Raw genomic sequence first — 70,532 nt, 5'->3', positions numbered from 1 at the left:
AGAATGTAGAAAATAAAGCACTAAACAAAAACAGTGAATTTGAATTTGAACACTGAACTAGAAGATTCATCTAAACTTTTGACTGTTACTGTACGCTACAGTACAATGAAATTCCTTTTATTGTAACTTGGGTAAGAGCCAAAAGTTAGCCATGGTGTGGTGCCGCCGGAGCTGAGTGGGCAATGGGTCAAGCTCAAATGTGGCCATCTTTAACAAGTGAGAAATAAATTCTTAGGATAAAATTTTATTGTCTAACAAAGTATTTTATTAATTTTTCAGTTTCAGAGACTATTACGTTGGAAGAGAGTAAAGAGGAAGGAAATCTGCAGATCTCAGAGGACAAGACAGAGATGTCAGTGTGCCCATCAGACAGCCTCAGTTATACTTCTCGGTTATCATGGATTAACCAGCAAGCATCCCAGAGCTTCAGTAAAGGCCTGCATTACTGGGAGGTGGATGTAGGAGGCTGTGAAAGCTGGCAAGTGGGAGTATTGGAACAAAGCCGGGGTAAAGGCATCCACATTTTAGCCGTGTCCCAGGAGAGGAGTTCATGGGTTCTGGAGTGTGATGGTGGCGAGCTCTCTGTGCTGTACAACAACGAATTCAGCAGGGTCAAGGAGAGCAATGTTCAAACCCTCGGCGTCTTCCTGGATTGTGATAAAGGACAACTGAAGTTCTACAATGTCAATACAGGCTGCATTCTGCACTCATTTATTGCCAAGTTCAAGCATTCTGTTTGTCCTGTGTTCAGCATGCGTCCACAGAAAGACAGTATGGCACGACTGAAGATCTGCAACCTGATTGATAATGATGACAGCACACTGGATACAAACGCCTATGAGACAGTGAGTGAGGAGGGTATAGACGAGCCTTACGAGAATTCAAATTGGGACCTTGTTTAAAATAAGTGTTTTAGCAGGTATATTTATTTGATGTACTGTCTATTTATTAAAAGTACATTTAAGCCATATGAAAAATATTAGTGAATCATATTTATTTATATCAAGTACTGTAAAAATGTCCATGTTTTATTAAATATTTCAGTGATAGATACAGTATGTCTGCATACCTAAAAGTTTGACCTAACTGAGAAGTAACAATAACATGTATCACCTTTCAGATGAAATGCAAGCCATTTCCTAGTGTTAAAGTGGATGTTTCATATAAAGTTTTAAATAAGCCGTTACTGCAAGTGATCCTTGTGTATTCACAATAAATCAATATTCATTGTGTCTCAAGCTCTCGTAGAATGTGTTGTTGAAATTTTTTTTTTTTGTTCGGAACGAGAATGACGTGTTCACAAAGCCACTGTGGGTCTTGAAATTTTGTTGAAATATCCGCAAACACTTTTTGTATGATTACTCGCACTGATAATGAAGAAATGAAAAAAGCCTGATACAGTGTCAGAGGGGAATTTTCCATGTACAGAACAAGGCTGAGTAGTTGTTTTGCAAAGTTTTCTGAGGTGGTATTATGCCACCTGGTGGACGTGCCTGTGAATAGAACTACCTGTTCGAACACTTGCTTAACTAAAATAGTTTTATGTACTAGAAGTTACCTGCGGCTCCGTCTGCATACATCTTTAGTTTAAGGACAAGGGAAAAAACAGAACGCTTATATTTAATGATATTTATGGACTAAACACATAAAGTATTGCAAAGTTTTATTAATATTGAACAAATAGTATTCCACAACTACAAACAACATATTTGAAAATACTGAAAGATAGTAACAACAAACACTGCTATGATAAAATTCTAACTGACTTTATATGATCTTCACTACTCCAGTGCCTTGGGATGAACAGTATATTTTGTTTGGCTTTTAGGCATTAATTTGTAAAGAATTTTGGTGTGCCCACTCTTGAACATGTGACATATAATTGACCATGGGAGAAACATGGGATTTCTAAGTTGATGCCGATAAATTTGAAGGATTGCCCCTGATCTTTACTAATGATTGAACAGGAAATTGCAGCCATGCATTAAAATCAAATGGCATGTTGCTGGGTATGAGTGGTATACAAGAAATAAAAGATATTGTCTTCTTTACTACTACCGATCAGAATAGGTGCTTGAATAACTTTGGCCATAAGTTTGCTGATGCAAAGTCTTGTTCCATTGCACAGTTTCTGGGGATCCAAATTTTATCTCAATATGATAAGTGATTCCACTTTTTAATGTAATAGATGTGGTGGAATTCTGGGCAGCTCCAAAAAATTTAAAAATTCCATAGGGTAGTTAATGGCTTCTTTTTAATCAATATCAACCAATTTGTACAGTGTGTATAGTGCAAATTCCAGGCAGCTGTTCTGAAATGTTGTTGTTGATTTTGTTGAGGTTTTAATTTTTTAGAGAGAGAATTGCACATTCACAAAGCCACTGCTGGTTTTGGAATTTTGGTGAAATATCTGTGAACACTTTTTGTATGATTTTATTGACTGATGACAACATTATAAACTTTTGATTGGTTATATATATATATATATATATATACACACAGTGAGGTCAATAGGTATTTGACCATCCTGTGATTTCGCAAGTTCTCGTACTTAGAACTCATGGAGCGGTCTACAATTTTCAGCATAGGTGCATTTCCACTGTGAGAGACAGAATCTAAAAAGAAAAATCCAGAAATCACATTGATTTTTTAACAATTTATTTGTGAATTACTGTGTCAAATAAGTATTTAATCACTTGCTTATTAGCCAAATTTTGCTTTTAAATAGTCCAGCTACACTCTGCTCATGATTCTAAATTAGTAGCACCTGTTTGAGGTCATTAGCTGTTATAAAGACATCTGTGCATCCCACAATCAGCCAAAGTCTAAGTAGATACATGGGGTATCAATGATGCTAAGTATGGTGAAGAATTAGCCCAGAACTACACGGGAGGAGCTGGTCAATGCCGTGAAGAGAGCTGGGAACATCGTTTCCAAGGCTACTATCAGTAATACACTAAGACGTCATGGTTTAAAATCTTGTATCGCACGGAAGGTTCCCCTGCTTAAGTCAGCCCATGTCCAGGCCCGTCTGAAGTTTGCCAGGGGCCATCAGGATGATCCAGACGAGTCATGGGAGGAAGTCCTGTGGTCAGATGAGACCAAAGTAGAACTTTTAAGTCTTAACTTCATTCGTCGTGTTTGGAGGAAGAAGAATGATAAGTATCATCCCAATAATACCATACCTACAGTACAGTAAAGCATGGTGCTGGAAGCATCATGCTCTGGGGTGTTTTTCTGCACAGGGGACAGGACGACTGCACTGTATTAAGGAGAGGATGAACGGGGCCATGTATTGTGACATATTGGGCAAAAACCTCCTTTCCTCAGTCAGAGCATTAAAGATGTGCCGTGGCTGGGTCTTCCAACATGACAATGACCCAAAGCACACAGCCAGGAAAACCAAGGAGTGGCTCCGTAAGAAGCATATGGACTATTTAAAAGCAAAATAACAGGTCTTTAAGGGTCAGAAATCTGGCTGATAAGCAAGTGATGAAATACTTATTTAATACAGTAATTTACAAAAAATTGTTAAAAGATCATACAATGTGATTTCCGGATTCTTCTTTTTAGATTCTGTCTCTCACAGTGGAAATGCACCTATGCTGAAAATTGTAGACCCCTCCATTATTTGTAATTAAGAGAACTTGCAAAATCACAGGGTGATCAAATACTTATTGACTACACTATTATATATATATATATATATATATATATATATATATATATATATATATATATACCATGCATATGACAGTGCTACCGTTTGTGGCAGCACTTGTACCGTGGTGTGGATCTATATTACTATATTAATAACAGATGGTGCAGAAATGTAAATAAGATTGTCTTTAAGTTTTTGACAGTTAAATGTTGCCCCTTCTATCTTCCAAGGGGATCTCTGTCATAGTCATCGATGCTGTTTATATAATGCCTGATGCAGACACAAAGCTGTAAATGTTTTAGAGCGGCCCATCTGTAACCTACAAACCACATATTCAGAGGGTGTATTTTTTTGTTGCTGAGGGCTATCCAGGTGAAAATAAAAAATTTCCCTTCCATTTTTTCCAACATGTGGATTTTAATTCAATGAGTGCCCATATAATTGGGTCACGTGTATACAAATATAATAAAGCATTCAAAGCCGTTCCCTACCCCCATCTTGGCTCATCTGACCATATTTCCCTGAAGTTAATATCAGGATATACTATACTCAGCAAAAAAAAAAGAAAGATGAACACCCAAAGAAAGATGCCCAGGGTCCCTGCTCATCTGCGTGAACGTGCATTAGGCATGCTGCAGGGAGGCATGAGGACTGCTGATGTGGCTAGGGCGATAAATCGCCGTGTCCGGACTATTAGACGCCTAAGACGGCGCTACAGGGAGACAGGAAGGACAGCTAATCATCCTCGCAGTGGAAGACCATGTGTAACAACACCTGCACAGGATCGGTACATCCGAATATCACACCTGCGTGACAGGTACAGGATGGCCACAACAAGTGCCCGAGTCACACCAGGAACACACAATCCCTCCATCAGTGCTCAGACTGTCCGCAATAGGCAGTCCATGAGGAGGAGATGCACTGCAGTACTTCAAGCAGCTGGTGGCCACACCAGATACTGACTGGTAGTTTAGATTTTGAGCCTCCCTTCATTCAGGGACACATTGTGAAACATTTTTTAGTTTATGTCTTATGGTGTTGACTCTTTTAGTGTTCATACAAATATTTACACATTAAATTTACTGAAAGTAAAAACAGTTGAAAGTCAGAGGACGTTTCTTTTTTTGCTGAGTATATATATATCTTTGCTTATGAGAACCTTCTCAAAGCAGGTGAGGGTTTTGCCAGAGAGAGCCATGTTAGCATTGTAGGACTGATTTGAATGCACTGAATGGTCTTTGTTTAACACGGATAACACTAAAGTAAGCATGGATGACCTCAGGACTGCCCTTTAGGTCAGCAACAGCCTACCTTAATAGAGCTATATATGTTTCAAAGAAAGCCTATGCACAAAAAATTCTGAGTCACTGTGGGAAGGATACAGAGACCAGGAGGTAGCAGGAAATTCAATCTGCTGCTGGTAAAGTGCAGGAAAGTACAGGGTTGATCCTCATTCCTGTGGCAATAGTATTAAATTATATCTTAATAATCTCAATAATTACAATAATTAGGCGTTTAATTATAATTATATAATTAAATTGTGCACATGTGCATGTGTGAGTGTGTGCATAGATACTAGAGTGCACTAGAGTTATTTCCTGGACGGTAATGCAAACTAGGAAGTACTTGGACATATGCTCTATCCTTCCTCCTCCAGAGGCTTTATAAAATAGCAACAGCAGATTTCTGAAGTCAGTTCACGCAGATCACACAGAAATTACACACCACCAAATTTGCGCACACATATATTTCACACAGGGTGCTGTTTTTTGACTCATCAAGACAGGATGCGCTTCTTTAAACACAAACACAACCCCGTGCAGAGGTCTCGGCCGGGCTCTACGTCTAGCTCTGCCTCTAGCTCTGCCTCTAGCTCTGCCTCTAGCTTAACGTCTAGCTCTAATTCTAGCTCAAAGTCTAGCTGTAACTCTAGCTCTAACTCTAGCTGTTACTCTAGCCCTACATCTATCTCTCCTTCAACTTATTCACTGGATGCTGATTCAGTGGTACTTTACTGCCTCACATGCGATCAGCAGCTCAGCAGCCAATGTGTGATTAAGGGCACACACCGGGATCATCACCTGAAAGACCTGAAAAGCGTGGTGCACGATCAAGTGGTAAGAGCTGTTTTTTCCCACTGTAATTGAAATTAGAGAAAACACTCTTTCTAATGTCTATGCAAAAATATTTATCTAATAAATAAGGCATAAATACATTTATAACACATCACAGGTCACAGTGATAATTAATGATAATAAATCATTATGTTTATGAAGGGTAATGCATAATGATGTTTTTTCATCTTTACTCAATGTATTACAGAAAAAACTAAATGAACTGTCCGGGAATCTGACATCCAGAGAAAGGAAGTTTGGTGACCTGAAACCGAGGATTGCAGCAGCAGAGCGCGAGCTGGAGGTGAGATTTATCAACAACAATAATAAGAATAATGATAAAAAAATCTTATAACTATTATGTCTGTGATTATGATTGCTCAATTAAATTTCCTCTAATGTCCAGGAGATATGCAGCAGGACACAGGAGACGCTTCAGCAGGAGTACCATACCCTGCAGACTTTGATCGAGCAGAATCAGCAACAGGCTTTTTTCATCCTGAATGTACAAAAGCAAACGATCAAGCGGCAACTCCATCAGCTGCTCGAGGACACGCAGAACTACCAGAGCAAGTCCACAGCCATGAGTGAGGACATAAAACAGCTTAGCAGCAGACAGGAGCATGAAAACCCAGCCAGCCTGCTGGTAAACATTTTTATTACCTCAATAAGTTTGGATCTACTATAAAAGCAATGCTTTAGCACAAAACTAATTACTTGCTTTTTATTTGCTTTCTGCAGGGAGAGATCAACACAGTTAAAACCAGGTGAGTAACACACACATCTTAATTATTAAATTATAGGATGTTCAGCACATAAAACTGAGCAAGCCCAGAACCTTGGAGTCAGAGACTGAAAGACATTGTGGTTTTCTTGCAGCCTGCATACAATAAACAAGTTTTACTCCTCTGTGGAAAAGAAGCTTAAAGTCGATGACACAAGAATAAAAGCTCTGGAAAACTCCGTCAAGAAAATAGTGGAAAAAAACAAAGAGCTTCTGCCACGGCCATGGGAATGTAAGTGCATTTGGATATTTTTAATCAGAGTTAATATAAAGTAATCCAGTAGAAGAGTGTAGGACTATAATTTTTGAAGTCAATAAGGGACGGAACAGAAATGATTTTGCAAAACGGGATAGCATATGATGCTATTATTTGTCACATATGTACAGTCAAAAGTTTGGACAATCCTGAAGGCATTGAAAATATGCAATAATCTCCTTTGAACAGTTGATACTGAGATGTGTCTGCTACTCATGCTCTGTAAATCATTTGTAAACAATTTTATATATGGTGCTTTAAATTTGTGATTTCTGAGGCTGGTAACTTTAAATACACTTCTGGTCTTGCTGAGCTTTACAGTTTTGGTCTTGCTTTCATGGGATGGTCTTTATGAGAAACAGTTTCATCATGGTGCTTGATGGGTTTTTCAAATGCAATTGACAATATCGGTCAAGAACAGCTGACTTTCATGTCTTAAAGTAACAAATAACTGTTGTTTTTATTTAATTACCTAATATCCATATGTGTTTTTTCATAGTTTTGAAATGTCTAGTACTGTTCCAGAATGTAGAAAATAAGGCACTAAACAAAAACATTAAATAAGAAGATGCATTTAAACTTTTGACTGTTACTGTACGCTACAGTACAATAAAATTACTTTTATTGTAACTTGGGTAAAAGCCAAAAGTTAGCCATGGTGGGGTGCCGCCGGAGCTGAGTGGGCAATGGGTCAAGCTTAATGGGTCAAATGTGGCCATCTTTAACAATCGGAAAATTAATTCCTAAGGATAAAAGTTTATTGTCTAATAAAGTATTTTATCAATTTTTCAGTTTCAGAGACTATCACGTTGGAAGAGAGTAAAGAGGAAGGAAATCTGCAGATCTCAGAGGACAAGACAGAGATGTCAGTGTTCCCATCAGACAACCTTAGTCATACTTCTCGGTTATCATGGATTAACCAGCAGGCATCTCAGAGCTTCAGTAAAGGCCTGCATTACTGGGAGGTGGATGTAGGAGGCTGTGAAAGCTGGCAAGTGGGAGTATTGGAACAAAGCCGGGGTAAAGGCATCCACATTTTAGCCCTGTCCCAGGAGAGAAGTTCATGGGTTCTGGAGCGTGATGGTGGCGAGCTCTCTGTGCTGTACAACAACGAATTCAGCAGGGTCAAGGAGAGCAATGTTCAAACCCTCGGCGTGTTCCTGGATTGTGATAAAGGACAACTAAAGTTCTACAATGTCAATACAGGCTGCATTCTGCACTCATTTATTGCCAAGTTCAAGCATTCTGTTTGTCCTGTGTTCAGCATGCGTCCACAGAAAGACAGTATGGCCCGACTGAAGATCTGCAACCTGATCAATATTGATGACAGCGCACTGGATACAAACATCTATGAGACAGTAAATAAGGAGGGTATAGACGAGCCTTACGAGAATTCAAATTGGAACCTTTTTTAGAATAAGTGTTTTAGCAGGTATATTAATTTGATGTACTGTCGACTTATTAGAAACACATTTAGACCATATGAAAAATATTAGTGAATCCTATTTATTTCTATCAAGTACTGTAAAAATGTCCATGTTTTATTAAATATTTCAGTGCTAGCAAAACTGACTATGGCACAATTTCCTGTTCTAATGGTATTGAAAGCTCTTTTTTTTTGGCCTACATCATGTCTGCATACCTAAAAGGTTGAACTAACTGAGAATTAACAAAATCATGTATCACCTTTTTTATAAGAAATACAAGCCATTTCATATTGTATAAGTGGATGCTACATATAAAGTTTTAAATAAGCTGTTATTGCAAGTGATTCTTGCATTTTTACAATAAATTAATATTCATTCTGTCTGCAGCTGTCAGATTGTTGTTGTTGATTCTTTTGATGTTTTAATTTTTTGGAGCAAGAATGATGGGTTCACAAAGCCACTGTGGGTCTTGATATTTTTTTGAAATATCCATGAACACTTGTGTGATTTCTTGCACTAATGATAATAATGAAAATAAGCCCGATACAGTGTCAGAGGGGAATTTTCTATGTACATAGCTGAATAGGTTGTGGCAAAGTTTTCTTAAGTGGTATTGCGCCATCTGGTGGACACGCCTGTGACAAAACTACCTGTTTAAACACAGGTCAAACTAAAAATAATTATATAGCCTACTAGAAGTTACCTGCGGCTCCGTCTGCATACATCTTTTGTTTGAGTGCAAGGGAAAGAACAGAATGCCGATATAATTATTATTATTATGGACTTAACACATAAAGTATTGCAAAGTTTTATGAATATTGAACAAATTGTGTTCCACAACTACAAACAATGTATTTGAAATTATTGAAAGATAGTAACAACAGACACTGCAATGATAAAATTCTAACCGACTATATATGATCTTCACTACTTCAGTGCCTTGGGATGAACAGTATATTTTGTTTGGCTATTGCACATTAATTAGGTGTACAGAATTTTTGGTGTGCCCACTCTTGAACATGTGACATACAATTGACCATGGGAGAAACATGGCGATTCCAAGTTGATGATGACAAATTTAAGGGATTGCCCCTGATCTTTATTAATGATTGAAGTAGAAACTAAACGTGTGCATTAAACTCAAATGGCATGTTGCTGGGTATGAGTAGAATACAGAAAATGAAAATGTTGTCTTCTTTACTACTACTGGTCAGAATAGGTGCTTGAATAAAGTTGGCCATAGGTTTGCTGATGCAGATTCTTGTTCCATTGCACAGTTTGGGGACCAAAATTTTATACCAACATAATAAATGATCCCACTTTTAAATTCAATAGATGTGCTGGAATTCTGGGCAGCTACAAAGAATAAAAAAAAAATCCCTAGGAAAAATTCCGTAGGTAATGGCTTATTTTAAATCCATATCAGTATCAATTAATTTGTATGTACTGTGTAGTGCAAAGCCCAGGCAGCTTTTGCAGAATGTTATTCTTGATTTTGTTGAGGTTTTCATTTTTTGGAGAGAGAATTACTGTAACAAAGTAGGACTCCACACAGGGGTAAGTATCAAGATAAGCAGGTTTGATTTAATTCAGAGTACGTAGCGGCAGGGCCGGAATCTTTAGCTGATTAGCAACTAGGGCCGGAACCTGTTAACCATCACTTCTCCTATCTTACGCGAAGGGACATTGAATTATACAGCGTCAAAAACCTGGAACTGACGATCGTCGACTAAGACTCACACACCACAGCAAATGGAGCTCCACGCTTAGGGACCGTGACTGGAACGCTGTAGAAAGCAGAGGTATAAGGTAAGTAAACAGGTAAGTATAAATCTTCTTACTTGAACGTTAGACGTTGGGTCCTCACTCATGGGTACGAGCCCGGACGTTGACTGAGGTGTGGTGTGTGGTCTTTATGCGTTTACGCTGATTACGGACAGGTGGTGGTGGTTAGTACTCAGGCGATACAGGGCGCTGTGTTGGATTGAGTTCGGAGCCTGGCCTGACTGTGACATTACCCCCTCCTTCACGACCCGCTCCTGAGGGTCGGCCTCTCTGTCGTCGTGGTGGCCTACCTCGTCCTCTGGGTGCCGGACGCTCGGGGTGAGTATGATGAAATTCCTCCAACATTGTGGGATCGAGAATGTCGTCGCGAGGCACCCAGGATCTCTCCTCTGGGCCGTATCCTTCCCAGTCTACCAGGTACTCTAGACGGCCACTACGACGTCGGGAATTCAGGATGTCACGAACCTGATAAATGGTACCTTCATCAACGACGATCGGAGGAGGCGGTGTTTCTTCCTCAGGACCAGGCTCTGTGGGAGAAATGACAGGGTTTTGGTAAGGTTTTAGCAGTGACACATAGAAGGTGGGATGAATTCTAAAGTGTGCTGGTAACTGTAACCTGTACGTTACTGGACTGAGTTGTTCCAAGACTTCGAATGGACCAACATACCTTGGGTTAAGTTTTTTGCAGGGCTTTCGGAGGCGCATATCTCTCGTGGAGAGCCATACCTTGTCTCCAGGTTGGTAGGTTGGAGCGTTGGATCTGCGCCGGTCGGCATTGGTCTGGTACCTCCTCACAGCTCTCTGCAGATGATGATGAGCCTCCTCCCAGACTCTTTCGCTCTCCCGAAACCAGAAGTCCACTGCTGGGAGGTCTGACGGTTCCCCATTCCAGGGGAATAACGGAGGTTGGTAGCCTAAGATACACTGGAAGGGGGTGAGACCTGTTGTGGATTGACGTAGTGAGTTCTGGGCGTACTCAGCCCAGCCCAGGAACTGGTTCCAGGAGTTCTGATGGTTGTGGCAGAAGGTTCGGAGGAAGCGCCCGATTTCCTGAATTTTCCTTTCTGTTTGTCCATTGGTCTGGGGATGATAGCCTGACGACAAACTTACACTTACTCCTAAACGATGAAAGAAGGCTCGCCATACCCGAGATATGAACTGGGGTCCTCGGTCGGAGACAATATCCTCTGGGATTCCATAGTAGCGGAAGACCTGGTTAAAGAGTACTTCTGCAGTGGTCATGGCTGTTGGTAAGTTCCTGAGGGGAATCAGGCGGCATCCCTTTGAGAATCTGTCGACAGCCACCAGCACGCAGGTATGTCCTTCCGATTCGGGCAGATCTGTGAGGAAGTCTATTCCGAGATGTGACCATGGTCGCTGAGGAATGGGCAGGGGAATGATCTTCCCAGCAGGAAAGTGTCGAGGGGTCCTGGACATGGCACATTCCTGACACCCCAGGACATACCTTCTGACATCGCGTCCCATGTTGGGCCACCAGAAGCGTTCTTGTAACAACGCGAGAGTCCGGTCTATTCCTGGGTGCCCTGTGCCTAGTGAAATGTGTACTGAGTGGGTGAGGGTGTTGCGATCATCTTCTGACACAAAACGACGTAGTGGTGGGCAGTCTGGTGGAGGTGCTGGAGCCGGTTCTGAGAGGAAAGAAGGAAGTTCCCACTGAATCGGGTTTACAAACAATTTTTCGGGTAGGACGGGTACGGGTTCCTTGATGGAATCAGTGGAAAAAATACAGGCGGGAGAGCGCATCTGCCTTAATGTTCTTAGTTCTTGGTAGGTAGGAGATCTTAAAATCGAACCGAGTAAAGAACATGGCCCATCTAGCTTGTCGTGGGTTTAGCCGTTTTGCCTCCCTTAAATATTGTAGGTTTTTGTGGTCCGTGAGGAATAGAAATGGTTGGGCTGCCCCCTCCAGCCAATGTCTTCATTCCTCCAATGCCATTTTAATAGCTAGTAATTCTCGGTCGCCAATGTCATAGTTTACTTCCGTCGGACTGAACTTGCGTGAAAAGAACGCATATGGATGGTAGGTGGGTGGTTCTCCTTGCTGTTGGGAGAGAATGGCTCCCGCTCCGACGGTTGATGCATCCACTTCTACCACGAATGGCAGTGTGGGGTTAGGGTGGACAAGGATGGGAGCAGAAGTGAACATTTGTTTTAAGTGTTGGAATGCTGCGATGGCTTCGGGAGTCCACTTCAATGATGTGGGTTTGCCGCGGAGGAGGGAAGTCAAGGGGGCTGCTGTGGTGCTGTAACTCTTGATGAACCGCCTGTAAAAGTTGGCAAATCCTAAAAAACGCTGTAGCTCTTTGACAGTAGTAGGTTGGGGCCATGTGGTTATGGCTGCTACTTTCTCCGCGTCCATCTTCACTCCGTTCTGGTCGATGACGTAGCCCAGAAACTGTACCGAGGACTGGTGAAATGAACATTTTTCAGCTTTCAGAAATAAGTGGAACTCTCGAAGACGTTGGAGTACCTGTGTAACATGATGTCGATGTTGTCTTTCTGACTTGGAGAATATGAGAATGTCGTCAATGTATACGATGACGAATCTGTGAAGGAATTCTCGGAGTACTTCATGCATGAAGTTCTGAAAGACTGCGGGGGCATTGACCAGACCATATGGCATCACAAGATATTCATAGTGACCTGTAGATGTCACAAAGGCTGTTTTCCATTCGTCTCCTCTCATTATTCGCACCAGATTATAGGCGCTCCGAAGGTCTAGTTTCGTGAAGATGTTTGCGTCACGGAGACATTCGAGAGCTGCTGGAACTAGGGGTAATGGGTATCGGAACTTGACTGTGGCGTGGTTGAGGGTACGGAAGTCGATGCAGGGATGTAAGCCACCTCCTCTTTTTGCCACGAAGAAAAAGCTGGAGGCTGCTGGTGACGTTGAGGGGCGAATGTAGCCATGTTGCATTGCCTCCGAGATGTAGTTCTCCATGGCACTTCGCTCGGGGAGAGACAGAGGGTAGATACGTCCACGGGGCAGTGGTTCTCCTGGGATCAGGTCGATGGCACAATCCCAAGGTCGATGGGCCGGCAGCTGAGTTGCCCTTTTGGGGCAGAAGATGTCCGCGAAGGAGGAGTATTGCGGAGGGACACCCACGGATTGTTGTTCAATGGGGCTCTCGATGGAGGTGGTCTGGATTGGTAATGGTTGTGGCTTTACTGGTAGTGTTGGGAAACATGTAGTCGTACATCTTTCTCCCCATTTCAGCACTTCACCTGTGGTCCATGACAAGATCAGATCGTGTTGGATTAACCATGGTCGACCCAGGACGACGTCAAAGGTGGAGTCTTCTAATACTAACAACTGGATCTCTTCCTGATGGAAAAGGCCAATCTGAAGTTTGACGGGGCCGGCCAGTAGATGCACAGACTCTTTGGATAGGGGTTTTCCAGTTATGGTCTGGACCTGGTAAGTCTTTTCGGTCGGACTGGTCTTGAGCCGGAGGTACCGGCATAATTCCCCGGAGATAAAGTTGCCGGCTGACCCTGAGTCGAGTAGGTCTGCCACTGAAACCGACATATGACAAGAAGTGAGGTTCACATTGGTGGTTAGAGGTTGTAGTTTTTCAATTTTAGTTAAAATCAAACTCACCACAGCGCGAGATGGTCGGATGGGGCACTCGGCTCTGAGATGTCCCGTATCGCCGCAGTACAGGCAGAGACCCTGGGACAGCCGTCGGTTTCTCTCCGCCAATGTTATCCTTCCTTTTTCCAGAACCATTGGTTCATCCTTGGGTTCTGGAGTTGCTACCTTTCTCTGTGATCCAGCCACTGGGACGACTTCGTTTCCGGAGTTGGTTTGGCATGATGCGAGTCGTACTGAACAGCGAATAGAGAGCTGAATGAACTGTTCTAACCCCATGTCATCATCGTATGTGGCCAACATGCGTCGGAGAGCGGGCTCCAGCCCCTGACGGTAGGTGGTTAGGAGAGCACTCTCGTTCCACCCACTCGTTGCTGCCAAAGTGCGAAATTGTAGAGCATATTCTTGTACCGATAGAGTACCTTGGGTAAGATGATATAGTTGTTCTCCAGCAGACACCTCGCTGTCGGATCGCTCAAAGACCTCCTTGAAATGATCCATGAAGAGCTCATACGACTCGATTAAAGGTCCACCATGCGACCAGATTGCCTCGGCCCACTGTAATGCCTGTCCAAATAAGAGAGAAATTACATAGGCAATTTTAGACTTATCGGTCGGGTACAGGGATGGCTGTAGGTTGAAGGTTAGCGAGCACTGTAGCAGAAACCCCTTGCAGTTCCCCTCTGTGCCGGAGAAGGGCGCTGGTCGGGCCATTGGGCTGGCCACTGGGGGCGCCGAAGAAGCCGCGGTGGCTGCGGCCGGTGAGGGCGGCGGCGTTGTTAGCATCGCTTGCCGGAGTAGACTCACCAGCTCCCGTAATGGGTCTGTTTCGCTCATCTTGATGTGTTGGTATGGTCCGGGCTTCTGTAACAAAGTAGGACTCCACACAGGGGTAAGTATCAAGATAAGCAGGTTTTATTTAATTCAGAGTATGTAGCGGCAGGGCCGGAATCTTTAGCTGATTAGCAACTAGGGCCGGAATCTGTTAACCGTCACTTCTCCTATCTTTCGCGAAGGGACATTGAATTATACAGCGTCAAAAACCTGGAACTGACGATCGTCGACTAAGACTCACACACCACAGCAAACGGAGCTCCACGCTCAGGGACCATGACTGGAACGCTGTAGAAAGCAGAGGTATAAGGTAAGTAAACAGGTAAGTATAAATCTTCTTACTTGAACGTTAGACGTTGGGTCCTCACTCATGGGTACAAGCCCGGACGTTGACTGAGGTGTGGTATGTGGTCTTTATGCGTTTACGCTGATTACGGATAGGTGGTGGTGGTTAGTACTCAGGCGATACAGGGCGCTGTGTTGGATTGAGTTCGGAGCCTGGCCTGACTGTGACAATTACAGCAGTGGCTTTGCATTCACAAAGCCACTGCTGGTCTTGGAATTTTATTATAATATCTGTGAAAACTTTTTGTATAATTTTGTTAACTAATGACAACATTACAAACTTTTCATTGGTTTTATGTAGCCTGGGATGTGATTTGGTGAAAAGATTTAAATGAACTGTTTCATTGTAATGTCCGATTTATTTATTTTTAAACAAGACACACACACACACACACACACACACATATGTATATATATATATATATATATATATATATATATATGTATATATATATATATATATATATATATATATATATATAATCAACATTTAATGATAACTTACTAAACTGACCGCAACATGTTTCCTCAGGTTAGAAGTTGTTATTTTATATGCTGAAGTGTGTCTGTTTTGGCAGATAGACAAGCCACCGCAGTATGAAGCTATTCCTTTCTAAGCAAAACATGCTTTGTATATGATGCCAGGGATGCCGGCTAAATATATATTTTTTCCTGCTATGATGTATGATGTCAGTTTAGTGTGGTCATGTGACTACAAGTAGTTATTCTTATTCAGCTGATTGGTCAAACAAAGTCAAGCGATTATTGTGTCTCCGTCTGATTGGTGAAACAGTCATGCGGTAAATATACCGGCAGCATGTACAGTATAGAATAAATGCTTAGCAAAGTAACAAGTCGAGTGAAGCCAAATGTAGCAAAGTAACAGTAGTGTTTCTTTTTCACTAATCTACTCAAGTAAAAGTAAAAAGTATGGTGCAGTGAAACTACGCATAGAAGTACTTATTTTTTTAAAACTTACTCAAGTAAATGTAACGGAGTAAATGTAACTCGGTACTACCTATCTCTGATCAATAACCTACAAACCACATATTCAAAGAGTGTTTTTTTTTTTTGCTTAGGGCTAAAATAAAATAAACAAAGTTCCCTCCAATTTTTTCCAACATGTGGATTTTGCTACAATGAGTGCCCATCAAATTGGGTCATGTGTACACAAATATGATGAAGCAGTTAACGGTGTTCCCTACCCCCATCTTGGTTCATTTGACCATATTTCCCAGATGTTAATATTAGCATATACTGCATATACTATATATCTTTGCTTATGAGAACAAAGCCCTCCTCAAAGCAGGTGAGAGTGAGGTGGCCAGAGAGAGCCATGTTAGCATTGTAGGACTGATTAGAATGCACTGAATGGTCTTTGTTTCACACGGATACCACCAAGTAAGCATGGATGACCTCAGAACTGCCTTCAGGTCAGCAACAGCTTACCTCAATAGAGCTATATAAGTGGCAAAGAAAGTCTATGGACAAAAAATTCAAAGTCACTTTATGGACCATGGGGAGACCAAGAGGTGGCAGGAAATTCAATCTGCCACTGGTACAGTGCAGTACAATACAGGGCTGATCCTCATTCTTGTAGTATTGAATTTCTTAATAATCTTGATAATTGCAATAATTAGGCATTTAATTATAATTATATAATTAAATTGTGCATATGTGCGTGTGTGAGTGTGTGCATAAATAATTTCCAGGATCATCAGGACACCGAATCATTTAAAGTAATACAAAATCTGGTGTGGTTTTTTTTTTCTCTTTTGACAAAATAAAATTTTTGTGAATAATTAAAACAACAAGAAAATTTAAAAAGAAAAATAGGTAAGACATTAGGTATGTGCAGGGTGTGTAATCACCTGAGGTAAAAGCAGAGAGATAATGTAAGGTTTTTTTTTTCTAAACGATAATGCAAACCAGGAAGTACTTGCACGTATCCTCCACCCTTCAGTTCTTCCTCCAGAGTCCTTATAAAATAGCAACAGCAGATTCCTAAAGTCAGTTTTCACAGATTACATGCAGAGATTACACACATACATATACACGCACACATATATTGCAGACAGGGTGCTGCTCTTTGGCTTATTAAGACAGGATGCACTTCTTTAAACACAAACACAACTCCATGCTGAGATCTCGGCCGGGTTTTATGTCTAGCTCTGCTTCTAGCTCTACGTCTAGCTCTAACTCTAGCTCTACGTCTAGATCTTTATCAAACCTTTCAATGGATGCTGATTCAGCGGTGCTTTACTGCCTCACATGCGATCAGCCGCTCAGCAGCCGCAGTGTAATTCAGGGCACACACCGGGATCATCACCTGAAAGACTTGAAAAACGTAGTGCACGATCAAGTGGTAAGAGCTGTTGTTTTTTCACTTCAACTAAAATTAGAGAAAACACTTCTTCCAATGTGAATGCAAAAATATTTATTTAATACATAAAAATATTTATTACACATCTCAGTTGGCGATGATAAAAAATTATAATAAATCTTTATGTTTACAAAGGGTACTGCATAATAATGTTTATTCATCTTTACTCAATGTATCACAGAAAAAACTAAATGAACTGTCCGGGAATCTGACATCCAGAGAAAGGAAGTTTGGTGACCTAAAACCGAGGATTGCAGCAGCAGAGCGCGAGCTGGAGGTAAGATTTATCCTAGGGTGTGTCTCAGGAAAAAAAAAAAACATACGAAATTAGACTAAAGAGCTAAATACCATGCAAAATTACACCAATAGCAACAACAACAATAATAATAATAATGATGAAAAACCTTAGAACTATTATGTCTGTGATTATGAGTGGTCATTTAAATTTGTTGCGATGTCCAGGAGATATGCAGCAGGACACAGGAGACGCTTCAGCAGGAGTACCATACCCTGCAGACTTTGATCGAGCAGAATCAGCAGCAGGCTTTTTTCATCTTGAATGCACAAAAGCAAACGATTAAGCGGCAACTCCATCAGCTGCTCGAGGACACGCAGAACTGCCAGAGCAAGTCCACAGCCATAAGTGAGGACATAAAACAGCTTAGCAGCAGACAGGAGCATGAAAACCCAGCCAGCCTGCTGGTAAACATTTTTATTACCTCAATAAGTTTGGATCTACTATAAAAGCAATGCTTCAGCACAAAACTAATCACCTGCTTTTTATTTGCCTTCTGAAGGGGGAGATCAACACAGTTAAAACCAGGTGAGTAACACACACATCTTAATTATTAAATTATAGGATGTTCAGCACATAAAACTGAGCAAGCCCAGAACCTTGCAGTCAGAGACTGAAAGACATTGTGGTTTTCTTGCAGCCTGCATACAATAAACAAATTTTACTCCTCTGTGGAAAAGAAGCTTAAAGTCGATGACACAAGAATAAAAGCTCTGGAAAACTCTGTCAAGAAACTAGTAGAAAAAAACAAAGAGCTTCTGCCACGGCCATGGGAATGTAAGTGCATTTGGATATTTTAAATCAGAGTTAATATATTTATTAAATATTTAATTTATAAATTAAATGTTTATAAAAGCTAGTTTAGTGATGACATGATTAATGTCTTTGGTATGACAGTAAATAATGCAATAGAAGAGTGTAAGGATTTAATTTCGGCAATTAGGGAGGGAACAGGAATGAACATGTAGCAAGAGATAGAATATGATGCTATTATTTGTCACATATGTACAGTCAAAAGTTTGGACAGACCTTCTAATTCCATGGTTGTTCCTACATGATAAAACAATCCTTAAGGCATTGAAAATATGCAATACTCTCCTTTGAACAGTTGATACTGAGATGTGTCTGCTACTCATGCTCTGTAAATAATTTGTAAACAATTTAATATGTGATGCTTAAAATTTGTGATTTTTGAGGCTGGTAACTTTAAATACACTTTTGGTCTTGCTGGGCTTTACAGTTTTGGTCTTGCTTTCCTCGGATGGTCTTCATGAGAGACAGTTTTAGCATGGTGCTTGATGGGTTTTTCAAATGTACGTACAGTACTTGACAATACTAAAACGATTCTAAAGATGGCGCCGGTGAGGTCGGCTCCGACCCCCTTTTCTTTGTTTTAGTTTTTTAAGTCAGTTTTCAGTGTTTTAAAACCAGTCAAATCATCACCATTGAGTACATTAGGTATGATAGAGACACTCTTGTTTTTATTGGTATACAATGTACTCACAATTTGACGTTTTTAACTCCGGATCCGAGCTGTCCGAGTGAGATCCTGAGGGAGAACAAAGGACGCGACGCGAAGCGGCAGCCCCGAGGGAAACAAGCCGGCGTCAGGAACAGGCTGAGAACCCATGCACACCGCACACCCCTGCCTAGCATCCTGCTTGCCAACGTCCAGTCACTGGAAAACGAGCTCGATGACCTCAGGGCCAGGGTAAAGCTCCAGAGAGACATTCAGGACTGCAATCTCCTCTGCTTCACCGAGACATGGCTGAACCCAGCGGTTCCGGACCACGCCATCCAGCGGTCGAGTTCTTCTTGGTTCACCGCATGGACAAGACACGGGACTCTGGGAAGTCAAGGGGAGGGTGAACAGCAGCTGGTGCAACAGCGTGAGCGTTGTTCCTCTTACATGCTCCTGCACACCCAACCTGGAACTACTGACCATCATGTGTCGTCCTTTTTATCTCCCTCGGGAGTTTACATCAGTCATAATCAGCACTGTTTATATTCCACCACAAGCGGACATGGACACTGCCTTATACGAACTGCATGAGGCACTCCCACAGCACCAGACACAGCACCGGGACCCCGCGCTTATTGTGGAGGGGGATTTTAATAGTGCCAACCTCAAACGCGCAGCACCGAACTTTTTTCAACACATCCACACATCCACACACTGGGCCATTGTTACACTACAGTTAAGGACGGCTTCAAGGCACAATCTCGTCCACCATTTGGGAAATCCGACCACGCCGCCATCTTCCTCATGCCTAGATACAAACAAAGGCTGGAACAGGAAGTTCCGGTTCAGAGGGAGGTCGCGCGCTGGACAGACCAATCGGTCGCTGCGTTACAGGACGCACTTGATGACGCAGACTATGACATGTTCAGAAACAGCTCAGATGATGACGTCAGCGTGTTTATGGAAGCGGTTGTGGGATTGGGAAAATAGCGGATGATACCGTGGAGAAAAAGACCATCAGAACGTTTCCCAACCAGAAGCCGTGGGTGGATAAAACCATCCGCGATGCTCTGAGATCTCGCACCACTGCCTACAACACGGGACTTGCGTCGGGGGACATGGAAGCATACAAGGCTGCGTCGTATAACGTCCGGAAGTCTGTAAAGGAGGCGAAGCAGCGCAACGGAAGGAAACTAGAGTCACAGCTCCAACAGAGTGAGGAGCCTGTGGCAGGGACTAAGGACAATAACGGACTATAAAGCACCCACATCCGGTATGATGAACGCGGACGCGACTGAACACTTTCAATGCTCGCTTGAAGGCTGCAGCTAAAGACGCTAGTGATGATAATGCTAGCGGCACTAACGGCTGCAGACAGGAAGACACTGCCAGCACCGGAAGCGCGTTCATCATCTCCGAGCATGTTGTGAGGAGAGCCTTCAAGGGAGTGAACACCAGGAAAGCAGCAGGACCAGGTGGCATTTTAGCCCGTATTCTCAACGCCTAGCTAGCACCTGTGTTCACTGAGATATTCACCATCTCTTTAGCTCAGTTGGTGATCCCCACATGCTTCAAAGAGTCCATCATTGTTCCTGTCCCGAAGAAACCTCATTCTGCTTCTCTCAACGATTATCGCCCTGTAGCCCTCACCTCAGTAGTGATGAAGTGCTTTGAGCGCCTGGTCAGAGACTTCATCATTTCTTCACTACCCAACACACTGGACCCTCTACAGTTTGCATACCACCCAAACCGCTCCACAGACGATGCAATCTTTCATCTCCTACATACATCACTCACTCACCTGGACACTAGGAAAGGGAATTATGTTAAAATGCTTTTTATCGACTACAGCTCTGCATTTAATACCATAATTTCACTACACTCACCACCAAGCTGAAGCACCTGGGACTCAGCTCATCTATGTGTCAGTGGATCTCCAACTTCCTAACTGGCAGACCACAGGCAGTAAGGATGGGCGGACATGTCTCTGCCCCACTCACTCTCAGCACTAAAGCCCCCCAGGGTTGTGTTCTGAGCCCCCTGCTGTACTCTTTGTACACCTATCACTGCGTGGCCACTACCAGCTCCACCACCGTCATCAAGTTTGCTGATGACACTGTCGTGGTCGGCCTGATCACAAACAACGACGAGACGGCCTACCTGGAGGAGATTGGAAATCTGGAGAACTGGTGCCAGAGGAACAATCTCCTCCTGAACGTCAGCAAGACGAAGGAGCTGATGGTAGAGTTCAGTACAAAGCAGGAGAGAAACTAACAGACCCCAGTCATCAACAGAAGCCCAGTGAAGAAAGTGGACAGCTTTCGATACCTCTGTGTTCACATCACGCAGGACCTGTTATGGTCCTGTCACATCAACAGCGTGGTAAAAAAGGCCCGGCAGCATCTGTACCACCTCAGACGCTTGAGAGACTTTAGACTGCCCTCCAAGGTGCTCAGGAATTTCTACTCCTGCACCATAGAGAGTATCCTGACGGGAAACATTACGACCTGGTTCGGGAACAGCACCATGCAGGACAGACGAGCTCTACAGAGGGTGGTGCGATCAGCTGAGCACATCATCCGCACCGAGCTCCCTAACCTGCACTCAATCTACACCAAGCGGTGCTGGACCAAGGCCAGGAAGATCGTGAAGGACCTCAGCGATCCCAACAATGGACTGTTCTCCCTGTTGAGGTCAGGAAAGCGAGTCCGCTCCCTGAAGACCAACACAGGGGGACTGAGGAAGAGCTTCTTCTTACATGTTTATGTTTACATTCTGGACCATTGCACAATGACACCTTAATAAGGCACCTTAATAACTTTTTATGCACTTTTTATGCACATTTGCACACCATCTTTCTTTCACCAAATTTCAAATTTGTAAAAAATGTTAATGTACAGTATATTTTTATTTTTATGTGCAGTATATTTCTATTTTAATCTCTATTTTTATCCTAGGTAAATTTAATTTTCTATTGTATTTCTTTTATTTATATTTATTTCTTATTATAAGTTTTAATTCTCTTTTTAAGGTCAATGGCAGTCGTAGAAGCATTTCACTGCATATCGTACTGTGTATTTGACAAATAAAATTTGAATTTAAATTTTGAATGAGTTCTTGCAAGAACTGTTCCAGAATAGATGACTTTCATGTTTTAAAATAACAACTGACTCTTGTTCTTCTAACTCAGTTACCTAATACCATTTGAATAGATTTGAAATTTCTAGCACTGTTGTAGAATGTAGAAAATAAGGCAACAAAATAACCCCCATTAAATTAGAAGATGCATCTAAACGCTACAGTACAATAAAATTACTTTTATTGTATGTTCCCACATCGTAGGACACTTGGGTAAGAGCCAAAAGTTAGTCATGGTGTGGTGCCGCCCGAGCTGAGTGGGCAAGGGGTCAAGCTCAAGGGTCAAATGTGGCCATCTTTACCAATTGGGAGATCAATTCTTATGGTGAAAGTTCATAATTAATGTCTAATGAAGTTTTTATCTATTCTTCCAGTTTCAGAGACTATTACTTTAAATGAGAGTAAAGAAGAAGGGAATCTGCAGATCTCAGAGGACAAGACAGAGATGTCAGTGTGCCCATCAGATAACCTTAGTCATACTTCTCGGTTATCATGGATCAACCAGCAAGCATCTCAGAGCTTCAGTAAAGGCCTGCATTACTGGGAGGTGGATGTGGGAGGCTGTGAAAGCTGGCAAGTGGGAGTAGTGGAACAAAGCCGGGGTAAAGGCATTCACATTTTAGCACTGTCCCAGGAGAGGAGTTCATGGGTTCTGGAGTGCGATGGTGGCGAGCTCTCTGTGCTGTACAACAACGAATTTAGCAGAATCAAGGAGAGCAATGTTCAAACCCTCGGCGTGTTCCTGGATTGTGATAACGAGGAACTGAAGTTCTACAATGTCAATACAGGATGCATTCTGCACTCATTTATTGCCAAGTTTAAGCATTCTGTTTGTCCTGTGTTCTGCATGCGTCCACAGAAAGACAGTATGGCACGATTGAAGATCTGCAACCTGATTAATAATGATGACAGCGCACTGGATACAAGCGCCTATGAGACAGTGAATGAGGAGGGTATAGACGAGCCTTACGAGAATTCAAATTGGGACCTTGTTTAAAATAAGTATTCTAGCACACATAATATTATTAGACATTTTATTTTATTTTATTACATTTATTATTATATAATTAAATTGTCTGTGTGTGTTTATAAATAATTTTAAGAATTAAAATGGCACTTTTATTATGTTTTATTCAATGTTTTAGTGATAGCATTGAAAGTTGCTTTTTTTTACATTTATCATGTCTGCATACCTAAAAGTTTAAACTCACTGTGAATAAACAAAATCATGTTTCACCTTTTATATGAAATGCAAGCCATTTCCCAGTGTATAAGTGGATATTTCATATAAAGTTTTAAATTAACAAGTGATACTGTTGTTAATTTTGTTGACGTTTTCATTTTTTCGGAGCGAGAATGATGTGTTCACAAAGCCATACAAAACACTTTTTGTATAATTTCTTGCACTGATGATAATTGAATAAAAATAAGAAATATTTATACAGAAATACCTGTAAAAAAACACTAAACTAAAAGTGTAAAAGTGCAAGACGCCTATACATTTAATAATGTTTGTAGACTTAACACGTAAAGTATTGCAGAGTTTTATTAATATTTAACAAATAGTATTCCATAACTACAAATAATGTTTTTGAAAATATTAAAAGATAGTACAGTACCAACAAACACTGCAATAATAAAATTCTAACTAACTATACTGTAAATCATCTTAACTAATCCAATGCCTTGGGATAAACAATATCTTTTGTTTGGCTATTGGGTATTAATGTGTAAAGAATTTTTGGTTTGTCCACTTTTGAACATGTGACATACAATTGACCATGGGAGTAACATGGTGTTTCTAAGTTTCTGCCAAAAAATTTAACGGATTGCCCCTGATCTTTATTAATGGTTGAACTTGAAATTGCAAGCGTGCATCAAAGTCAAATGGCATGTTGCTGGGTATGTGTGACATATGGGAAATGAAAATGTCTCCTTTATCACTACCAGTCCTTTATATAGAACTTTTATATGTGATAGAATTTTGGACAGCTCCAAAAAAATTTTTTTATTCCATAGGCTAGTTAATGGCTTCTTTTTAGTCCATAACAATATCAACTAATTTGTATGTAAAGTGCAAAGTCCAGGCAGCTCTTGCAGAATGTTGTTGTTGATTTTGTTGAGGCTTTCATTTTTTTGGAGAGAGAATTCCGCATTCACAAAGCCACTGCTGGTCTTGGAATTTTGTTGAAATATCTGTGGACACTTTTTGTATGATTTCATGGACTGATTGTTGGTCCCTCTGCGTGCTGTCCTCTGTTGCTCTCCACACCCTGGCAGCCTCTTGTGAATGGAATAAATGCGCCATGTGTGCTATGACATGGAGGCCTGCTTCTACTGTGGCCAGGTAGGCTATTTCCACTTTCAGTGCACATTAAAACAAAAGGCCCTCCAATGAAACTGGGAGTCCTGGAGGGCCCATCTCAAGGAAACATCTCAGGCCAACATTCCTCGCTACCAGGCATGATCATCTACAATAACAACTCCCAAACACTTAAGGCTCTTATTGACTCTGGATCTGACCAAGACCTGATCTGCACCGCTATAGCAAGGTCATTAAAAATCCCTTTTCTGCCTTTAGACACCCCCCTGTATGTCCCCTATCACCCATCCCTCACCGCAAACCCCCAGTCACCCCAAGAATCTCAGCCAACCAAGACCATCTCCTTCTTTATCATTGAGGGCCCTCATGCCCCGGTCGTCCTTGGGGGTCCTTGGCTGGTCAGGCATAATCCTGACATTGACTGGGCCAAGAACACCATCCTCAATTGGAGTCCTGTCTGTCTTCCTGCCTCCACTAGACTGTAGAGCCCACTCGTCACACTCTGTTATCGAGTAAGAATTCCCAGACCTTTCCAGTGACCTATCTGAATACAGTAACCTCCAACAAGTGTTTAGCAAGACACATGCTCTCTCTGCCACTCCACAGTTCCTGAAAAGAAGATCAAGTTCCTTCATCCCTTCATCTGTCACGCTCTCAGTGCCTTTGATTAAAGTAGGTGCCAATTAGTGCCAGTGATTAAAGACTTTTTGACATTTCCTTTCCCATGCTGTCAGGCTCCCATCACATGGTCATGTTTTGCCACGGTGTCATCGCCCCTCCCGGACCACCCCGCCGGCACTGGTTTCTCATCTGGCAATGATTTCATCCAGCTTTCTCGTCGTGTTGTTTCACCGCAGTTTTCTCGTGTTTCTGCTCATTTTTTTTTTACGTTGACGATTTCGCTTTGTTTCTCGTTTTTGCCCCTTGTCTCACGATTTGGATTTGTCACCTCTCTTGGATTTAATGGCTTTAAACTTTCGCTTTCGTTTCTCGACTACGGCTCAGCTTCACGTTTTGGCGCGATGACATCGCGGACGGACTTCACGGCTCCGATCTAACACGTCCGCCTTCACGACCACGGCTCTATCTCACGCTCGGCGGCTATGCGACAATACGGATCTCACATCTCAGCTCCAGTGACTCCGCTCTCACTACAGCGGCACCACAGAAGAACTGGGAGGCTCATGACCCAATCCTCTACCTGCAACTGGGTCCATTTTCACAGCAACACGACAACATCGACTACTGTGGACTAAACACCATCACGATCAAGAACCTCCATCTCCTTCCCCTCATGTCTACTCCTTTTAAACTTTTGCATGAAGAATGTGTGTTCACTAAAGTGGACTTACGAAATGTGTATCATCTGGTGAGGATAAAGGAGGGGGACGAAGGGAAGACTGTCTTCATTACCCCCACAGGCCACTATCAGTACCAAGTGGTTCCCTTCCGGCTGACCAACGCCTCTGCTGTTTTTCAACCACTGGTCAATGCTGTCCTGAAAGACTTACTTAATATCTCTGTCTTCATTTATTTGGATAACATTTTAACCTTTTCTCGTTCTCTGGAGGAGCGCAAGCTGCATGTCCGTCAGGTCTTGCAAAGGTTTCTTGAAAATAAACTTTACCCCCAGTCGGAGAAATCAGAATTTCACCAAGACTCTATGTCCTTTCTTGGTTTTATTATCTCCCCTAACATACAGATGAAGCTATCCAAGTTAACTGCTGTTACAGACTGGCCCACTTCCAGCCCAAGGCGAGACCGTCAACATTTACTGACGTTTTATCAGGAATTAGAGTTCAGTACAGTAACAGTTCCACTTACCACTCTACCCTCGACCAAAGTCCCTTTCCTCTGGAACAAGCAGGCGGAAGATCTTTTTGTTACTAAGATCGCCCAAGAAAAATAAGTTACACCCCTGCTCCTTCTTCTCCCGTCATCTCACCCCCGCAGAGAAAAATGATGACATAGGGGATCGGGAGTTGTTGGTGGTAAAACTTGCCCTCGAGGAGTGAAAATACTGGTTGGAGAGAACCGCTTCCCCAGTCTTAGTCTGGACAGAGGATAAGAATCTAGAGTACTTTAGATCAGCCAAGCGACTCAATGCCCATCAGGCCAGGTGGACTTTATTCTTTTCATGCTTTAACATCATACTTTCGTATCGCCCTGGTTCCAAAAATGTCAAACCCGACGCCGTGTCTCACCAGTTCTCCACACCCCAGGAACCATCTCAGATTGAACCCATCCTTCCTCCTCGTTGCCATATAACAGCTGCATTCCTGGATATCAAAACAAAGGTTAAGAGAGCACTCGATCTGAAACCAGGCCCCAGCAACATTTCCCCCAGCCTGTTCTTCATCCCGGCCTCTGTCCGACCTTGAGTATTGTAATGAAGACGTAGCTCTCGATTTGCCTGCCATCCTGGGGCAGCCTGCACCCTAGCCCTTCTCCAGCAACGATTCTGGTGACCTTCCATGAAGGACAATGTCCTGGGGTTTGTGGCAGCCCGTAATGTCTGTGTTAAAAGCAAATCAAGCAATTAGCCCCCTGCTGACCTTCTGAGGTCTCTCCCGGTTCCCCCTCACCCTTGGTCACATATTGCCTTCATCCCCTGCCTCCCAGACTCTAACAGCAACACCTGCATTCTAACCGCAGTAGATGGCTTCTCTACATCTGCTTATTTCGTGCCCCTGCCAAAGCTTCCATCAGCAAAAGAAACCTCTGATTTAATGATCCTCCACATCTTCAATCTGCACGGACTCCCCTCCGACATTGTCTTAGATCGCAGACCCCAGTTCTGGAAGGTTTTTTGCAGACTAATTGGCACGACACCCAGCCTTTCCTCAGGCTATCATCCGCAGTCTTACGGGCAGACAGAGAGACAATGGTAATGGACAAGGTGGAAAGGGTACTTCTGGCCCAGTCCTTTATACACCGTTGCAAGAGGGTTTGGATCCAGGCCAGGAACCACCTCCTACCCACTGTCAGCATTTTCGGACGTTGCTGAGCAGCCCCCAGGTACTGAGTGGGTCAGAGGGTGATGCTCTCCACCCAAGGCATCCCCATCAAAACAACCTCCCCCAAATTGTCACCTAGATTCATCAGACCATTCACGATCACCAAGGTAATTAACCCTGTTTCTGTCAGACTTTCCCTACCCCTCTGTATGTGCCGCATCAACCCGACTTTTCATGTTTTGCAACTCAGACCAGGGCTGATCCTCATTCTTGTGGCAATATTATTGAATTTCATAATAATCTCAATAATTACAAGAATTAGGTATTTAATTATAATTATATAGTTAAATTATGCATATATGTGTGTGTGTATGTGTGTGTATGCATAATTTTAAGTATAAAAAGATAATTTAAAATACCATAGAACATGTGTAGGTTGTTGAATGTTTCAGAAATTACTCTCGGAGATTTTTCCCCGTTTTGACACAATTAAATTTTTGTGCACAATTAAAACAACAAGAAAGTTGAAAAAAAATGTATGTGTATGCAGGGTGTGTAATCACCTGTGGTAACAGCAGAGAGATGGTACAAGACTTTTTTTCTAGACAATAATGCAAACCAGGAAGTACTTGCACATATGCTCTACCCCTCAGTTCCTCCTCCAAAGGCTTTATAAAATAGCAACTTCTTCTTTGTCTTCAGGGGTCGCCACAGCGAATCATTTGCCTCCATCTAACCCTATCCTCTGCATCCTCTTCTCTCACACCAATTAACTTCATGTCCTCTCTCACTGCATCCATAAATCTCCTCTTTGGTCTTCCTCTAGACCTCCTGCTTGGCAGTTCCAACCTCAGCATCCTTCTACCGATATATTCACAATCTCTCCTCTGAACATCCACCTCAATCTGGCCTCTCTGACTTTATCTCCAAAACATCTAACGTGGGTTGTCCCTCTGATGAACTCATTCTTGATCCTATCCCTCCTTGTCACTCCCAAAGAGAACCTCAACATCTTCAGCTCTGCTACCTCCAACTCTGCCTCCTGTCTTTTCTTCAGCGCCACTGTCTCTAAGCCGTAGAGCATTGCTGGCCTCACCACTGTCCTGTACACCTTTCCTTTCATTTTCGCTGATACTCTTTTATCGCACAACACACCTGACACTTTTCTCCACCCATGGAGTTGCTCTGGACCGTTGACCCTAAGTACTTAAAATCCTGCACCTTCTTTACCTCTGCTCCCTGTAGCCTCACCGATCCTCCTGGGTCCCTCTCATTTACACACATGTATTCCATCTTGCTGCAGCTAACCTTCATTCCTCTGCTTTCCAGAGCATACCTCCACCTCTCCAAATTTTCCTCCACCTGTTCCCTGCTCTCGCTACAGAGCACAATGTCATCTGCAAACATCATAGTCCATGGAGACTCCTGTCTTACCTCATCTGTCATCCTGTTCATCACCAGAGCAAACAAAAAGGGTTTTAGAGCCGATCCTTGATGCAGACCCACCTCCACCTTAAACTCTTCTGTCACCCCTACAGCACATCTCACCACTGTATTACAGCTCTCATACATGTCCTGCACCACTCTAACATACTTCTCTGCCACTCCAGACTTCCTCATACAATACCACAGCTCCTCTCTTGGCACCCTGTCATACGCTTTCTCTAAATCTAAAAAGACACAATGCAACTCCCTGTTACCTTCTCTGTACTTCTCCGCCAGCATCCTCAAAGCAAATACTGCATCTGATGTACTCTTTCTAGGCATAAAACCATATTGCTGCTCACAAATGCTCACCTCTGCCCTTAACCTAGCTTCCACTACTCTTTCCCACAGCTTCATTGTCTGGCTCATTAGCTTTATACCTCTATAATTGCCACAGCTTTGCACATCTCCCTTGTTCTTAAAAATTGGCACCAATACACTTCTCCTCCATTCCTCTGGAATCCTCTTACTCTCCAAGATCTTGTTAAACAAACTTGTCAGAAACTCTACTGCCACCTCTCCTAAGCACTTCCATACCTCCACAGGTATGTCATCAGGACCAACAGCCTTTCCACTCTTCATCCTCTTCAATGCCCTTCTCACCTCACTTCTACTAATATTTGCTACTTCCTGTTCCACAACAGTCACCTCTTCTACTCTTTGTTCTCTTTCGTTTTCCTCATTCATCAACTCCTTAAAGTACTCCTTCCATCTTCCCACCACCCTCCTGGCATCTGTCAGTACATTTCCATCTCTATCTTTAATCACTCTAACCTGCTGCACATCCTTCCCATCTCTATCTCTCTGCCTTGCCAACCTGTATATCCACCTCTCCCTCCTTACTGTCTAGCCTAGCATACAAGTCCTCATATGCTCTTTGTTTGGCCTTTGCCACCTCTATCTTCACCTTACTCTGCATCTCCCTGTACTCCTGTCTACTCTCTTCAGTCCTCTCAGGGTCCCACTTCTTCTTAGCTAGCCTCTTTCCCTGTATACAATCCTGGACTTCCTCATTCCACCACCAAGTCTCCTTGTCCACTTTCCCCTTACCTGATGATACACCAAGTACCCTTCTACCTGTCTCCCTGATCACATTGGCTGTAGTTATCCAGTCAACTAAAAGCGCCTCCTGACCACCCATAGCCTGTCTCAACTCCTCCCTGAAGACTACACAACATTCAAATTCAAATTTTTATTTGTCACATACACAGTCATACACAGTACGAAATGTAGTGAAATGCTTACACGACCGCCAGTGACCTTAAAAAGAGAATTAAAAACTTATAAGTAATAAATATCAATAGAAGAAATATGATAGAAAATTTAAATAAAAATTTAACTAGAAAAAATAGAACCTGAAAATAGAAATATACTGTACACATAGAACTATAATGGTGTGCAAATATGCATAGAAAAAGTGACTTTGTGCAATGGTTATTAAAGTGTCTTCGTGCAATGGTCCAGAATGTAAACGTAAACATGTAGTGTAGATGTGATGTGCGTGGAGTTGTCCATAGTGTCCATGGATGTATAAAGATTGATTGATTGATTGTGAGAATTGTAAAAATATTGTGTTAGTTAGTACATTCTTCCTTTCTCAGCTTCCACCACTTTGTCCTATGCTCTGCCTTTGTCCTCTTCGCCTTCCTCACCACCAGGGTTATTTTACACACGACCATTCTGTGTTGTCTGGCTACACTCTCCCCTACCAACACTTTGCAGTCACTGATCTCTTTCAGGTTACAACGTCGACACAAGATGTAGTAAACCTGAGTGCTTCTGCCTCCACTCTTATATGTCACCATATGTTCCTGCCTCTTCTGGAAGAAAGTATTTACTACTGCCATTTCCATCCTCTTTGCAAAGTCCACCACCATCTGTCCTTCTACATTCCTGTCCTGAAGACCAAACCTGCCCATCACATTTTCATCACCTCTGTTCCCTTCCCCAACATGTCCATTGAAGTCTGCACCGATCACCACTCTTTCACCTTTGGGGATGCTCTGCATCACTTCATCTAACTCACTCCAGAATTTCTCCTTTTCTTTTAACTCACATCCTACCTGTGGGGCATAACCACTAACAACATTGAACATTATCCCTTCAATTTCCAGCTTCAGACTCATCACCCTATCTGATACTCTCTTTACCTCTAGAACATTCCTTACAAACTCCTCTTTTAGGATAACTCCTATTCCATTTCCTTTCCTATCCACACCATGGTAAAACAATTTGAACCCTGATCCTAAGCTTCTAGCCTTGCTACCTTTCCACCTGGTCTCCTGGACACACAGTATATCCACCTTCCTTCTCTGCATCATATCAACTAACTCTCTTCCCTTCCCTGTCATAGTCCCAACATTCAAAGTCCCTACTATCACTCCTAAACTCTTGCCTTTCCTCTTCTCTCTCTGCTTTCGAACACGCCTTCCTCCTCTCCTTCTTCGACCAACAGTAGCCCAATTTCCACCAGCACCCTGTAGGTCAACAACACCAGTGGCGGTCGTTGTAAACCCGGGCCACGACCGATCCGGTATGGGAATTATATTCGTGATTCGCATCATTGATTTGGCAAATGTTTTACGTTGGATGCCCTTCCTGCCCCCCCGTGGTTGCATTTATAAAATATATAATAGCAACATTAAATTCCTGAAGTGAGTTTACACAGATCACACAGAGATTACACACACACATAGACATATATTGCACACAGGGTGCTGTTCTTTGATTCATCATGACAGGATGCGCTTTCACAAACACAACTCCATGCTGAGGTCTCAGCCGGGCTCTATGTCTAGCTCTGCCTCTAGCTCTACGTTTAGCTCTGGCTCTAGCTCTAACTCTAGCTCTAACTTTAGCTCTTCTTCGAGCTATTCGCTGAATGCTGTTTTTTGTACTTTATTGCCTCACATGCGATCAGACGCTCAGCAGCCGCAGTGTAATTCAGGACACACACCAGGATTATCACCTGAAAGACCTGAAAAATGTAGTGCATGATCAAGCGGTAAGAGCAGTTTTTTTTCCACTTTAACTGAAATTAGAGAAAACACTCCTTTCAATGTCTATGCAATATATACATTCTGGTTTTCTTGCAGCCTGCATACAATAAACAAGTTTTACTCCTCTGTGGAAAAGAAGCTAAAAGTCAATGACACAAGACTAAAAGCTCTGGAAAACTGCATCAAAAAAATAGTGAGAAAAAACTAAGCTTCTGTCACGGCCATGGGAATGTAAGTGCATTTGGACATAGTTTTTAATCATAGTTAATATAAAGATAGTGTGGCGTGGGCAGGGGTTCGAAAAGTAACCATCATGCTTTGCGGGATGGGTTGTTATGTGTTCACCCTGTTGGGGAAAGGTGTTTGGGTTAGTGGCTTCGGTCAGGTTGTGTGTGTGTGGGTGAGAAGTGTGTCTTGTTGATTGTGTGTGATACGTTGAATGTGCTGTTTGTGTGACTTTCGTGCCGTGCTAATTAAAATACTCCCAGCCATTTGCATTGGGCAGCAAGGAAGCTCACTCATCTCTCCAAGTTCCTTCGTAGCAGTGAAAAACGCTACAATTGTTGTCAGAAGTGGGATGGACAGCCGGCGAGGCGACCTGCAGCTGCACCTGCCTGCCTACAACGGCGCTGTCGAGCCCCACACGTTCCTCGCCCAAGTGGAGCTAGCCCCCGACTTCGTAGACTAGTCCCCGGCGGAAACAGCCATCCGAGCGGCCCTCTCGCTGGAGGCCGTCGCGCTCCGGGCATTGGAAGACATCCGGGCCGATGAGTGGTAAGACTGGGTGAAGCTGCGGGAGACGCTCCAATTCCGAGCCGGAGCGGCTTTGCGAGCACATCCGGTTAGCGGCACCGGCTTCCCTGTCTGAGGCGCTGTGCGAGGCCGAGCGCGCTGAGCCCATCATGGCAGAACACCACGGCGAAAGAGCCGAGCGATCTTCCGTGGCTCGGGGCCGCTCGGTAGGTGAACCTAGCCGGGGACAGGGCTAACCGCTGGACTAGCGCTGCAACGTTCCCAGGCCTGAGGACAGCGTACCCCAGCAGCCATTAAACTAGCTTCAGGGGGCGCCAAGGGGAATAAGAGTAGGGTAGCGCTGGTGTGTAAAAAGGACAAATCGTGGCGGTTTTGTGTGGACTACCGGCGGTTAAACGAGGTGACGCGCAAAGATTCTTATCCGTTGCCGCGAATAGATGATGCACTGAAACACGTTGCGGGCTCGACGTGGTTTAGCTCGTTAGATCTGCGTAGCAGGTACTGGCAAGTAGAGCTCGCCCTGGAAGCACGACCTAAAACCGCATTCTCAATCGGGCAAGGGCTATGGTAATTCCGGCGCATGCCGTTCGGCCTATGTAACGCTCCAGCTACGTTTGAACGATTGATGGAGAAAGTATTGGCCGATATTCCTCGCAACCGTTGTGTCGTTTACCTAGACGATTTACTGGTGCACGGCAAGAAGTTTGAGGTCGCGCTAGCTAACCTACGGGAGGTATTTTTGGCTATCCGGTGGGCGAATTTGCGGCTCGATCCTAAAAAGTGCCAGCTGTTGCGACGAGAGACTGGTTTTCTAGGACACGTAATTAGTGCTCGAGGGATTGCCACTGATCCAGCCAAAATTGCTGCAGTACAGAATTGGCCTAAATCGATAAAAGTGTCGCAGCTATGCACCTTCCTCGGGTTAGCCTCTTACTATCGCCGGTTTGTGAAGGATTTTGCCACGATCGCCAGTCCGCTGCACAGGCTCACGAGAAAGAATCAGCCATTTCGCTGGGACAGGGTGCACGTGCGTGCCTTCACTGGTCACGTCGCCCGTTCTCGAATATCCTGATGCATCCTCGACATGGACGCAAGCGATGTAGGGCTGGGGGCTGTCCTGTCTCAGGTCTCCAAGAGCAAAGAGCGTGTTATTGCCTACTTTAGCCGCGCATTGTCTGGACCGGAAAAGAATTACTGCATCACGCGGCGCGAGCTGCTAGCGGTCGTCGCGGCCCTTAAACATTTTAGGCCGTATTTTTACGGGCAATCCTTCATGCTGCGGACCGATCACGCTTCGCTGGTGTGGCTGCTTAGTTTTAAAGAGCCCGAGGGGCAGTTAGCGAGCTGGCTCGAACGGTTGCAGGATTATAATTTTACCATTCAGCACCGAGCGGGAAAACTGCATGCTAACGCCGATGCTTTATCCCGCCAGCCGTGCAGCAGAGAGCGTTGTCTGTACTGCAGGTTGAAGAGTGCGTGGGTGGTTGCGACATCGAACACTCTCCGAACCCTGTGAATCAGAACATTCTTCCTGCTTAGCCCTGCGTCGTCTAAGCAAATGCCTGTAGTCGTTTCGCCTGTGCCACAGCTGGACTGTGATCAGCTAATCGCTGAGCAGGAGAAGGATCCGGCGCTGCAGCAGGTACTAGGTTGGGTTAAAGCGGGCTGGAGACCGGATTATATCGCGGTCGCTCACCTGGGCCTAGAGGAAAAAACTCTCCACTTGCAGTTAAACCGAATAGCCTTGCGGGAGAATTTACTCTACCACTACTGGGAACAGCCGTGCGGCGCTAGCGAATATTTTCAGCTGCTGGTGCCGCGGACTCTGCGGGCACGTGTGTTAGGGATGGTGCATGGGCATGCGGGCGCGGGGCACTTTAGGGTAACAAAAACTCTGCGGCGGTCTACTGGCCGGGCTGTCATACTGATAGCGGACTCTTTGTGCACAGATGCGACGTCTGCACGGCAAAGAAGGGCCCTACCCAGCGCTCGCGAGACTTTCGGGTGGGGGCACCTATGGAGCGCATGGGCGTGGACATTCTTGGGCCGTTTCCCATCTCCGATCGCGGGAACCGGTATGTGCTGGTGGCCATGGACTACTTCACTAAGTGGCCGGAGGCATTTGCTGTTCCTGACCAGACGCTTCCACCGCGGCTCAAGTGCTGGTGGATGAGGTGTTCAGCCGATTCGCCGCCCTGGAGCAGTTGCACAACGATCAAGGACGTAACTTCGAGGCGGAGGTGTTTGCGGCGGTGTGCGAGCACCTCGGGGTGAAAAAGACCCGCACCACGCCCCTCCATCCGCAAAGTGACGGCCTCGTGGAATGCTTTAATTGAACGCTCACCACCCAACTCGCCGTGCTTACCAGCGACCGGCAGAAGGATTGGGACGAACATTTGCCTCTCGTGCTTTAGGCTTATCACACAGCAGTGCAGGAGTCCTCACAGCTGACGCTAGCTGCATTAATGTTCGGTCGCGAGTTGCGCATGCCCGTGGACCTTGTGTTCGGACCACCTCCACAATTGGATTTACCAACGAAGCCTGGTTTGGATTATTTTTGTTCTTTAAAAGGCAAACAAGTGGTGTGAATTAAAAATAAACCGATTGATTTTTCCTATTGTCTGCTCATTTTTTGTGTCACATTGCCTTTCTTTTTTTTCTCCATTTTTACGGAAATTGGCTTGTACTACGGAAGGCTGTAACAACAGTCGAAGGTTTAGACATACCTTCTTTTTATAATTAATATCTAATGACGTTTTTTATTATTATTTTAGTTTTGGAGACTATTATGTTGCATGAGAGTAAAGGGGAAGAGAATCTGCAGAAGATAAAACAGAAGTCAGTGTGCTTTTCAGACAACCTCAGTCATACTTCTCGGTTATCATGGATCAACCGGCAAGCATCTTAGAGCTTCAGTAAAGGGATGCATTACTGGGAGGTGGATGTAGGAGGCTATGAAAGCTGGCAAGTGGAAGTAGTGGAACAAAGCCAGGGTAAAGGCATCCACATTTCAGCCCTGTCCCAGGAGAGAAGTTCATGGGTTTTGGAGTGCGGTTGTGGCAGGATAAGTAAAGCTCTTCCTACCTGTTTCTGGTTGGCCATGTTCTGATTGATTGTCCTATCGGGGGTTAGTCCAATACTATTTAAGCTGGTTGGTAAGGTGGCTTGGGGTCATGAGTCCCGCCCCCTAGCATCTGTTGTGTGTCGTCATATCCAGAATGGAACCTGGAAGTTTTGAGGTGATCGTTTTGCAAGTAAGAATGTCAGTCGCAGTGTGTGTGTTTTTAAGTGGGATTTGCATATTATAGCTGTGTTTTGTCTGTGGTATTTACACAGTCTAGCAAGCATGATTTAAGTCAGCGAATACAAGCATTTACCTGCCGTTGTGGACGCTGTTGTTCCTCCCAACAAACTGTCCGTCTTCCTGTAGAACGAACTGAGCTCTCAGCTTCCTGGAACATGGCTTAACTGCCCTTTCTGGTGAGACTTGGTACCAAATTGCACTGTATGTAATTAAGTTGCTCGTGTTCATGCAGCATGCTCTGCCGGTAATGGTCTTAATTGCAACTTTTATGTAACAGACTGGTGGTGCCGCGACGTGTGTTGGATTCCCATGGTGCTGCAACGCGAATAGCATTATCGGAGGGGGCTGCTGTTTTTGCCGCAGCTGTTTTATGTTTTGTTTATATTGTTTGTTGTAAGCCGTTTTGCTAACGTTCTTTTGCCATGCTGCTTTGTGGTAGCGGCGGTTGTAATTTTCATTTGGGTTTAATTAATTAAATTTTTTTTTTTTGCTTGTTTAAAGTGGTTAGTTTCTGTGTTTTTCTTTTCTTGTGCATTTCTCTTATCATTGCCTTGTTTGCTTCCAGGCTATGCCTTGAAGCTTAATTGTTGTTGTTAACTTTCTGTGTCGGGGTTTACAGCGTCTGGGTTGTAAATCACTATGTGTGTGTGTGTGTGTGTGTGTGTGTGTGTGTGTGTGTGTGTGTGTGTTTTTGTGTGTGTGTGTGCACGCGTGTGCGCATCTCCCCCCCCCACCTCTTGTTTTTGTGAAGGAAAGCGAATGAGTACTGGGTTGTTATATGTCGGATGTGTGTGTAGAAAGGGTAAACGCACGTAGAATAAAAACATGGGAAAGATCTTATTGGCCTTCTGGTTTTCTTTATTTGTGGATTTATTTTATTGTTTTTTTTTATTAATTAATGTTTTGTATTCCTGGGCCAGCTATAAGGGGGGGGGCAACCTTTGTCCATTGGTATCTGTGTGTGACTGTACTTGTTTAGTACTGTAATCAGATTCTCTTTGTTACAGGAGCCGGGTGCTTACAGTATGGCAGCGGTGAAATTCTAGTTTTTTTGCACGTGTTTGTGTGAGTCACTTGTGTGATTGCAGGCTGCTGTGTAGGCGGATTGTGCCCTTAGGCCCCGCCGCCCGGCCTCGGTTCCTGAACCTGAGGCTCCGGACATTCAGGTTGCTCATGAGTTTATTTCATGTGAACCACTGGTCCCTGTAATTTTCTGTTATTGATTTCTTTCTATTTTTTATTTTTTATTTCTTGTAATTAAATTGTTTTAAATAGTATTGGTAATCATTTTTGGATATCCTAGTCTCCTGCCTTCGCTACAATTGTTGTCAGAAGTGGGATGGACAGCCGGCGAGGCGACCTGCAGCTGCACCTGCCTGCCTACAACGGCGCTGTCGAGCCCCACACGTTCCTCGCCCAAGTGGAGCTAGCCCCCGACTTCGTAGACTAGTCCCCGGCGGAAACAGCCATCCGAGCGGCCCTCTCGCTGGAGGCCGTCGCGCTCCGGGCATTGGAAGACATCCGGGCCGATGAGTGGTAAGACTGGGTGAAGCTGCGGGAGACGCTCCAATTCCGAGCCGGAGCGGCTTTGCGAGCACATCCGGTTAGCGGCACCGGCTTCCCTGTCTGAGGCGCTGTGCGAGGCCGAGCGCGCTGAGCCCATCATGGCAGAACACCACGGCGAAAGAGCCGAGCGATCTTCCGTGGCTCGGGGCCGCTCGGTAGGTGAACCTAGCCGGGGACAGGGCTAACCGCTGGACTAGCGCTGCAACGTTCCCAGGCCTGAGGACAGCGTACCCCAGCAGCCATTAAACTAGCTTCAGGGGGCGCCAAGGGGAATAAGAGTAGGGTAGCGCTGGTGTGTAAAAAGGACAAATCGTGGCGGTTTTGTGTGGACTACCGGCGGTTAAACGAGGTGACGCGCAAAGATTCTTATCCGTTGCCGCGAATAGATGATGCACTGAAACACGTTGCGGGCTCGACGTGGTTTAGCTCGTTAGATCTGCGTAGCAGGTACTGGCAAGTAGAGCTCGCCCTGGAAGCACGACCTAAAACCGCATTCTCAATCGGGCAAGGGCTATGGTAATTCCGGCGCATGCCGTTCGGCCTATGTAACGCTCCAGCTACGTTTGAACGATTGATGGAGAAAGTATTGGCCGATATTCCTCGCAACCGTTGTGTCGTTTACCTAGACGATTTACTGGTGCACGGCAAGAAGTTTGAGGTCGCGCTAGCTAACCTACGGGAGGTATTTTTGGCTATCCGGTGGGCGAATTTGCGGCTCGATCCTAAAAAGTGCCAGCTGTTGCGACGAGAGACTGGTTTTCTAGGACACGTAATTAGTGCTCGAGGGATTGCCACTGATCCAGCCAAAATTGCTGCAGTACAGAATTGGCCTAAATCGATAAAAGTGTCGCAGCTATGCACCTTCCTCGGGTTAGCCTCTTACTATCGCCGGTTTGTGAAGGATTTTGCCACGATCGCCAGTCCGCTGCACAGGCTCACGAGAAAGAATCAGCCATTTCGCTGGGACAGGGTGCACGTGCGTGCCTTCACTGGTCACGTCGCCCGTTCTCGAATATCCTGATGCATCCTCGACATGGACGCAAGCGATGTAGGGCTGGGGGCTGTCCTGTCTCAGGTCTCCAAGAGCAAAGAGCGTGTTATTGCCTACTTTAGCCGCGCATTGTCTGGACCGGAAAAGAATTACTGCATCACGCGGCGCGAGCTGCTAGCGGTCGTCGCGGCCCTTAAACATTTTAGGCCGTATTTTTACGGGCAATCCTTCATGCTGCGGACCGATCACGCTTCGCTGGTGTGGCTGCTTAGTTTTAAAGAGCCCGAGGGGCAGTTAGCGAGCTGGCTCGAACGGTTGCAGGATTATAATTTTACCATTCAGCACCGAGCGGGAAAACTGCATGCTAACGCCGATGCTTTATCCCGCCAGCCGTGCAGCAGAGAGCGTTGTCTGTACTGCAGGTTGAAGAGTGCGTGGGTGGTTGCGACATCGAACACTCTCCGAACCCTGTGAATCAGAACATTCTTCCTGCTTAGCCCTGCGTCGTCTAAGCAAATGCCTGTAGTCGTTTCGCCTGTGCCACAGCTGGACTGTGATCAGCTAATCGCTGAGCAGGAGAAGGATCCGGCGCTGCAGCAGGTACTAGGTTGGGTTAAAGCGGGCTGGAGACCGGATTATATCGCGGTCGCTCACCTGGGCCTAGAGGAAAAAACTCTCCACTTGCAGTTAAACCGAATAGCCTTGCGGGAGAATTTACTCTACCACTACTGGGAACAGCCGTGCGGCGCTAGCGAATATTTTCAGCTGCTGGTGCCGCGGACTCTGCGGGCACGTGTGTTAGGGATGGTGCATGGGCATGCGGGCGCGGGGCACTTTAGGGTAACAAAAACTCTGCGGCGGTCTACTGGCCGGGCTGTCATACTGATAGCGGACTCTTTGTGCACAGATGCGACGTCTGCACGGCAAAGAAGGGCCCTACCCAGCGCTCGCGAGACTTTCGGGTGGGGGCACCTATGGAGCGCATGGGCGTGGACATTCTTGGGCCGTTTCCCATCTCCGATCGCGGGAACCGGTATGTGCTGGTGGCCATGGACTACTTCACTAAGTGGCCGGAGGCATTTGCTGTTCCTGACCAGACGCTTCCACCGCGGCTCAAGTGCTGGTGGATGAGGTGTTCAGCCGATTCGCCGCCCTGGAGCAGTTGCACAACGATCAAGGACGTAACTTCGAGGCGGAGGTGTTTGCGGCGGTGTGCGAGCACCTCGGGGTGAAAAAGACCCGCACCACGCCCCTCCATCCGCAAAGTGACGGCCTCGTGGAATGCTTTAATTGAACGCTCACCACCCAACTCGCCGTGCTTACCAGCGACCGGCAGAAGGATTGGGACGAACATTTGCCTCTCGTGCTTTAGGCTTATCACACAGCAGTGCAGGAGTCCTCACAGCTGACGCTAGCTGCATTAATGTTCGGTCGCGAGTTGCGCATGCCCGTGGACCTTGTGTTCGGACCACCTCCACAATTGGATTTACCAACGAAGCCTGGTTTGGATTATTTTTGTTCTTTAAAAGGCAAACAAGTGGTGTGAATTAAAAATAAACCGATTGATTTTTCCTATTGTCTGCTCATTTTTTGTGTCACATTGCCTTTCTTTTTTTTCTCCATTTTTACGGAAATTGGCTTGTACTACGGAAGGCTGTAACAACAGTCGAAGGTTTAGACATACCTTCTTTTTATAATTAATATCTAATGACGTTTTTTATTATTATTTTAGTTTTGGAGACTATTATGTTGCATGAGAGTAAAGGGGAAGAGAATCTGCAGAAGATAAAACAGAAGTCAGTGTGCTTTTCAGACAACCTCAGTCATACTTCTCGGTTATCATGGATCAACCGGCAAGCATCTTAGAGCTTCAGTAAAGGGATGCATTACTGGGAGGTGGATGTAGGAGGCTATGAAAGCTGGCAAGTGGAAGTAGTGGAACAAAGCCAGGGTAAAGGCATCCACATTTCAGCCCTGTCCCAGGAGAGAAGTTCATGGGTTTTGGAGTGCGGTTGTGGCAGGATAAGTAAAGCTCTTCCTACCTGTTTCTGGTTGGCCATGTTCTGATTGATTGTCCTATCGGGGGTTAGTCCAATACTATTTAAGCTGGTTGGTAAGGTGGCTTGGGGTCATGAGTCCCGCCCCCTAGCATCTGTTGTGTGTCGTCATATCCAGAATGGAACCTGGAAGTTTTGAGGTGATCGTTTTGCAAGTAAGAATGTCAGTCGCAGTGTGTGTGTTTTTAAGTGGGATTTGCATATTATAGCTGTGTTTTGTCTGTGGTATTTACACAGTCTAGCAAGCATGATTTAAGTCAGCGAATACAAGCATTTACCTGCCGTTGTGGACGCTGTTGTTCCTCCCAACAAACTGTCCGTCTTCCTGTAGAACGAACTGAGCTCTCAGCTTCCTGGAACATGGCTTAACTGCCCTTTCTGGTGAGACTTGGTACCAAATTGCACTGTATGTAATTAAGTTGCTCGTGTTCATGCAGCATGCTCTGCCGGTAATGGTCTTAATTGCAACTTTTATGTAACAGACTGGTGGTGCCGCGACGTGTGTTGGATTCCCATGGTGCTGCAACGCGAATAGCATTATCGGAGGGGGCTGCTGTTTTTGCCGCAGCTGTTTTATGTTTTGTTTATATTGTTTGTTGTAAGCCGTTTTGCTAACGTTCTTTTGCCATGCTGCTTTGTGGTAGCGGCGGTTGTAATTTTCATTTGGGTTTAATTAATTAAATTTTTTTTTTTTTGCTTGTTTAAAGTGGTTAGTTTCTGTGTTTTTCTTTTCTTGTGCATTTCTCTTATCATTGCCTTGTTTGCTTCCAGGCTATGCCTTGAAGCTTAATTGTTGTTGTTAACTTTCTGTGTCGGGGTTTACAGCGTCTGGGTTGTAAATCACTATGTGTGTGTGTGTGTGTGTGTGTGTGTGTTTTTGTGTGTGTGTGTGCACGCGTGTGCGCATCTCCCCCCCCCACCTCTTGTTTTTGTGAAGGAAAGCGAATGAGTACTGGGTTGTTATATGTCGGATGTGTGTGTAGAAAGGGTAAACGCACGTAGAATAAAAACATGGGAAAGATCTTATTGGCCTTCTGGTTTTCTTTATTTGTGGATTTATTTTATTGGTTTTTTTTATTAATTAATGTTTTGTATTCCTGGGCCAGCTATAAGGGGGGGGGCAACCTTTGTCCATTGGTATCTGTGTGTGACTGTACTTGTTTAGTACTGTAATCAGATTCTCTTTGTTACAGGAGCCGGGTGCTTACAGTATGGCAGCGGTGAAATTCTAGTTTTTTTGCACGTGTTTGTGTGAGTCACTTGTGTGATTGCAGGCTGCTGTGTAGGCGGATTGTGCCCTTAGGCCCCGCCGCCCGGCCTCGGTTCCTGAACCTGAGGCTCCGGACATTCAGGTTGCTCATGAGTTTATTTCATGTGAACCACTGGTCCCTGTAATTTTCTGTTATTGATTTCTTTCTATTTTTTATTTTTTATTTCTTGTAATTAAATTGTTTTAAATAGTATTGGTAATCATTTTTGGATATCCTAGTCTCCTGCCTTATTTTGTGAATTGACCTGTGTGCTTTTAGACGAGATTGACTTAATTGGGCTCCCTGGTCCTTATCCAGGGTGGCGTAATTGGAATTTCAATATTAATAAATATTTTTATGTTTCAGCGTTTCGCCACATTCTGGCGTAATCGGCAGGATGCAACAGATGGTTTTGTTTAACCATCCAGAGGGGAAGGCACGGGAGGAAATCAGGTATCCCTCAGATTTCGAACAAGGGGATCCAACTGAGATTTTCCTTGCATTGCATAAAGTCTTTGGTTGTTCGCAGTCCCATGTAGTCCTACAGGAAGCCGTTTTCTCCCAGAGACAATAGGAGGGGGAGAGTTTATTAGAGTTCTCATTTGCTTTGATGGATCTCATGGAGAAAATTAAACAGCAGTTTCTTAGGACTGCCCCAAATGCCCCAGTTTTATTGCGCGATCAGTTCGTGGAATACATGATGGATAATGCACTTAGGCATGAGCTTAAGCAATTAGTTCGCAGCCAGCCCCACGCCACCTTGTTAGATGTGCGTAGCGAGGTAATCAGGTGGGAGCAGGAGGGCATGCCGGGGGGTGTGAGAGCCCGTAGTCAGTCAGTCCCGGTAGCATATGGGATTCAGTACGGTAATCAGGGGGAACAGCGTTCACATGCAAGTGGATCCTTGTCTTCTGAGCTGAGTGAATTAAGGGAGATGCTAAAGGTCCAGCAGGAGCAGTTAAAAGTTGAGTCAAAGTTTTGCTCAATTTCAGGAGGCGCGCCCGTGAAGTCATTCTTCCCAGTATGGGCCGGTGGTTTGTAGGCGGTGCCATCAACCTGGCCACTTTGCCAGGGAATGTAATGTTCCACCACCGGGCCCGTTATCGGCTGCACCTACTGTGTCATTGCCTGCGGAGGGGCAGCGTCGGTCAAGACAGCCGTCGAGAAACTAGTGCACACCGTGCTTTTGAGCCGTAGCTCGGAAGGGGGAATTGGGGGCTCAGATGAGATAATTGGTAGTCGTTCACTATCCCGTTTAATGTCAGGGTTATACTGGGAATAAATGTGTTGAGCCGGTGTAACCGGAATCATTTTAGCCAACATGGCCCGGCTTTGGTTGACTCTCCACCGGTGGTAGAGGTTCCTGGTTCCATGATACAAGTCTTACAGCACTGTCATGGGGTTAACCCCAAGTCCATGTTTGGGCAGGTTGGTAACGCAAGAGTGCGTGGGCGCCATCCGTGCCGTGTTCCAGGTGGCACCGTAAAGATTATCACAGCTACCTGTTAACATTGTTAGTGTTCAGGGGCACTGTGTTGTTTGAGCCCCTCGAGTCGGGACTTCCGGCTGGCTTGTTGGCTTCGCCTTCCCTAGTGCTGGTGGTTCGAGGTACCGCCTATATCCTGGTTGTGAATGTAGGGGTAGTAGATGTAGCATTGTACCCAAGGACCCTATTAGGTAGCCTGCAGAGGGTGTGTGTTGCAAGTCTACCACCAGAGGTGACTGAGGTTAAGGAGGTGGTCATTAGTGTGTGCTCCCAAGGCTGTGCAGTGGAACCATCGTTGCAGGAACAAATTGAATCGTTTGACTTATCTGCTTTGAAGTTGGGGGAGCAAGATGAGGTTAGGGCCCTGTTACGGAGTTATCAGTCCGTGTTTTCAGCTCATGATAATGATTTAGGGTGTACAAATCTGATCTCGCATGACATTCCCCTTATAGATGACGTCCTAGTTCGGCAGCGGTATAGGCGTTTGCCCCCCTCAAAGTATGATGTGGTGAAGACCCACATTAACCAGCTGCTTGATGGTCAGATAATTATAGAGAGTTGTAGTCCTTATGCGTCTCCGATTAAGTTGGTGCAGAAGAAAGATGGTAGATTACGCATGTGTGTGGACTACCGGCAGCTGACTTCAAAAACCAGGAAAGATGCTTTTCCTTTGCCTTGTATAGAGGAAACCCTGTACGCCCTGACCGGGGCCTGCTGGTTTTCCACTATGGACTTGGCCAGTGGGTATAACCAAGTCCCTGTAACTGAGGGAGATCAGGCCAAGACTGCTTTTTGTACACCGTTTTGGGTTTCTGAGTGGAATAGGATGCCGTTCGTGCTTTGTAATGCTCCCAGTACTTTCCAACGGTTGATGAAAAGATTATTTGGTGACCAGCGGCAGCAATCTTAGTTTTTGTATCTGGATGATAGTGTTTTTTTCCCCCTCGGTGACTTCGAAACAAGTGGAACAATTGCAGTTGGTTTTCGGCCGGTTGAAGCAAAGGTCTTAAGGCGAAACTAGGGAAGTGCGCGCTCTTTAAACAGCAGGTACGGTACTTGGGCCATGTGGTGTCCTCTCGAGGTGTGGCTATTGACCCAAGTTAAGTGGAGGTGGTGGCGAATTGGAGTCGCCCAGGTAGCGTAACCGAGCTTCGTTCCTTTTTAGGTTTCGCTAGCTACTATCGCCGCTTTGTGGCGGGGTTTGCACAGGTGGCCGCCTGCATAAGCTGGTTGCTGAGTTTGTGGGGGGTAGGCATAAGAAACCGATATGTCTAAGCTTTGTGCATGGACCGAGCAGTGCCAAAAGAGTTTTGACACCTTGAAGGAAAAGCTCACAACTTCCCCTATTCTTGCATATGCAGGTTTTTCCTTGCCTTTTCTCCTTTAGGTTGATGCTAGTCACTGGGGTCTGGGGGCCGTCCTTTCTTAGGAACAGGAAGGGGATCCGGCTTGTTGCTTTTGCCAGCCGTAGTCTGTGACCCACAGAGCGTAATCCGGTCAACTATAGTTCAATGAGGCTGGAGTTCTTGGCGCTCAACTGGGTCATGACAGAGAAATTTCAAAAATATTTGCTGGGGCATAAATGTGTTGTCTTTACCGATAACAACCCTTTGAGTCATTTGTCCTCTGCCAAACTGGGGGCCACAGAACAGCTTTGGCCCACCCAACTTGGGGTGTTTGACTTTAAAATTTGGTATAAACTAGGTAAGAGTAACGGTAACACTGATGCCCTTTCGAGACAGCCTCCTGCCAATAGTCAGGGGCTGGAGCTGCTGTTACCAACTAACGTGGTGCCTGTATTGGTACAACAGGCAGCCCAAGTAAAGCCGGTATATCCGGCTACCCAAGCTGCACTTCAGGATTTTCCAAGCCTTTCCGCAGGTGAGTTGAGGGCGCTACAAGAGTCTAATCCAGAGTCTGATCCACAAGGTACCATCTTGGGTTTTTGGCGGCGTAAGAGCCTTCCCAGCTTAGAGGAGCGTCAATCATTGTCTTAAGGTAGTTTGATAGTGTTGCGTCAGTGGGATCGCTTGGTAGAATGGGAGAAGGTTTTGTACCGTCGAATCTTTCGCCCGAATGAATGAGAGGATGTTTTGCAAGCTCTTCTGCCTTTTGTGCTGAGGGAAGGCACTTTGAGGTGGCTGCATCAGGAGCATGAACACCAGGGCATTGAGCGCACAACCAAGCTAGTTTGTCAGCAGTGTTATTGGCCTGGTATGTCCCGGTAGGTTGGCCAAGGGTGGACAGCCAGTGGCGTCTAGTTTTATGGGTCACTTGCTGGCTGCTAGGCCAAATGAAATCCTGGCCATTGATTTTACCATGTTGAAACCGTCCATTTCAGGTGTTGAGAATGTGCTAGTGATGACTGATGTCTTCACAAAGTACACCCTCCCTCTGGTAAGCGTGATTCGGCCTCATGTTTGCCACAAGTAGTATTCTGTTACAACACCACCCCTTACCAATCAATGGGTGAATCTCCGTATTATTTAATGTTTGGTCAGGAGCCTCGTCCACCAGTTGACTTCCTGTTAGGAAGGGTAGAAGGGACTGGGGGTGGAAATGTAAATGAGTGGGTTATCGAACATCAAACTCAGTTACTTTTGAAGAGGCACAGGAACATTGACGGGCCGCTGTGGAACGGTGTAAGGCACAATATGATTCTCATAATATCATCTCACTTCCCCGATCTCTCAGTTTAGATGGCCGGCCAGCTCTAGGAAGAGTCCTGGTGGTTTCTAACTTCTTTCACTTACGGATGATGGAGGCCACTGTGCTCATTGTGAGCTTTAAAGAAGCAGAAATGTTTCTGTAACCTTTCCCAGATTTGTGACTCAAGACAATCCTGTCCCGAAGGTCTACAGACAGTTCATTTGACTTCATGCTTGGTTTGTGCTTTGACATGAACTGTCAACTGCGGGACTTTTTATAGACAGGTGTGTGCCATTACAAATCATGTCCAATCAACCCCAGGTGGACTCCAATTAAGCTGCAGAAACATCTCAAGGATGATGGGCTATGCTGAGGGCTATCCATGTGAAAATAGACATTTTTTACATGTGGATTTTGATACAGTAAGTGCCCATCTAATTGGGTCATGTGTACACAAATATAATGAAGCATTCAAAGCTGTGCCCTACCCACATCTTGGCTCATCTGACCATATTTCTCTAATGTTAATATCAGAATACACTGCACATACTATATATATTTGCTTATGAGGACAAAGCCCTCCTCAATCAGGTAAGAGTTTGGGCAGAGGGAGCCATGTTAGCATTGTAGGACTGATTTACAGTAAATGCACTAAATAGTCTTTGTTTCACACGGATGCCAACAAAGAAACTTGGGTGACCTCAGGACTGCCTTTAGGTTTGCAACAGCCTACCTCAATAGAGCTATATAAATGGTAAAGAGAGCCTATAGACAAAAAAATTGTAAGTCATTTTACAGACCATGGGAAAACCAAGAGGTGGCAGGAAATTCAATCTGGCACTGGTACAGTGCAGTACGATACAGGGCTGATCCTCATTCTTGTGGCAATAGTATTGAATTTCTTAATAATCTAAATGATTACAATAATTAGGTGTTTAATTATAATTATATAATTAAATTGTGCATGTGTGTTTGTGTGTGTGTATAATTTTAAGAATGAAAAGGGCTCTTAATCATTTAAAGACCACAGAAACTACCACAGAACATGCGTGGGTTGTTGAATGTTCCAGGAATTTCTCTTGGTGTTCCCCCCTCCCCCTCTCTCCCCTTTAACACAATTACATTTTTGTGCACAATTAAAACATCAAGAAAGTTTAAAAAGAAAAATTAAAGGACATAGGTATGTGCAGGGTGTGTAATCACCTAGGGTAACAGCAGAGAGATAATGCAAGGTTTTTTAGCTGATAATCCTAACCAGGAAGTACATGCACATATCCTCTACCCTTCAGTTCCTCTTTATAAAATAGCAAAAGCAGATTCCTGAAGTCAGTACACACAGATCACACACAGAGATTACACACATACATATACACGCACACATATATTGCATACAGGGTGCTGTTCTTTGATTCATCAAGACAGGATGCGCGAACACTACTCTGTGCAGAGGGACCGGCCGGGCTCTATGTATAGCTATGCCTCTAGCTCTAACTTTAGCTCTAACTCTAGCTATAACTCCAGCTCTTCTTCGACCTATTTGCTGGATGCTGGTTCAGCTGTACTTTACTGCCTCACATGCGATCAGCCGCTCAGCAGCCAATGTGTAATTAAGGGCACACACCAGGATCATCACCTGAAAGACCTGAAGGATGTAGTGCACGATCAAGTGGTAAGAGTTTTTTTTTTCCCACTTTAATTGAAATAGGGGAAAACACTTCTTCCAGTGTCTATGCAACACTATTTATCTAATAAATCAGAAATAAATATATGTATTACATACCAAAGGTCGCAATGATAATTTATGATAACAAGTCTTTATGTTTATGAAGGGTAATGCATAACGACGTTTATTTATCTTTACTTAATGTATCACAGAAAAAACTAAATGAAATGTCCGGGAATCTGACATCCAGAGAAAGGAAGTTTGGTGACCTGACACCAAGGATTGCAGCAGCAGAGCGCGAGCTGGAGGTGAGATTTATCTCTGGGTGTTCCTCAGGAAAGAAACATTACAACAACAATAATAATAATAATAATAATAATAATAATAATAATAATAATAAAAATTAAAAACCATATAACTATTATGTCTGTGATTATGATTGCTCCTTTAAATTCGCTTTGATGTCCAGAAGATATGCAGCAGGACACAGGAGACGCTTCAGCAGGAGTACCATATCCTGCAGACTTTGATCGAGCAGAATCAGCAGCAGGCTTTCTTCATCCTGAATGCACAAAAGCAAATGATCAAGCGGCAACTCTATCAGCTACTTGAGGACACACAGAACTACCAGAGCAAGTCCACAGCCATGAGTGAGGACATAAAAGAACTTATCAGCAGACAGGAGCATGAAAAACCAGCCAGCCTGCTGGTACACTTTTTTATTACCTCAATTAGTTTGGATCTACTATAAAAGCAATGCTTCAGCACAAAACTAATCACCTGCTTTTTACTTGCTTTCTAAAGGGGGAGATCAACACAATTAAAACCAAGTGAGTCACACACACATCTTAATTCAATTCAATTAAATTCAATTCAATCCCAGAACCTTGGAGTCAGAGATTTAAAGACATTGGGGTTTTCTTGCAGCCTGCATACAATAAACAAGTTTTACTCCTCTCTGGAAAAGAAACTTAAAGTCGATGACACAAGACTAAAAGCTCTGGAAAACTCAGTCAAGAAAATAGTGGAAAAAAACAAAGAGCTTCTGCCTCGGCCATGGGAATGTAAGTGCATTTGGATATTTTTTATTAAGTTAATATAAAGATATTTATAAAAGCTAGTTCAGTAATAATATGAGAAATGTCTTTGGTATGACAATATTACAGTTGAAGAGTGTAGGGATTTAATTCTCTCAATAAGAGAGGGAACAGGAATGAATGTGCAAAAAGGGGTAGAAGATGATGCTATTATTTGTCATGTACAGTCAAAACTTTGTTCACACATTTTAATTCCATATGTATGTTCCATATGTATTTCTACATGGTAAAACAATCCTGAAGGCATTGAAAATCTGCAATAATCTTTAAACAGTTGGATATTCAGATGTGTTTGGTACTTATGCTCTGTAAATCATTTGTAAACCATTTTAAATGTTTTTTTTATTTGTGATTTTTGAGGATAGTAACTCTAAATGGAGCTGAGTGAGCAAGGGGTCAAGATCAAGGATTAAATGGGGCCATCTTTAACAATTGGGAAATTACCCCTTATGGATAAAAGTTTATAATTAATGTCTAATTAAGTTTTTTATGTTTCTTTAGTTTCAGAGACTATCGCGTTAGATAAGAGTAAAAGTGAAAGGTATGTTCAGATTTCAGAGGACAAGACAGAGATGTCAGTGTGCCCTTTAGACAACCTCAGTCATGCTTCTTGGTTATCATGGATCAACCAGCAAGCATCTCAGAGCTTCAGTAAAGGCCTGCATTACTGGGAGGTGGATGTAGGAGGCTGTGAAAGCTGGCAAGTGGGAGTATTGGAACAAAGCCGGGGCAAAGGCATCCACATTTTAGCCCTGTCCCAGGAGAGAAGTTCATGGGTTCTGGAGTGTGATGGTGGCGAGCTCTCTGTGCTGCACAACAACGAATTCAGCAGGATTAAGGAGAGCAATGTTCAAACCCTTGGCGTGTTCCTCGATTGTGATAGCAAGGAACTGAAATTCTACAATGTCAATACAGGCTGCATTCTGCACTCATTTATTGTTAAGTTCAAGCATTCTGTTTGTCCTGTGTTCAGCATGCGTCCACAGAAAGACAGTATGGCACGACTGAAGATCTGCAACTTGATCAATCATGATGACAACGCACTGTATACAAACACCTATGAGACAGTAAGTGAGGAGGGTATAGGGATGCCTCAGGAGACTTTAGTTTAAAATAAGTGTTTTAGCATGTACATTTATTTCATATACTGTCTATTTATTAAAAGTACACTTAGACCATATGAAAAATATTAGTATTTCCTATATATTTATATCAAGAACTGTAAAAAAAAAAAAAAACTGTATCACTGATAGCAAAATGGACTCTGGCACAATTTCCTGTTCTTTTTTTTTTCATCAAGTCTGCATACCTACAGTAAAAGATTGACCTTACTAAGAATGAATCATTTTTCAGTGTATAAGTTGTTGTTTCATATAAATAAGCTGTTACTGTAAGTGATCCTTGTATTTTTATAATAAATCACTATTTGTTGTGTCTGCAGCTAAAATGATGTTGTTTTTGTTGACATTTAAATTTTTCGTAGTGTGAATGACGTGTTCACGAAGCCGCTGTGGTTCTTGGAATTTTGTGAAATTATCCGTGGAAACTTTTTAAGTCTTGAATACTTGGGATAAACAATATTTTTAACTGGGCATGTATATGTAAAGATTTCTTGGTGTGCCCACTTTTAAACATGTGACATACACATGACCATGGGAGAACCATGGGCTTTCTACAGTAAGTTGATGCCAACATCTTTAAGGGATTGCCCTTAACTTTTGCTTATGATCATGGCAAAGGTGAGGCAAACAGGAAATTTAAGGTGTGTGTTAGTCAAATGGCATGTTGCTGAGTATGAGTGAGATACTGGAATGAAAACGTTGACTCCTTTACCTCTACTGGTTAGATACTCTAGATACTTGAGTAAAGTTGGCCATTAGTTTGCTGATGCAGAGTCTTGTTCCATTGCACAGTTTCTGGGAACCAAAATTTTATAACAACATGATAAGTAATTCCACTTTTAAATGTAACAGATGTGGTGGAATTCTGGCCAGGTCAAAAGAATAAAAAAATTCCATAGGGTAGTTAATGGCTTCTTCTTAATCAATAACAATATCAACTAATTTGTATGTATAGAGCAAAGTCCAGGCAGCCATTATAGAATAATGTTGCTGATTTTGTATAGGTTTTTATTTTTGGTGAGGGAATTGCTCATTCACAAAGCCACTGCTGGTCTTGGAATTTTGTTGAAATATTTGTGAACATGTTTTGTATAATTTTGTTGACTGATTTTGTTGACTGACTGACAATATGCATAAGTCAGATAAAATTTAAAATATGCCTGATACAGTGGCAGTGTCTCATCACACCTGTGATGGACCTATCTGTCAAACAAAATTTGTTTTATATACTAGGAGGTTACCTGCAGCTCTGTCAGTGTACATATCTAGTTTAATTGCAGGAGAAAGAAGAGAGCTCCTATATAATTAAAAATTGGTATATTAATAGCTCTTTTTTAGAATTTATCAAGTGCATACTATGTAAAAAGGATGATCTAACTGAAAATTAACAAACTCACATAATTTTTTATATAAACTGCAAGCCATTTCCCAGTGTATAAGTGGTTGTTTCATATTAAGTTTTAAATAAGCTGTTAAGCAAGTGCTCCTTGTGTTTATAAAATAAATAAAATAATATTGTGTCTGCAACTCTCGTAGAATGTTGTTGATTTTGTTGACATTTTTCATTTTTCTGAGAGAGAATTTCGCATTTACAAAGCCACTGCTGTTTATGAAATTTTGTTGAAATATCTGTGTAACACTTTTTCTATAATTTTGTTGACTAATGACAACATTACAAACTTCTAATTGGTTTATATCCGTGAACACTTTTTGTGGAATTTTCCATCTACACAGCTAATTGGTTGTTTTGCAAACTTTTCTGAGGGGGTATTGTGCCACCTGGTGGACACGCCTGTGACAGAACAACCTGTTCAAACACTGGTCAGACTAAAATAGTTTTATATACTAGAGGTTACCTGCGGCTCTGTCTGCATACATCTCTTGTTTGAGTGCAAGGGGAAGAACAGAACATCTATATAATTAATTATGTTTACGGACTTAACATGTTAAGTATTGCAAAGCTTTATTAATATTAAACAAATTGTATTCCATAACTACAAACAGTGTATTTAAAAATACTGAAAGATTAAAACAACAAACACTTCAATAATAAAATTCTAATGTACTATATATGATCTTAACTATTCCAATTTTTTGGAATAAACAATAATTTTTGTTTGGCACAAACAAAATAAAAGATGCTTCACAGTGTTATAGTAAACAGTACACGCACACATGGATGTTGACTATGCGAGTGACGCACGCACACTGAGACCGAGCATGGGAGACAATTACACACAATTCCTCAGCGCACGAGAGCAACCATTGGCTCAGTTATTATCATGTGTCGCTCCGCATTAAAACAAGAAGCACATGCATGTACATGATACTCGATGATACTCGGTACTCATATATCAAGACTCGCTCGTTTATTAAAAATTTGGTCGTCTTGTGGAACGCTCTGGGAATGAAAACGTTGTCTCCTTTATCACGGTCCTTTAGCGTTCAGAATAGTTACTTAAATAAAGTTGGCCATAAGTTTGCAGAGTCTTGTTCTTCTGCACAGTTTTGGGGGATCCAAATTCCACAGCAACATAATAAGTGATCCCACTTTTAAATTTAATAGATGTGTTGGAATCCTGGGCAGCTCCAAAGAATAAAAAAATTCTATAGGGTAGTTAATGGCTTCTTCTTAGTCGATAACCATATTAACCAATTTTTATGTATAAAGCAAAGTCCAGGCAGCTCGTTTAGAATGTGGTTGTCGATTTTGTTGAGGTGTTTTTTTTTTTTTAGAATTTATCATGTGTGCATACTAAAAATGTGGACCTAACTGAAAATTAACAAATTCACATATCACCTTTAATATAAAATGCAAGCCCAGTGTATATTATATGTTATTGCAAATGCTCCGTGTTTTTAGAATAAATCTATATTTGTTATGTCTGCAGCTCTCATAGAATGTTGTTGATTTTGTTGACATTTTTATTTTTCAGAGCAAGTATTAATGTTCACGAAGCCACTATGGGTGTTGAATTATTATTTTTTTTATGTGCAAATCACTTTTTGTAGGATTTAATGCACTGATCATAATGAAATGAAAATAAACCTGACACAGGGGGGATTTTTTTGTCAGCACGGCTGAGTAGTTGTTTTGCGGTGGTATTTAGTTTTCTGAGGTGGTATTTAACACTCGTTAAACTAAATTTGTTTTATATACTAGAGGTTACCTGTGACTCCATCCGCATACATCTCTAGTTTAAGTGCAAAGGAAAAGACAGAACGCTTATATATTTAATGATGTTTATTGACTTAACATGTAAAGTATTGCAAAGTTTTATTAAAATTGAACAAATGGTATTCTACAACTACAAACAATGTATTTGAAAGAACTAAAAGATAGTGACAACAAACACTGCAATGATAAAAAGCTAACTTTTTAGCTGACGCCTTGAGATAAACAATATTTTCAATTTGGCTATTGGGCATTAATGTTTAAAGATTTTTTGGTTTGGCCAATCTTGAACATGTGACATACAGTACAATAGACCATGGGAGAGACATGGGATTTCCCCTGTCCCTGCCCGTGTTCTTTTTGGTCATGTCGAAGGTGAGGCGGACTGGAAATTGAAGGCATGTATTAGTCAAATGTAGGCGTGTATTTGTTTTATATATATGTGTGTGTGAGTTTTATATATATATATATATATATATATATATATAGAGAGAGAGAGAGAGAGAGAGAGAGAGAGACGGAGAGAGAGAGAGAGAGAGAGTATAGTTAAAAGGAATTGTTTGTTTTGTTTTTTGCATTTTGACTGTATGCAATTACAGTAGGGTTGGTAATTGTCCCATAAAATATGGAATCATTCCCTATTTTGAAACTAAAATATTGTTGCACGTTATTGCCCTAAGGCGGCACAGTGGTGTAGTGGTTAGCACTGTCACCTTGCACCTCCAGGGTTCGGGTTCCCGGCCAGGCCCGATTCCCATCTCTGTGTGCATGTTCTCCCCGTGCTTGGTGGGTTTTCTGCAGGTACTCCGGTTTCCTCCTACAGTCCAAATATATCCAGGTTAATCTAACTGGCATTCCAAATTACCCTGAATACAAAATAAAGCGGTAAAGAAAATGAGTGAGTTATTGCCCTGATGTGAGAGAAAGGCAGGGGACTGACTGTGAAGCTCTCTCATTCAGGAGTACAAGCTGGCAAAAAAAAAAAGGGGTTCACCTCGGGTCACCTCAGAAAAAAAGCGTAACTTTATACAACATGGCGGTTAGTAAAATCACTCACACAACGAAATGTCACAGGTCATTCATAATACTTTGAATATATACTGTATTGTTCTGTTTTAAACACATTCTTCTGTTTTGTGTCAAATCCTAAAAAAATAATTTATAACCACCCCGGAGGAAATTATTTAACATAGTCCTGACTCTTAATTGGGAGTGTGTCATGTCCTCATGCTCGTCAAATAAAAAGAAGGGGAAAAAAAGGCATTGGGTTATATTTAAGAATTAAGATTTTTTTTAGGATAAAAGGATAGAAAATGGTAAAAAGATAAAGATATGCAGCTGTTATCTCTTCGTAATATTGTGTACTAGTAGGTACAATAGTCAAATATAACACTAACTGTATAAGTTAACATTTCTTATGTTATGCTTGCTAACCTTCATATCCAGTGTTTCATATCATAACGGAAAAAATAAAAAAATTAAAAAATTGGTGGAGTTCAGGGCCCCTAAAATAAAAACAAAAAAGTTTAAAAAAAAAAGAAAAAGAAAATATTATAGGTATGTGAGGGGTGTATAATCATCTGTGATAAAAGCAGCAAGATGGCGCAATGGTGTTACTAATCATTAATACAAATTACATGAATCACAAAGTGCGTATTCATGTCCTCCACCCTTTAGTTCCTCCTCCTGAGGCTTGATAAAATTGCATCAGCGGATCCCTAAGGTCAGTTCACACAGACAATACACAAACACGCAGGTCGTACACAGGCAGTTGCCATAATGCGCCCATTTCCACCCAAACGCTCCTCTGCGCCACCGGCGAGCTCTGCTTCCTCGTGCTGTCCGGTGTTTGCGGGTTCCGCGGTACTTTACTGCGCCACCTGTGATCAGTCACTTTGCAGCCGCTGTGTCATTAAGGGCACACACCAGGATCATCAACTGAAGGACTTAAAGGACGCAGTGCGCGATGAAGTGGTAAGAGCTGTTTGCCGTTTATTCGTAATTCGAAGAAAAGAAACACTTCTCACGATGTCTTTGCATGAAGTTGTATCTGATCAATATAGACCTAATTATATAACCACAGGTGCCGGATCATGAAGGATAATGAACCTGTATGTTTATCAATGAGAATGCTTCGTTGTGTTCATTCACCTTCACTTAATGTATCATAGAAAAAACTACACAAACTTTCCGATGACCTGAGATCCAGAGAAAGGAAGTTTGGAGACCTTACACCAAGGATTGAAGCAGCGGAGCGAGAACTCGAGGTGAGATTAAAAGAAGGTTCGGTAATGGCAGTGCCATCCAAGAAATACAAAAACTTCAATAATCATAATAATAATAATAATAATTAATGAATGAATAAATGTAGTAGTAATAATAAAAAATATTAATGATAATAGGGTTATTTTTGTATCAACAAAATGATATAATAACGACTATATACTGTTATTATTATTATTATTATTATTATTATTATTATTATTATTATTATTACAGTATTAGTAGTAGTAGTGTTGTTATTACACTCAAAAAATATTCTCGTCTTGTGTTGTGTTTTACATATTAATATGTCTATTTTACTCATGAAATTAATTTGGTAAAGTATTTACTTATATTTAAGTAGTTGCACACGAATTAGTTTAACATCCAATTTTTTTCAACTGAAATACGTAATTTTTAATTGTTTATAATGTATTAAAATATGTCTGCTCTGTATCATTCATCATTTCATATTTATTTTTTTGTTATGAGTCAATACTTTCTTTAAGTATATTTATGTTCAATACCCTAATGCAGCTTTCCAAATAGATCACACTCATTGGGATTTCTTTTTTTTTTTTTCTAAAAAAGGATTTCTTTTGTGTTTCCCTTTGTTTAAAAAAAAAAATATGATAATGTTCCAGAAAATTAAAGATAAGCAGTTTTAAAAGAAATACATAAAATGTACTTATTGTGCCTGTGATTATAAATGCTCATTTAAATTCCCTGCGATGTCCAGGAGATGTGCAGCAGGACACAGGAGACCCTTCAGCAGGAGTTCCATACCCTGCAGACTTTGATTGAGCAGAATCGTCAGCAGGCTTTTTTCATCCTGAATGCACAGAAGCAAACGATCAAGCAGCAGCTCTATCAGCTGCTCGAGGACACACAGAACTACCATAGCAAGTCCACAGTCATGATCGAGAACATAAAACAGCTTAGGAGCAAAGAGGAGAGCGAGAATCCAGCCAGTCTGCTTGTAATCACTTCATTACTTTAACTTTAAGTTACTATAAAAGCAACATTTTAGAACAATACTAATTACTTGCTTTCCTTTCTATTTGCTTTCTGCAGGGGGAGATCAATGCAATTGAGACCAGGTGGGTGTCACACACACTCTCCCTAACATCCTTTTTATTAATTTATCAGCTGTTCAGTTCATAAAGCTAAGATAGCCCAAAACTTTGGAGTCAGAGATTGAAAGACATTGTGGTTTTCTTGCAGCCTGCATACAATGAACGAGTTTTACTCCTCTGTGGAAAAGAAGCTTAAAGTCGATGACACAAGATTAAAAGCTCTGGAAAACTCCATCAAGAAAATAGTGGAAAAAAATAAAGAGCTTCTGCCACGGCCATGGGAATGTAAGTGAATTTAGATCATATTAATCAGACTCAATAAATAGTTATTAAAAGCTAGTTGAGTAGCTACATCTGAAATGTCTGTTGAATGACAATAATACAAGTGTGTAGGTATTTAATTTAGGCAAAAGTTAAAAGACAAGAATCAAGGTGTAACAAGAAATGAAAAATCCTATTTGTCAGAAAATATCTTATTTGTCACATATTCATTACAGTACATTGAAATTCCTGTAGGCATATATCCCAGCATTAGGAAGTTCAGTTCAGAGCCTGGGGTCAGCCTTTAAAGGACCCAGTAGTGGCACGTTTAAGAATTGAGTAACCTATTCATATGGATGAAAGTTTAGAATGAATGTCTCTTTTAATCTCTCTAATGAAGTATCTCTTTTATTTTTGACAGTTTTAGAGAATATCACTTTGGATGAGAGTAAAACGCCAAAATATGTGCAGATTTCAGAGGGCAAGACAGAGATGATAGTGTGCCCTCCAGATGACCTCAGCCATACTGCTTGTTCATCATGGATTAACGTGCAGGCATCTCAGAGCTTCAGTAAAGGCCTTCATTACTGGGAAGTGTACGTAGGAGGCTGTGAGATCTGGCAAGTAGGAGTAGTAGAACAAAGACAGAGTAAAGGCCCTCAAAGTCCAGCTCTATCCCAGGAAAAAAGTTCATGGGTTCTGGAGTGTGATAGTGACGAGCTCTCAGCACTTCACAGCAACAATTTCAGCAGGGTCAAGGAGAGCAATGTTCAAACCCTTGGAGTGTTCCTGGATTACGATAAAGGGCGACTGAAGTTCTACAATGTCAATACAGGCTGCATTATGTACTCGTTTATTGCCAAGTTCAAACATTCTGTCTATCCTTTGTTCAGCATACGTCCACAGAAAGACAGTATCGCACGACTGAAGATTTGCAACCTGCTTGATCATGATGACAGAGAAAGTGACACAACTCCCGATCCAGAGACCTCAGAGGCAGTGAGTGAGGAGGGTATAGAGATGACTTCTGAGAGTTTAAATTGGGACCTTGTTTAAAAAAGTGTGTTAGCATGTATATTTTATTTGATGTAATGTCTATTTATAAAAAATACTTTTATACCTTGAAAGAAAATATTAGTAAATCCTATTTATTAAATCCTATTTTATTAAGTACCATTTAAAATGTCTGTTTTATTAAATTTGTCAGTAATAGCAAAATTGACTCTTTATTTTTCATTGATACTAAAGACATTTATTTTTGAATTATGAAGTAAACAAAAATGTGTTAAAGAACCCAGACTATGTTTTATAGTCTAGATTTTCCAAAGTAGCTACATTCACATTTGATGACAGCTCGGCACATTTGTGACATTTTTTCATCAGATTCATCCAGGACTTATCTGGAATGGTTTTCAATTAGTTAGACACACAGACTTTACTGATCTCGTAAGGGGAAAATAAGCAGCAGCAGGTTACACAAAAAGTTGTAAAGGTAAAGGGGTAAAAAGAATAATTGTACAGTAACATATATAAATTAATACACTATTGCAGATTTTATATAGAAAAAAAAACAGGCAAACTGGCGAGTCAAAATAAGAAAAAGAGTAAAATTTGCAAATTGTCAGTGTGCATAAAGTGTGAGTAAAGTGACGGCGAGTAATGGGATACATATAAGTTGCTATTTACTTCTGTTATATAGAGATGAGTTGTTCTACAGTGCAATGGAGAACATTAGGAATGATTTCCTGAACCACTATTCGTGACAGCGGAGCTAGATCAGTCGGTTAGAGAATGCGCTCCGCTGCCTCTGTATAGGATAATGTAGTGGGTGTGATGGATTTTCAATGGTTGACTGTTTGCCTGTTGTCCCTTTCTGTTTTCAACCTGTCAAGTTTGTGTTGGATTATGTGTTCAGCCTTGCAGATGATTTTATTTATCTTGCTTGCATCCCGGGCTGATGCTGTTCCTCCAGCAGACGACATCACTATAAAGAGCACTAGCCATAACAGACTGATAAAACTGCTAATTTTTAGCATTCTGCTGCATATGTTGAAGGATCTGAGCTTCCTCCGAAAAAAACAAAATCTGCTCAACCCCATCTTACACACAGCGCCTGTTCAAGTGAACACTCAATTGCTTGTAGTTGTCCACAACCCCAACCTCTTCACCCAGGATAATAACGTGTCTTGGTTGTGTGTCTTGTTGAGAGTTACTTTGTTTATGTGCTTTATACCATTATTTGCCCTGTGCAGAGAAAGGATTGTTACAGTGTAAATAGCCAAATTAATGCTACTGCAAATACTAACCAAATCCATATTTTGGCAAGTAACACTCTAAAGTAAAGAGAAAAGACAGTACATCATTACTTTAAGAATTGAAGGTCCGTCAATCTGAAAATCTCTCAAACATTGTACTGTATCTTAAAGCGTAATCACCAAAACCATTAAACACTATGAAACTGGCTCTCATGAGGACTGTCCCAAGAAAGTAAGACCAAGGGCTACCTCTTTGTATTAGAATGACCAGCCTTGGAACCTCAGATTAGAGCCCACATAAATGTTTCTTGGAGTTCAGGTAATAGACATATTTCAACATCTGTGTAGACTGTGCGAGTCAGGATATTTAAAATTTTTGTAGCATGTCTGACAAATGGATGGAGCACAAGGGAACCAGAAGTCACAATCATGAACAGTTGTTTTATTAAGCACCCTTTGATGCAGCTCAAATGTATGTGTTCTTAATATAGTTACGCTTACTAAAAACAATGTGGTTTTGAAGTTTCTTGGGTGAGTGGCATGTGTCCATGGGTCAGCGTTCAGGTAGCACAGTGTCATCTGTGTCACACTAAGGCGCACAGAGCAGTTGAGACAAGCGGTGCTGAGCAGGTGGCATGGGGCAGGCAGAGACAGCGGAGTCCGTGCGAGGCCAGCAGCTTTCTTCTTAGTGAATTAGGCTCGGAGAGCATTGAATCTATAGAGACAGGAGATGCGTGTGAGTAAACACAAAGATACTCTCTACTCACTGAGTGGAAGTGGGCAGGCTCCTTTATGGGCTGCAAGCAGTGGGAACATGACGTCCTCAGATTTTTCTCCAGTCCAGTAAATTAGGGTGCCCTGCCCCTTTGTCAGACACACTGCGACTGTACGCAAGTTTGCATGGCTTATGCCGTGTGTGTGATGTGTGTGCAATAAGTGCCTCGACTTACTGTTATCCCACATCACAACACCCATTCTTTAGCTTTAGCTATCAAGTACAGGGCATGTCGTCATGAGAGGGCATCTGGGTTTCTGTGTTGAAGTCCTGTAGTGAGAGGAACCAGCATGTTATTTGGGTGTTGGTGTTCTTAGCTTTTGCCAACCATTGTAGAGGTGCATGATCAGTCGGCAACATAAAATGCCGCCCTTTAGATAATAGCTAAGCTAAACCTCTACTGCCCACTTAATGGCAAGAGCCTCCCTCTCTATTGTTGCATAGGTGCATTCAACAGTTGATAGATTCTTACTCATGTACAGGACTGGATGTTCTTCTTCCTCAAACTCCTGAGACAGGAACGCCCAAAGCCCGGTCTCGAATGCATCCGTATGAATAAGGAATGGGTAGTCAAAGTCGGGGTTCTGGATGATGGGGAAACTGATGAGGTGGGTCTTGAGGTTAAATGCTGCTTATTATCTCTGTGTTCAGCAAACTTTCTTCAGAAGACCCTTTTTTAGGAGATCAGAAAGGTTTGCTGCCAAAAAGATGAAAGAAGACGCAAATTTTCGATGGTAATTTGCGAGACCCAAAAAGACACCCATTTCTTTTTGGTTTGGTGGGTTGGATACTGTACTGTGGTACTGTACCTCGGTTAGCCCCAAGTAACACTTGTCTGTTAGACCCACCTTCTGGTACCGAGTATTTGTTTCAGATGCTACAGATGATTCTCCCACCTACCCGAATGGATTATGACAACATCCAGGTATGCAGCAACATACAGGTATATGCAGTGGTTATGCATGTCCATTAGTTGCTGGAATGTAGCTGGGGCAATATGCAGACCAAAGGGCAGGCTGGCCAGTCAAGGTGCATTTCTACTTTACTTGCACTTTCTGCATGTGCTGTTTGACAATAGGAGGAACATTATCGATATTATCTTGCAAGCCTTTAACATATCAAATTCTCAGACAGAAGGGTGAAGGCTGCTCCTCCCATGCTTCTTTGGTAATGTTCAGCAGACCCTGAGGATGGCAGCCGAAGAGCAGTTCAAGTTGCATCCGCTCTCGTCCATGACTGAAGCATGCGCTTTAGGATCTGATTAAAGTGCCCCACAAACTCATCAGTCCACGGGTGGTACTGTATATTGAAGTGGGTATCTGATTTTTCTGCAACAGCTGGCACACATCACACATCAAATTGATTAGTGAGGATCTCCTTTATCAGCCACTCAGTTGTATTAGCTCACAAGCAACGTTTTTAGATGTGCCTTTGTGTAGGGGGACAGCGTGGGGAGGTAGCGTGTAGCATAATTTACAAGCGCCAACATATATTTGTGGCCTTTTACCAATTTGGGCAGGGGCCCAACAAAATCCATGCCAATCCATTCAAATGGCATGCTGATGATGGGCAACGGAATCTGCGGGGCATGGGCAGGTTTTGCAAGCACAGTCTACTGACACCGTTTATCCCTAGGTGGCCGCTGAATGGGGTAGAATGGGCTAGGTGCGTTGTGTCCACTTTAGCCTGCAGAACCACCAACAGATTGCAATCATTACTACAGCATACTGTGTAATAATAGAGCTTTGCAAGGTGGTGTTTTTGTAGGCACCTTAGAGGGGTGTGCTAGCTTCACAGCACTCCCCACATCCAGTAGTGGGGGAGTGGTGGCCAGTTAACCTTTACCCAGCCAGTTGGTGCCGGTGTGGGTTCTTCTGTGCATTTGTGGCTGGTAAGAAACCATTGAGCTGGTGCTTGGCTTACTTCCGGCTCTGACGGCATCAGTTCATCTCACAGAGAATCAGGCAGGTCCTTTTCAAAATAAGGAGTAGCATCTTTGCACAAACTTTTTCAGTAGTCTTTTTTTTCTTTACCCAAGGAAAGTGTGCTTAAATGGCATTTCAATGCACTTACCATCCCATGCATGTTTACTAGCTATCTCATGTCTACGTCTTTTCGCTCTTTTACGTCTTTTGAAAAGTACCGGAGCACACAATCCATCATATCAAAAATTATACACACTTCTGGCAAACCCCAAAATTGTGTGATGTATATTATATTAATATCATATTAATAATATTTTCATATTATTAACTTAATATTATCATATATATAAATTTTACCCTATAGCAATAAATATAAAAAATGGGGGTGAGAGAATGATGTGCTTAACTCTTTATTATGACCAGGTTGAATGCCACAGTTAAGGACAAAACTAGTAGCATGTTAGGGGTAATAACTTGGGTAGCCCTTGGGTTGTTTGGTGTGCATTCATATTAATAACAGTTGCAGCATTTTAAATAAGATCGATTCATATTGTTCTTTAGGCTTTTTATTTTTGACTGTTAAATGTTTGCCCATCTTTCTTCCATGGGAGTTCTCTGTCTTATTCATTGATGCTGTCTATATGATGATGGCAAATTTATTGTTGCTGGGGACTAACCAAATTTTTCTCCCCAATTTTTTTTCCAACATGTGGATTTTGCTACAATGGGTGCCCATATAATTAGATCTTGCACACACAAATGTAATGTAGCATTAAAGCTGTACCATGCCCCATCATCTGATCATATTTCTGTGATATACTGAATATACTGTATATCTTCGCTTATGAGGGCAAAGCCCTCCTTAACGCAGGTGAGAGTTTGACCAGAGAACATCACAGTCCGTCATTTCAGAAACCATAGATGACCACAGGACTGCCATCAGGTCTGCAACAGCCTACCTCATTAAGGTTATTAAATTGGCAAAGAGAACCTATGTACAAAAAATTTAAAGTCACTTCAGGGACCATAGTCAGACTAAGAGGTGGTGGCAGGAAATTCAATCTGCCACTGGTACAGCAGAGTATAGTACAGTACAGGGCTGATCCTCATTCGTGTGACAATAGTATTAAAAAAATTTTATAATCTCAATAATTGCAATAATTAGGCATTTAATTGTTATTATATAATTAAATTGTGCGTATGTATGTGCGTGTGTGTATATAATAATGAACAAGGGCACTTGATTATTTAAAGGAACACGATACATGCATGGGTTGTTGAATTTTTTCACAATTAAAGCAATAAAAAGCTGTAAAAGTTAAAAGACCATAGGTATGTGCAGGGTGTGTAATCACTTATGGTAACAGCAGAGAGATGGCGCAAGGGTTTTACTAGACGATCATGCAAACCAGGAAGTACTTGCACATATCTCCCCTTCCATCCCTCCCTCCCTTTAGCTCCTCCTCCAGAGGCTTGATAAAATAGCAACAGCAGATTCCTGAAGTCAGTTCACACAGATCGCACACAGAGATCACACACATACATACACAGGGTGCTGTTCTTTAGGATGCGCTTCTTTAACCACAGACACAACTCCTTGCAGAGGTCTCGAGCAGGCTCTACATCTAGCTCTGCCTCTAGCTCTACATCTGTCTCTTCTTCAAGCTATTCGGTGGTTGCAGGTACAGCAGTACTTTACTGTGTCACATGCGATCTGCCGCTCACCAGCCAATGTGTGATTAAGGGCACACACCGGGACCATCGCCTGAAAGACCTGAAGGATGCAGTGCATGATCAAGTGGTAAGAGCTTTTTTTCCACTTTAATTAAAATCAGAGAAAACACTCCTTTCAATGTCTATGCAAAAATATGTATCTAATAAATCAGACATAAATATATTTATCACAGATCTCAGGTCGCAGTGATAATAAATCATTATGTTTATTAAGGGTAATGCATAATGATTTTATTTATGTTTACTCAATGTATCACAGAAAAAACTAAATGAACTGTCCGGGAATCTAATATCCAGAGAAAGGAAATTTGGCGACCTGACACCGAGGATTGAAGCAGCAGAACGTGAGCTAGAGGTGAGATTTATTTTGGGGTGGTCCTTAAGAAAAAACGCCAATAATGCAACTCAAGAGCTAAACAACATCCAAAATTACAACAGCAACAAGAACAACAATAATAATCATGATCGAAATAATAATAATAATAATAATAATAATAATAAAAACGTATACCTATTATGTTTACGATTATGATTTCTCATTCAAATTTAAATTGCAATGTCCAGGAGATATGCAGCAGGACACAGGAGATGCTTCAGCAGGAGTACCATACCCTGCAGACTTTGATCGAGCAGAATCAGCAACAGGCTTTTTTCATCTTGAATGCACAGAAGCAAACAATCAAGCGGCAACTCCATCAGCTGTTTGAAGACACGCAGAACTACCAAAGCAAGTCCATAGCCATGAGCGAGGACATAAAACAGCTTAGCAGCAGACAGGAGAGCGAAAGCCCAGCCAGCCTGCTGGTAAACATTTTTATTACCTTAATAAGTCTGAATCTACTATACAAGCAATGCTTCAGCAGAAAACTAATCACCTGTTTTACTTTCTCTTGCTTTTGGCAGGGGGAGATCAGTGCATTCGAGACCAGGTGAGTAACACGCACATCTTAATTATTAATTCATATACTAAAACTAAGCTAAAACTATAATAAAACTGAACTAGCCCAGAACCTTGGAGTCAGAGACTGAAAGACATTGTGGTTTTCTTGCAGCCTGCATACAATGAACGAGTTTTACTCCTCTGTGGAAAAGAAGCTAAAAATCGATGACACAAGATTAAAAGCTCTGGAAAACTCCATCAAGAAAATAGTGGAAAAAAACAAAGAGCTTCTGCCACGGCCATGGGAATGTAAGTGCATTTGAATATTTTTAATCAGAGTTAATATAAAGATATTTATAGTATAAAAGCTAGTTTAGTGATGACATGATAAATGTCTTTGGTATGATAATAATACATTATGTATAGTATAGGGATTTAATTTCGTCAATAAGGGAGGGAACAGGAATGAATGCGCAACAAGGGGTAGAAGATGACGCTATTATTTGACACATACGCACAGTCAAAAGTTTGGACACACCTTCTAAATAACCTTTGACTGGTACTGAACACTATAATACAGTAAAATTCCTTTTACCGTATGTTCCTACATGGTAGGACACTTGGGTCAGAGCCCAATAATGTGGCGCCTCTGGGGCCAAGTGGGCTTAGGGTCAAGTTCAGGGGTCAAATGTGGCCACCCTTAACAATTTTTATGGATGAAAGGTTATAATTAATGTCTAATATATATATATATTTTTTTTTTTTTTTTGCAGTTTCAGAGACTATCACATTGGATGAAAGTAAAAGGGAAGGGTATGTTCAGATCTCAGAGGACAGGACAGAGATGTCAGTGTGCCCTTCAGACAACCTCAGTCATACTTCTCGTTCATCGTGGGTCAACCAGAGAGCATCTCAGAGCTTCAGTAAAGGAATGCATTATTGGGAGGTCTATGTAGGAGGCTGTGAGAGGTGGCAAGTGGGAGTAGTTGAACAAAGCCGGAGTAAAGGTCCAGTTCTATCCCAGGAAAGGAGTTCATGGATTCTGGAGTGCGATGGTGGCGAGCTCTCTGTGCTGTATAATAATGAATTCAGCAGGATTAAGGAGAGCAATGTTCAAACCCTTGGCGTCTTCCTGGATTGTGATAAAAAGAGACTGAAGTTCTACAATGTCAACACGGGCTGCATTATGCACTCTTTTATTGCTCAGTTCAAGCATTCTGTTTCTCCTGTGTTCAGCATGCGTCCACAGAAAGACAGTATGGCACGACTGAAGATCTGCAACCTGATTCATCATGATGACAGAGAAAGTGACAGCACTCTCAGCCCAGAGACCTTAGAGACAGTGAGTGAGGAGGCTATGGAGATGTCTTCTGAGAGCTCAAATTGGGACCTTGTTTAAAATGAATTTGTTAGCATGTATATTTATTTGATGCACTGTCTATTTATTAAAAATACACCAACACCATACTATATTAAAAATATTTGTAGTAAAATTTCTATTTCTAAAATATTGTAAAACTGTTGACTTTTGTATTAAATACTTAAATAGCACAGCAGTCTGTGGCTCGTTTTCTTATTTTATTGGTGCTTGAAGGTTTTTTTTTTTTTTTTACTTTGGTTACCTAAAAAGTTGTCTTACAGCTGAGAATTACAAGACCCATGTCTTTTACTACAAACCTTTTCCCAGTGTGGAAGTCATTTTCCAACATTCAAGTTTTTAAATCAATCGGTCCCTAAAGGGCTTTTGGTACAGGATGCACCAAAAGTCTCAATACATAAGGGAACTTGAAAACCTTTACGTTTAAATATTCTACTCTTTTTTCCTCACATGCGTGGGAGGATATTATGCAGTACCCCAAAAAAATCATTTACAGATCAGCACAAAAATCATTTGAAAAAACACATTTAAAGTGAAATAACAGCAAATGTGTTAACATGAGCGGGAGAGACAAGTGTGGGTGTTTACAAAGAAACACAATGATGTATAGCATGTTGCATAAAAAAATAAAAAAAAATGTTACCTATGTATGAAGACTTTTTGGCCAACAAAAGCTTATCCTCTCTGGGCTGGTCCCACGAAAGATTACAGAAATGTTTATAGAGAACTTTTACAGAGAAACCCCTATTATTTTATGGATTTCTCCTAAATTTATATACGATTAAACACCTTCATTAAAACAATAGCACTAGAAGTTTAGCAGTGAAACACTGTTAATTTACAGATTTTTGCTAAATTCATACGATTAAAGTCCTTCAATAAAGCTCCAGCACTAGAAGTTCAGCAGTGAAACACCATTATTTTACAGATTTTTACCAAATTTAGACGATTTACCACCTTCATTAAAACAGCACAAGAGTTGTACAGTAGCAGCAAAAAGTTTTTATTTTACAGTTTTTTTCCCAAATTTTTTTTTTTACAATCAAACACCTTCAATAAAGCAACTGCATTAGACATTTAGCAGGGAAACAATGTTATTTTACAAATATTTTGTTCTAAGTTTAAGATCAAACACTTTCAAATAAAGCAGCAACAAAAACCCTGTTACTTCACAAATTTTTCATAAATTCCTATGTTCAATAAAGTGTTAACACAGACTCAAGATAATAATATTTGTTAAATAACCTGAAGAAGTGTGACACAGTGTAGTACGAGTATGAGGCAAAATACAATAAAAGCTCAGTTTTATAGAATTACAGTAAAATCCTAAAATAAAAAAACAAAGTGAAATATTTAAACATTGAACATTGCTGTGTAATCCAGTCTATTCAAGAAAGAATGATCCTCTTCCAAACAGGCAGTAAACAACTGGATCCTTGGTACATTAGGGTGGATTGAAAGAGAGAAGAAAAGAACACATTAAAATCTAGAATTCAAAAGAAGTAATTTTTTTAGAAGTAGGGTTTACATAATTATGACAAAGAATGTCCAACGCATTCTCCACCATTAATATGTAGTGTTTTAGCTCTGCGTCAGAGGTGAATTGCATCTTTAACGATTCAGGTTAATTTAATTAACTGATTTACAGTTGATGGCATACAGTTTATATACTATCCATCCACCGTATAGCACAATTTAGTGTATCTTACCATTCCTGTTTATCCTGTGGCCAACAAGGATAATACAAAATCTGGTATTTATCAATTATGAGCATGGTAACTAAGATCTGGGCAATTGATTTGTCTTTAAAATACATGACCAAGACAACAGTTCTTTATAAAAAAACAAGAATTTATTTGACTATCTACGTCACATGAAACTACGCTACTTAAACACACGCATGCACACACACACACACACACACACACACACACACACACATACATACATATAAACAGTTTGCAAGGTGAAAATTAATGAAGTAATTCTAGTACTGTTTACTAGATCAACGAAAGTCACACGAGCAGAGTCTTGGGGTAAATTTTACGGCTTAGTTATGAAACAAGCACCAATTTCAGCAAGGTATGCAGCATTGTTTGTTTACGTGCGTTATGTTTCATTCTCATCCATGGGTTCGCCTCCAGCGAAGGGAATCACGGCGTTGCTGGTTGGTTGGTGCGCTGTTGTAGAGATGACGTCAGTCAGGAAAGCCCTTCGGTGAGGCGTTGGTTGCCTGGTTCCAGATGGCTGCACTCTGGAACTTCTACCGAGGGTTTCTTAGTTGCGAGACTTTGCGACACGTGGCTACCCCTTTTGTGCATACATTAGCCCGGTGTTTCAGCTGTCACATCGGCTAATCCAGCTGGAGTTTTTATACCTTTTATACAGTAATTCCTACTTCTGTGTGCATGAAGTTTGTGTGTTCTCTGCGTGTTTGGTGGGTTTCCTCCAGGTACTCCAGTTTCCTCCGACAGTCCAAAGACATGCAAATTAGGCGTTCCCAAAATTACCTGTAGTGTGTGAGTGTGTGCCCTGTGTTGATTTGGCACACTGTCCTGGGTGTACCCCACCTCATGGCCTAAGTTTCCTGGGATAGGCTCCAGGCCCCCTTGTATACCAAATTAAGTGGTATAGAAGATGAGAAGATGAGTGAGTAAGTGAACAACGGACAGCAGACAGGAACACAACTTGGTTCTCAAATTCTTTTTGATGAAAGAAGTACGAGGAGAATAGGCAGATGAAAAGAGTCTACTTAATCAAATAATCATCAAATAATCACTCTTCATTATGTTAATCAGAAAAGCCTCTTAGAATGTTTAACATTCTGATCATTGAGTTGGATTGACTACAATAGCAGAAGACCATGCCTGGTCCCAGTCCTAACAAGACTGGGCTAGTGTGAACATAGACAAAATTTCTAGAACAGCTCACAGGAAGTTCCATCAAGAATGGAGATCACTTAAACACTTGAAGTTACCTGGTAATAGCCCATTTAAAAAAAGCCCCTAAGTGGTGCAGTGGTAAACTGCCTGCCCTATCATCCGGAGATCGCTGGTTCAATCTCTGGGTGATGCTGTAGCATCTTGCAGCCAAGGGTCTAGAAAGAGATAATTGGCTGAGCTCTCTCAGAGGGGTGGGATGGGAGGCACTTAGTACTCCCACATTAATTATGGTTCTACATGCAATGGATAAGGTCATTTAGTCTGATGAGTCCAGATTGACCGTACATGTATTCCAGAGCGATGGGTGCATCAGGGTAAGAAGGGAAGCACATGAAGAAGTGATGCACCCATCAGGTAGAGTGGCAACTATACAAGCCCCTGGAGGCAGTGTTATGATCTGGGTTGCTTCAGTTGGTTAGGTCTAGGCTCGTCAATATTATGTGGCAATAAAATAAAGTTAGCTGATGACATAAATTTACTGAATGACCAGGGTTTTAGTGCCAGAGGCACAGGTATATTCCAGGACTTATAAGAGGAAGCACGACAATTTTTTTTTCCATCGTGGATTGGACACCACATTGTGTCGTAATTAACAAAACACTGGTCAATAAATTAAATCTTAGAATGTGTGGTCAGGTAGTCTATAAAGAGACATTTTATTACAAACATCTTAGTGTCGTGGGGTAGATAGATGATGGGTTCGGTTTTGTAAGCCAAAGCTTCAGAGCAAGTTACAGACAATAGTCATCCCTGAAAAATGTTGTATGGCCGAGGCAATTTCCTCAAAATACTGTGGATGAGACATTTAGAGAGCGGTGGACAAATATCCAAGAACTAATAAAATGTTGTAAGAAAAGGTGGGGAAAATATTTCGCAGGTATACTCGTACAGAGAAAATGTACTTAAAGTTGCTTCTGTTTAAAATAGTTCTACAACCTACTGAATGACTAAGTATACTTACGTTTTCACACATGGCTTTTAATTATGGTCTGTTTTTTGAATAAAAAAAGAAAAAAAACATAATCAAACATAAAACTCAAACAATCGTTACATTTTTTAGCATTCTCTTTTTTTAAAAAAACAACATTTATTTTTTTTCCAAATGCTGAAAAGCAGCCATGACAAATGATGTTCCACACCACACAATCAAAAGGACTGACTTTATAACAAAAAAATTATGATATGAAGTCATTTCAAGTACGTATATGTGCACACAACAATAAGTTATTATCATTCATCATCAGTTAAACATGTTGATCTACGCACATGAGTCATTTGCATAGGAAAGCCCTGTGCAACCGAAACAATAGCTAACACATACTTCTATTAATAACTTGGAAAATAGTCATTAGGTATTGGTAATGCAGGTGTGTGTGGAACAGAGAACAGATGTGTGTTAACGATAGAACACTGTGTACCAGATAGTCATCAAGACAATAGTTAGAGTGGTTTTGTAGAGAAATTGTGGTGTAAAACTGGATCGGTGGCATGAATAAGGAAACAGCGTTTTTATTATTGTTGAAAAAGACAGTATGTTAACTTATTTTGTCAGTGGGATAAATTATGTTTAAAAATAATGGGTGTTAATGACTCACTCACTCATCGTCTATATCGCTTTATTCTATATACAGGATCTTGGGTGGCCTGGAGCCTATCCCAGGATACTTACTGTAGGGCATGAGGCAGGGTTCTGTCCATCGCAGGGCACACGTATAGACCCACACACACTTATACACTAGAGAAGATGGCGGCGCGCACAGTTGCAGCGGCTCGGTGCTCTCCCGTTCAGAATGTTGTTTTGTGTATGTTTTTGTATATTTTATTTTTTCTCAATGCAACAGTTTGCTGGGCAAACACATACTACAGCCGCCATGATCTTCTTAGCATTGGTGTCTGCGGTGAGCGGAGCGGAAAGGCAGAATTTATCCATTCGCACAACATACCGGTGGAGTTTGCCAGGACATTGGATTACCATCCCCAAAGGCCAACAACGTAGGCGGCGTAAAGAGCGGAAGCAAAAGCAAGGCTGAAGGGCTGGTGCGACAGCTAGGCTTCAAAGATAGCTCCA

General features: G+C 42.3%; 6 protein-coding genes across 6 annotated transcripts in view; all 6 read left to right on the top strand.

The window, feature by feature from the left end:
- Positions 1 to 1,208, top strand: part of LOC128513916 (tripartite motif-containing protein 75-like) — a 3,320-nt gene extending 2,112 nt beyond the window's left edge. The window contains exon 6 of the mRNA XM_053487482.1: positions 280 to 1,208. Coding sequence (XP_053343457.1) covers positions 280 to 902 — 623 coding nt within the window. The 3' untranslated portion in view covers positions 903 to 1,208. The remainder of the gene's footprint in view (positions 1 to 279) is intronic.
- A 4,240-nt stretch (positions 1,209 to 5,448) lies between these two features.
- LOC128513884 (tripartite motif-containing protein 75-like) lies at positions 5,449 to 8,230 on the top strand. Its single transcript, XM_053487436.1, has 6 exons — positions 5,449 to 5,778; positions 5,984 to 6,079; positions 6,182 to 6,421; positions 6,517 to 6,542; positions 6,655 to 6,791; positions 7,608 to 8,230. The coding sequence occupies exons 1-6, from the start codon at positions 5,449 to 5,451 to the stop codon at positions 8,228 to 8,230; spliced, it is 1,452 nt and encodes a 483-aa protein (XP_053343411.1).
- An 8,656-nt stretch (positions 8,231 to 16,886) lies between these two features.
- On the top strand, positions 16,887 to 23,108 carry LOC128513917 (E3 ubiquitin-protein ligase Midline-1-like). Its single transcript, XM_053487483.1, has 6 exons — positions 16,887 to 17,187; positions 17,387 to 17,482; positions 17,668 to 17,907; positions 18,003 to 18,028; positions 18,141 to 18,277; positions 22,475 to 23,108. The coding sequence occupies exons 1-6, from the start codon at positions 16,930 to 16,932 to the stop codon at positions 23,095 to 23,097; spliced, it is 1,380 nt and encodes a 459-aa protein (XP_053343458.1). The 5' UTR covers positions 16,887 to 16,929; the 3' UTR covers positions 23,098 to 23,108.
- A 24,263-nt stretch (positions 23,109 to 47,371) lies between these two features.
- Positions 47,372 to 49,792, top strand: LOC128513882 (tripartite motif-containing protein 75-like). Its single transcript, XM_053487435.1, has 6 exons — positions 47,372 to 47,589; positions 47,796 to 47,891; positions 48,053 to 48,292; positions 48,388 to 48,413; positions 48,511 to 48,647; positions 49,182 to 49,792. The coding sequence occupies exons 1-6, from the start codon at positions 47,386 to 47,388 to the stop codon at positions 49,790 to 49,792; spliced, it is 1,314 nt and encodes a 437-aa protein (XP_053343410.1). The 5' UTR covers positions 47,372 to 47,385.
- A 4,921-nt stretch (positions 49,793 to 54,713) lies between these two features.
- Positions 54,714 to 57,769, top strand: LOC128514390 (tripartite motif-containing protein 75-like). The gene is made up of 6 exons (XM_053488228.1): positions 54,714 to 54,950; positions 55,148 to 55,243; positions 55,978 to 56,217; positions 56,313 to 56,338; positions 56,463 to 56,599; positions 56,997 to 57,769. Exons 1-6 carry the CDS (start codon positions 54,756 to 54,758, stop codon positions 57,629 to 57,631), a joined length of 1,329 nt encoding a protein of 442 aa, XP_053344203.1. The 5' UTR covers positions 54,714 to 54,755; the 3' UTR covers positions 57,632 to 57,769.
- A 5,279-nt stretch (positions 57,770 to 63,048) lies between these two features.
- LOC128514316 (tripartite motif-containing protein 75-like) lies at positions 63,049 to 65,657 on the top strand. The gene is made up of 6 exons (XM_053488114.1): positions 63,049 to 63,331; positions 63,524 to 63,619; positions 63,829 to 64,068; positions 64,168 to 64,193; positions 64,317 to 64,453; positions 64,918 to 65,657. Exons 1-6 carry the CDS (start codon positions 63,098 to 63,100, stop codon positions 65,541 to 65,543), a joined length of 1,359 nt encoding a protein of 452 aa, XP_053344089.1. The 5' UTR covers positions 63,049 to 63,097; the 3' UTR covers positions 65,544 to 65,657.
- The last annotated feature ends 4,875 nt before the right edge of the window (positions 65,658 to 70,532 follow it).

Source organism: Clarias gariepinus, chromosome 26 (assembly GCF_024256425.1).
Source record: "Clarias gariepinus isolate MV-2021 ecotype Netherlands chromosome 26, CGAR_prim_01v2, whole genome shotgun sequence".
In the NCBI taxonomy this organism is placed as follows: domain Eukaryota; kingdom Metazoa; phylum Chordata; class Actinopteri; order Siluriformes; family Clariidae; genus Clarias; species Clarias gariepinus.
The sequence above is the reverse complement of the archived record's forward strand: the minus strand, read 5'-3'. Positions and strand labels throughout refer to the sequence as shown.

Coding starts and splice junctions, on each gene's coding strand:
- LOC128513884 (XM_053487436.1), top strand. CDS start 5,449: ATGCGCTTCTTTAAACACAAACACAACCCCGTGCAGAGGTCTCGGCCG. Junction 6,422..6,516: donor AAAACCCAGCCAGCCTGCTG/GTAAACATTTTT, acceptor TGCTTTCTGCAG/GGAGAGATCAACACAGTTAA. Junction 6,792..7,607: donor TCTGCCACGGCCATGGGAAT/GTAAGTGCATTT, acceptor TCAATTTTTCAG/TTTCAGAGACTATCACGTTG.
- LOC128513917 (XM_053487483.1), top strand. CDS start 16,930: ATGCACTTCTTTAAACACAAACACAACTCCATGCTGAGATCTCGGCCG. Junction 17,188..17,386: donor ACGTAGTGCACGATCAAGTG/GTAAGAGCTGTT, acceptor AATGTATCACAG/AAAAAACTAAATGAACTGTC. Junction 17,483..17,667: donor CAGCAGAGCGCGAGCTGGAG/GTAAGATTTATC, acceptor TGCGATGTCCAG/GAGATATGCAGCAGGACACA.
- LOC128513882 (XM_053487435.1), top strand. CDS start 47,386: ATGTATAGCTATGCCTCTAGCTCTAACTTTAGCTCTAACTCTAGCTAT. Junction 47,590..47,795: donor ATGTAGTGCACGATCAAGTG/GTAAGAGTTTTT, acceptor AATGTATCACAG/AAAAAACTAAATGAAATGTC. Junction 47,892..48,052: donor CAGCAGAGCGCGAGCTGGAG/GTGAGATTTATC, acceptor TTTGATGTCCAG/AAGATATGCAGCAGGACACA.
- LOC128514390 (XM_053488228.1), top strand. CDS start 54,756: ATGCGCCCATTTCCACCCAAACGCTCCTCTGCGCCACCGGCGAGCTCT. Junction 55,244..55,977: donor CAGCGGAGCGAGAACTCGAG/GTGAGATTAAAA, acceptor TGCGATGTCCAG/GAGATGTGCAGCAGGACACA. Junction 56,218..56,312: donor AGAATCCAGCCAGTCTGCTT/GTAATCACTTCA, acceptor TGCTTTCTGCAG/GGGGAGATCAATGCAATTGA.
- LOC128514316 (XM_053488114.1), top strand. CDS start 63,098: ATGCGCTTCTTTAACCACAGACACAACTCCTTGCAGAGGTCTCGAGCA. Junction 63,620..63,828: donor CAGCAGAACGTGAGCTAGAG/GTGAGATTTATT, acceptor TGCAATGTCCAG/GAGATATGCAGCAGGACACA. Junction 64,069..64,167: donor AAAGCCCAGCCAGCCTGCTG/GTAAACATTTTT, acceptor TGCTTTTGGCAG/GGGGAGATCAGTGCATTCGA.